General features: G+C 36.5%; 6 protein-coding genes and 1 non-coding gene across 17 annotated transcripts; 2 read left to right on the top strand and 5 right to left on the bottom strand.

The window, feature by feature from the left end:
* Nucleotides 1–18,183: 18,183 nt before the first annotated feature.
* On the top strand, nt 18,184–18,953 carry LOC122280641 (WPP domain-interacting protein 2-like). Its single transcript, XM_043091617.1, has one exon. The coding sequence runs from the start codon at nt 18,272–18,274 to the stop codon at nt 18,815–18,817; it is 546 nt and encodes a 181-aa protein (XP_042947551.1). The 5' UTR covers nt 18,184–18,271; the 3' UTR covers nt 18,818–18,953.
* Nucleotides 18,954–20,049: 1,096 nt separating this feature from the next.
* Nucleotides 20,050–21,846, bottom strand: LOC122282553. The gene has a single exon (XM_043094486.1). It carries the CDS (start codon nt 21,844–21,846, stop codon nt 20,050–20,052), a length of 1,797 nt encoding a protein of 598 aa, XP_042950420.1.
* A 3,253-nt stretch (nt 21,847–25,099) lies between these two features.
* LOC122280334 (high mobility group B protein 10) lies at nt 25,100–29,429 on the bottom strand. 2 transcript variants are annotated; one of them, XM_043091180.1, is made up of 7 exons: nt 29,049–29,429; nt 27,588–27,666; nt 26,958–27,120; nt 26,796–26,867; nt 25,763–26,121; nt 25,327–25,426; nt 25,100–25,217 (listed from the first exon to the last, which is right to left on the bottom strand). In XM_043091180.1, exons 1-6 carry the CDS (start codon nt 29,312–29,314, stop codon nt 25,337–25,339), a joined length of 1,029 nt encoding a protein of 342 aa, XP_042947114.1. In that variant the 5' UTR covers nt 29,315–29,429; the 3' UTR covers nt 25,100–25,217; nt 25,327–25,336. The 2 variants fall into 2 exon arrangements, with proteins under 2 accessions (XP_042947114.1, XP_042947113.1); XM_043091179.1 differs by having other exon boundaries at nt 25,100–25,426; nt 29,049–29,428.
* Nucleotides 29,430–38,228: 8,799 nt separating this feature from the next.
* LOC122280717 (photosystem I reaction center subunit V, chloroplastic) lies at nt 38,229–39,032 on the bottom strand. The gene has a single exon (XM_043091719.1). The coding sequence runs from the start codon at nt 38,950–38,952 to the stop codon at nt 38,461–38,463; it is 492 nt and encodes a 163-aa protein (XP_042947653.1). The 5' UTR covers nt 38,953–39,032; the 3' UTR covers nt 38,229–38,460.
* A 205-nt stretch (nt 39,033–39,237) lies between these two features.
* TRNAW-CCA lies at nt 39,238–39,309 on the top strand. Its single transcript has one exon. It is a non-coding gene; the product is annotated as a tRNA-Trp (tRNA).
* Nucleotides 39,310–39,793: 484 nt separating this feature from the next.
* On the bottom strand, nt 39,794–50,501 carry LOC122280716 (uncharacterized WD repeat-containing protein C2A9.03-like). Of its 8 annotated transcripts, none has more exons than XM_043091715.1 (10): nt 47,297–47,605; nt 43,933–44,101; nt 43,521–43,688; nt 43,309–43,395; nt 42,830–42,964; nt 42,585–42,695; nt 42,070–42,161; nt 41,881–41,986; nt 40,720–40,806; nt 39,794–40,617 (listed from the first exon to the last, which is right to left on the bottom strand). In XM_043091715.1, the coding sequence occupies exons 2-10, from the start codon at nt 44,071–44,073 to the stop codon at nt 40,204–40,206; spliced, it is 1,341 nt and encodes a 446-aa protein (XP_042947649.1). In that variant the 5' UTR covers nt 44,074–44,101; nt 47,297–47,605; the 3' UTR covers nt 39,794–40,203. The 8 variants fall into 8 exon arrangements, 5 of the variants coding, with proteins under 5 accessions (XP_042947649.1, XP_042947647.1, XP_042947650.1 ...); XM_043091713.1 differs by having other exon boundaries at nt 43,933–44,096; XM_043091716.1 differs by having other exon boundaries at nt 43,933–44,098; nt 47,300–47,605.
* A 4,052-nt stretch (nt 50,502–54,553) lies between these two features.
* LOC122282095 (GPI-anchored protein LLG1) lies at nt 54,554–58,461 on the bottom strand. 3 transcript variants are annotated; one of them, XR_006230385.1, is made up of 5 exons: nt 58,199–58,461; nt 58,041–58,097; nt 56,854–57,231; nt 55,342–55,428; nt 54,554–55,185 (listed from the first exon to the last, which is right to left on the bottom strand). XR_006230385.1 is itself a non-coding variant. In XM_043094040.1 (4 exons), exons 1-3 carry the CDS (start codon nt 58,299–58,301, stop codon nt 56,864–56,866), a joined length of 528 nt encoding a protein of 175 aa, XP_042949974.1. In that variant the 5' UTR covers nt 58,302–58,461; the 3' UTR covers nt 54,554–55,428; nt 56,854–56,863. The 3 variants fall into 3 exon arrangements, 2 of the variants coding, with proteins under 2 accessions (XP_042949974.1, XP_042949973.1); XM_043094040.1 differs by having other exon boundaries at nt 54,554–55,428; XM_043094039.1 differs by lacking the exons at nt 54,554–55,185; nt 55,342–55,428 and adding an exon at nt 56,629–56,756 and having other exon boundaries at nt 58,199–58,460.
* Nucleotides 58,462–71,722: the final 13,261 nt, after the last annotated feature.

Here is a 71,722-nt window from a genome sequence, read left to right as displayed (position 1 = left end):
GTCTGTGCAATAAGTGCTGAAAAAAGGTTTGATTTAACCTTATCGGGACAATTCTGATAGTGTTATTATACTTTATATACCTTGCTGATGCGCAATCATTATTGTGCTGCTTTCTGGTCATATGCCATTTCCTGTAAATAAACGTTTTATTTTATCCTTATTTTAATGATCTGAGCTGAAAGAGCCCAAACATTGGTTGTATAAAAGTTTCTTTGCTTATTGATAAAAGGAAATGTGAAAATCAATGATGATAGTATAAAAAAATTTTAATAGATAATGCCAAGATATTTACTATATGTGATCATGATTACACCTCTTACTACACCTGCAAAGACTTACCCAATATACATTTCCTAACCTACCAGAATATCATAATTTGGTTTCGAACTCATAGGTTTGGGAAATATTTTATTGAACGGATGCCTAAATTCTTTGTGTAGCATGAGAGAAGGGATTTAATTGTTTTAAATATGAGAGATGCCCAGATTAGATGTACAGTGGTAATCAGTCGATTGGGAGGCAAAAATTTCTTTGGACTCCATATATACCAGGCAGATCACATTAAGGCATTAGCACTAGAAAGTTAACTCTGATGGGTGGTAGACACTACGGTTGAATTATGACAAGTGAACTTTTATCATGTGATTTATAGTCACAATTTGACCTCCAATAGGGAACTTTGGTCTAGTCCTCCTGGAAACTATCAAGAGGATTTTGATTTTTGATTGAGATTTATGAGTATTTGTAGAATGAAGTTGGGACAAATGTTGGTTGGCATGGCTAGGTAAAGTGTTGTTGGTGTGCAATTCTAGTTTCATTGAGAAGGTGGGAACGACTTGTAGAACATTTATTGTATGAATCAAATTCAAATTCAAATTCAGGTTACTAGGAACTTGGTTCATGTATGGACCTATGAGGGCTATTTGATGTATATTGGTCAAATGATAAAAGGAATTAGACATCAAGTGGTGGTAAATTGGGTCAGTTGTGGAATTTTGGCCCACACTTTGTTCTGTGGGGAGAAATTGGGCAAGAAAATAATAAAGACATCCCTAAGCATTTTTTTAAGGTAAACGATTAAATTATTATTAATAAAAATAGGCATAACCCAAATAGGAGGTATACAGGATATAACACCTATTTAGGAGGAAAAAAAAAAAAAAAACAGACAGAGAAACAAGAAACTAATGAATATCAAGGCCATTAAAATCTACAACTTTGGCCCAAAGAAAAAGAGTTCTAACAAATAATAATATGATCTCCTCCATAGAACGCTTTTTGTCTTCAAATGTCCTGGCATTTCATTCCTTCAAAATGCACTATAGAAGACATATAGGAGTCATTTTCCACACTGCTGAAATTTGTGGAATACTGCCGAGATTTATCCAACATGCCAAATCTTGACCACTGTAGCAGGCATAACCCAGGCTAGTTCTACCCTTCTAAATACATCAACCCAAAGTGCTAGCAATCTTACAATGTAGTAGGAGATGGTCTACCGTCTCCCCACTTTGTTTACATGGAAAGCGATTAGTTTGCAAGTGTGTGAGGGCGTTATAGAAAGAGAAAACTGAAAATTTACCTTTCCTAGTAGATGGCCACCACAAAGTATCAACTACTCGAGTGCTCGGTCTCATGCAGTATAAAAGCTGGAAGAAATTCTCAAAGTGGCTGACTTCCCAATCTCGGGCTGCCCTAGTGAAGCTCACATTTCACTGGAATAAATCCCCAACCCTTTCCATGAGTTCGGCCACTGAAGTTTCTTTCTCTCATGCAATCATGAATAATTTAGGGAATAAGTCCTTGAGAGCTCTATCACCACACCATATGTCATGCCATAACTTAATTCTTAAGCCATCTCCCATCACAATTCTAGTATGACAAGCATAGGCTCCCCACCCTCACCTAATATCCTTCCATAAACCACACCATAAGACCCACTCACCTCCTTAGAACCCTCCCTCCCCAACCACCACAAGCCTTCGTATCTAGAATCAATTACCAACTTCTATAGAGTTTTAGGTTTGGTATTATAGCGCCAGAGACATTTCCCAAGTAAAGCCCAGTTAAACAATCTCAGGTTTATTACTCCCAAGCTACCAAAAGAGATTGGGGAGCATATTGTGTCCTACTTAACCAAATGAAATTTAAATTTATCCGCAAGTCCACTCCAAAGGAAAAGTCATGATACAGTTTCTCAATGCATGCCACCACACTTGCAGGGGTTGGGAACAATGATAAAAAAAATAGGTAGCTAGATTTGAGAGAGTGCTTTTGATTAGAGTAGTCCTACAACCTTTTGACAAATACAACCACTTCCAACATGCCAGCCTTCATTCAATCTTCTCAATCACTGCATCCCAAATAGTTTTAGCCCGGGAGTTGGTCATCCCTGAGCATGAAGAATTCTTTTTATTTGCAATGAGGTATAAATAAGTGTGTTAAGTATGTTCATATTCTATTTAGAGCTTTCTTTACTAGGTTGATGTAACATCTGGTTCTAAAATTAATGTGATGTGCACTATGATTCTTCAATCATAGAGACAATTATCATTACAAGGAAGTTTGACGAAATATACTATACTGACCTTACACAAAATCTATAATACCCCTAATTGAGTATAGTTGGAAGGTGAATGCGATCCCATGTTGCATGGGAGGGAGTAGTTGTGATTCATAATGATTTCAACGGGGCTCCTAGTGTTAAAGTGACTATTCCTTTTGGAGTATGACTAGATGTAGCTTAGGCTTTCCTTTGGTGTGTATTACAAATGGTATCGAAGTAAGTTCTCAATCCTAACCATAAGTATGAACTTAGGGCATGTTTAGGTAATGAGATGAGATGAGAATTATGTGCATAGTAATGAAATATTTTGAGTTAAGATGTTTTATTAGGTTTTGAAAAATGGGAGAGAAAATTTGAATAGAATATTATAAAGTTAAAATATTGTTAAAATATAATTTTTTTTAATATACTTAGCAAACTTTTTAGTATAATTTTTGTTTGAAATTTTAAATAGCATTTTTTTTGTTTTTTTTTTTTAAGTTTGAGAAAATTGTAATGATTAGATAATGACTAGATAAAATAGTTAAAAATTAAAAATTGAAAAGTATTTGTATTTGAATGATATTTAGAAAGGAAATTATGAGAAGTTTTGAGATGAAATGAGATGGGACGAGATCATCTCACTTTCCAAACAAGCCCTTAAGCTATGCCACTTTAGAGAATGGCTTGGTGAGGACGTCAAGATTTTTAAGGGGAGATTTTAATGCTATAGATTGAGAATAAGAAAGTAGTGATAGGATCCCACATTGCTTGAGGGAAATTTTTTTATTGTCTATAGTGAATTTTAAGGAACTCCAATTATAAATTTAGTTAGTTCTTTTGGAATATAAGTCAAGATGTGGTTTTGGTTTTCCTTTGGTCATTACGAATGGGATCCTACATTACAAATGTGAGTAGAGTAGATGGCAATGGTCGAAGCTCAGCATCTGGCACTTCAGAATCACCACCTACAACAATCGTTTATTGTCACCATGGCTTATGGCTTATTAACCATGACCACTTGTTGCTTTGTTGAAGCCTCACTTTTGGCTCTATTGTCACATTGATGAAGGAAGAGTGCCAAATGTCATAAAAGATTAGAGGAGTTTGACGAGGATTTTCTTTACCATGATATGGAGTCAAACAAATTGTTATCCACCATATAAAAGGATGGTTTTGGGCACCCATTCCAATCTTAAAAGGCCTCCGTAAGAAAGTGGCAGCATAGTGACTAGTGGTGCCAGGAAATGCTATACAATTGCTTGAAATTGTAGATTCACTTGGAGCAGAGGATCTAAGGAAGAGTATACCCAAAGGATGAAGTTTGCAGTTTAAATTTCTGCAAGAATTCCAATTGTCGCATTGACTAGTCCTTTCAGGATATAAATCAAGATGTGGCTTATGCTTTCTTGAATGGAATGCCACATAATTTTGAAGGAGGAAGTTCTTCTGGATTATATTTCTAAAGGGTTCTAATTGTGACATGGACTAGTCCTTTTGGAGTCTAAATACAAATGTCGCTTGAACTTTGTTTGGGTTGTTATGAATGGCTTCAAAGAAAATCTCCAACCGATAGTGAGAGACTTGACCCATGGCACCTATAGCAAATTAATGGTCTAACAAGGAAGATAGAGACTTAAGGGCGGTGAATGGAATTCAAAATTTCATAGGAGAAAGAAGTTTTGCAATTTACAATTGAAAAAGCAATGGTTCTACACAACACTACACCTAGAGGAGGGTGAATAGGTGTACTCCAATTTTTGTGTTCTTTTAAAGAAATAGTTAAACAAGCAGTTAATAAATAAATCAAATAGCACAAATAATTAACAAATGATCTTGATCACGGAGTGGAAACTCATTTGAAGAAAATTTTCAAAATCTAAAACTACTTCAGGTGTAAGACACCACATCAAATCCATTATAGAAATTTTAGTTCTTTACAACCAAGTTAGAGACACTCACAAAACCTTTGTAATAGCTAAACTTGGCTTGCAACACCACGAGCGACCCACTCGATCTCTACACGCATTTAGTGTCGGAACTCTAACCTTTCTATAGCTTCCCATGAGAACCTCTCAATCTCTGCATCAACAGCAACTCTGGACTCTTCCGGCCAACAAATATGTCCACTTCAATGGACTCATGTAAGAATTGATTTTGAGTGTATTGTGGTAGAGAAGTGTTTATCCAAGAGAGAATCAACCAAATGGGTGAGAGGTTGCTCTAAGAAGTTCTTAGAAGCCCTTAGGGTTTTTGCTCTGATTCTCCACACCTAGAGCGAATACATCTGTTTTGACCAATAACGAGCACACTTCAATTCCGCAACACCACTTGTTACAACACTATTTTACACAGGTTTGTACAAGAGTATGCCAATACACTCATTTTTCTCTCAACAATCTCCTCCTTTGGTATTTTTGTGACAAAACCTCTAACCTATACATATGACTTAATCCTAGCACACCCATCACCATATTCTTGAACTTGTTGAAATATTTCTGTACACACTTAGCAAAGAGTTAAACATACCCATACACATATATACAAAAACGTGTTTGCAATTCACAAATCATAATTTATAAATAGTCATGTCAAGTACAGATTTTAGAAAAGAAATATTTCATTAAGCAACAAATCAGAAATTGAGTTCAAGAACCATTAGTCAAACAACAGTAGCTAACATGAGATATAAATCGAAAGACACAATCAAAAACTGCTATTCCCCCAAAAAAATGTGTTATTAACACTATGTTACTAAACAACTAACACTTCCTCTGAGTTAGTACAAGTAACACTCTGCACTCCCCCTGAGTTAGTACTGTACTACTCCCCCTTTTTGTCACAACAGGCAAAGGGTCTCAATCATCACCATCTACATCCTCATCATCCTCATTAAGTTTCCCCTCGATGTCGTTGAAACGTTGGGTTACAAACTACTGCAGGTTATCAATTTTAACATCGAGGCTGTGAACTATAGCATCTATAGTATCGAACCGGGCATCAAGACAGGCTAGATACTCAAGAACCTGCTGAAGGCTGGGCTCAGTTGAACCGGGGGCTGAAGTGGATGGTGCTGAGGTAGACGGCTGAGAACTGGATGGTCGAGAGCTCGAAGGCTGAGAGGAGGGAGTGGGAGGGTGCTCAACAAGGAGAGGGTGTGGGGTGGTGTGAGCACGACTAAGCTGGACAGTCCTACGACCAATAGGAGCCTTAAGTGCAATTCTAGGCTCCTGGAGAAGTAAAATGACTGACTGGGAGAGGGCCAATCAGGTGATTAAACAAGCTAAGGGCAAACCAGTCCGTGTTTTAGAGCATCGATACGCCTCAAGAATAACCCGACACAGAAGACTTCCTAGATCAATGGAGACACCATTGATCAAGGCATATAGCAGAGTGGCACGGTCAAAACCCACATCACTATTATGACCAATAGGATCTAAATTAGTAAGAACAATCCTCTGAGAATGAGGTGATCAGGTGTAAAACGAGCAGTCGAAAGAGGGGTTGTCCCTTCCCAATTACTAGGCCGACCACAAAGACATCCAACAATGACTTGTGGACTAGGAGGAGATGTCCGTGTATAGGGATACATAGGATGAGACACACGAGAGGCATTTAGCAGATACGCTATCATGCCCAGAGTTACCCGGAAGAGAATGTTCCGAAGACTAACCTCAAACGAGCCATCATCAGACACGTTATGAATGTTGGAGTAAAACTCCCTAACCAACTGCACAGAAGGAGTGGGATGACCAGTGGTCAAGGTTTGCCATTGGCGAGACTCAAAGATATAAGGAATGATGGTCTTGGTAAGCTCACCTAGAGAGACTTCACACTCGACTATAGGAGTACGATGAGAGAAGTTTTGAAAATACAACTCCTGGGCTCGTGCATTACGGAAATGGGCTTGAGCGGGTGCAGGGGGGTTGTGATGAGGACAAACACATCGAGACGTGGTTTTGGCTATAGACAGAGTCAATGACGTTAGACAAGGCTAAAACAATGTGAAGACTTAATGAATGCATGTCTAATATGTCAAATGCATGATGATGATTAAATCCAAAGCTTGACCTTCATACCAACCATGCTGATACAACAATGCCAACCGACAATGCAAGATTTGGTGCATGCCCATGTCTCACTCTCCATTTTTCAAACCAATGATACATGCCTAGTCCAAAATGACCCATATGCACGCCAATGTCAACCCATATGCATGACCCATGCCTCTTCTAAAATAAACCACCTTCAAACACAATGCAATCTTAAGTCAAATGACGTCCCAATACTAGGATAGACATAAAATAGGTATGGAAACAATGCTATGTCAATGCATGATGAAAAGGAGAAAACAAAAATCATTGAGGCATTTTACCAAACACTTGGAGTGCATCCAAGTGAGAAACTCGGGCAAATACCCATGAGAGTTTCAAGAGCCTCCTAAATACAACCAAACACACAACCATTACTCCAAAGGAGTTTCAATAAACCAAAAGAAAGGAAAACTTTCAAGAAATTTCTCAAAGAACCCCAATCCGAAACCCATATGCAAAACAAACGGAAATATACCCAAAAGAAATTCACTAACTCACGAGAGAGAGAGAGAGAGAGAGAGAGAGAGAGAGAGAGAGAGAGAGAGAGAGAGAGAGAGAGAGAGAGAGAGAGAGAGAATGGGCTTTACCTTGATTTGGAGGTGATTTCAGAAGAAAATCCAAGTTTAAATCGAATGATTTAGAGAAAAGGAGATGAAACGCACGGGAGAGGAGAAAATTGCGCACTGCTCGAGCGGCGCTGGGGCTTTTATAACAGGCCTTCGCTTAAGAGAACTTAAAACCCTCGAGCGGCCTGTCGAGCGGTTGTCGCTTGAGCGGTGTAGAGTGAGGGTCGAGTGAGACCTCCAGAAATGCATATTTTGCCCAGTTTTGAAACACACAACACTCACATGACTTGGACAAATACTGAAAAAGTCAATTTTCACACCAAGAGTACATATCAAATGTAGATGAGCATCATATTCTCATTAAAACACGCAGGTAAAAACAAAGTATCACAAGTAATATAGACGTGCGTGTTTAAAGCGGTCCTTACTCAATCAAGAAATTTTAACCGTAAAGCGTGAGTGGGGTTGGGCTGAACATAAAACCATAAGTGCTTGGGAAGCTCTTTCAAGACACAGAAAGTCAAACCCAATACTGCTAGGATCTGAATCTTTCTGTTTAAATACTTGTTTCAGTATGTTCAAGAAAACATAAAACTTATTCTGTTTTTCACCATTTTTTTTTCACTTTTTCTTTTCCTTTTGATATACCATATTTTTGCACAAGCAAATCATGATGAGGTCATCTAGTCTGTGGTCAATTCTGTATGTAGGTAGAGTTTCCTACCACCTTTGATTGCCTCCCCAATAAACTCACAAGTGGCGAAATGTCAATTGAATGAGTTTGGAGTGAAATGTGTGATGCCAGTCACAGATTACAAGAGATACTCATGTTCCAAACCATTGTAAAACATAGGTATATGATACAAATCTCAAAAGACACATGCACCTAGATTTTAGAATTAACAACCCCACTATCATATAGCACAATCATGGAGTACATGTAAGGGCAGCAATCAACGACAATGAAACTAGACAACTAACAAACACAAAACAAACATCAACAACAAAATAAAACAAAAATGCATGAAAAATATGTAATGCATGTTTTAGTGCTTATGTCAATGCATGAAAAATATGTAATGCATGTTTGGTAAAAAGGTCTGCTAGTTGATGTTCGGTGGGAACATACTCAAGAGTCACAACCTTTGTTTCCACAAGCTCCCGAATGAGATGATGTCTAATGTCAATGTGCTTGGTCCTAGAGTGTTGGACAGAATTTTTTGAAATGTTAATAGCACGAGTATTGTTACAATAGACGCTCATCACACCTTGGGCAATGCCATAGTCACATAGCATTTGCTTCATCCACAACAATTGCGTGCAACAACTTCCTGCAACAATGTATTCAGCCTCAACCGTGGACATGAAAATTGAGTTTTGTTTCTTACTCATCCAGGCTATCAGGTTCATCCCAACATAGAAACACCCACCAGAGGTGCTTTTCCTATCATCTGCATTACCTGCCCAATCAGCATCTGAATAACCTGCAAGTTCAGTGTTAGAGTCTCTAGAATACCAAATCTCATAGTTAACTGTCTCATTCACATAACAAAGTATGCGTTTGACAGCTATCAAATGTGATTCTTTTGGATTGGCTTGAAATTTAGCGCAAACCCTAATACTAAAGGCAATGTCTGATCTACTTGCAGTGAATACAGCAAACTCCCAATCATGCTCCTATACAAGGATTGCTCAACATTCTTGCCTGACAGATCAGCGCTAAGCTTAACACTAGTGCTCATGGGGGTTCTAGCATGGCTTTTGTCATCTAATCCAAATTTTGTGATAAGATCCTTTGCATATTTGGATTGAGATATGAACAACCCATCATTCAACTGTTTTACTTGGAGTCCCAAGAAGAAAGTTAGTTCACCTACCATGCTCATCTCAAATTCATTCTTCATTTCATCAGCAAACTCAAGAGCCAGAGTGTCAATGGAAGATCCAAAAACAATATCATCCACATAGATTTGAGCAATTGTTATGTCTTCTACAACTTTTCTGATGAATAAATTCCTATCAACACTTCCTCTCAAAAACTTGTGGTTTTCCAAATAGGAAGTTAGTCTTTCATACCAAGCTCGGGGAGCCTGTTTTAAACCATAAAGAGTTTTCTTCAACCTGTAGACATGATTAGGATATTTTGGATCCTTGAAACCCTTTGGTTGTTCGACGTAAACTTCTTCTTGGAGAATTCCATTCAGAAAGGCACTCTTGACATCCATTTGATAGAGCTTAAAGCACATGTGACAAGCAATGCTCAACAATATTTGGATTGACTCAAGTCTGGCAACCGGAGCAAAAGTCTCATCAAAGTCTATACCTTCCATCTAGGCATACTCTTGAGCAACCAATCTTGCTTTATTTCGCACTATGGTTCCATTCTCATCAGATTTATTCTTAAAGATCCATTTTGTGCCTACCACATTGTGACTTTCTGGTCTTGGCACCAAATACCACACATTGTTCCTCACAAATTGATTTATTTCGTCATGCATCGTATTTAACCAATTCTCGTCATTTAAGGCTTCTTCAACCCTTTTTGGTTCAATTTGTGAGATGTAGCTCGAGTGTGCCAATTGATTTACTACTTTCCTTATTAGCCTCATCCCTTCATCTATGTTTCCTATAATGTTTTCTTGAGGATGATTCAACTTTACTCTTGAAGAAGGCTCCTTTTGGCTTCTCACCTTTTCATTTGACGAGGACTCCAAGTTTTCTCTTACTGCATCACCATCTTCTCTTTCAGTTTCACTCGGTAAGTGAGATGGCTCATCTTTGTTCAATTTCTCTCCAGGAGCATCATTCACTATCATATTTATGGACTGTATTACAGTTCTGGTGTGCAGATTATAGCATCTATAAGCACGGCTGTTTCTAGAATATCCAAGAAAAATCCCTTCATCACTTTTGGGGTCAAACTTAGCCAAGTTTTCCCTATATCTCAAAATGTAGCATTTGCTTCCAAATACCTTGAAGTACTTCACACTTGGTTTCTTTCATTTCCACAGTTCATATGGTATTTTGGAAGTGTTTGGTCTCGGATAGACTCTATTAACAATATGGCACGCTGTGTTCACAGCTTCTCCCCAGAAATGGGTAGGAACATTCTTACTATGTATCATGACTCGAGCCATTTCTTGAATAACCCTGTTCTTTCTTTCGATCACTTCATTTTGCTGTGGAGTGATAGGGGCAGAAAATTCTTGATTGATGCCCTCTTCATCACAGAAACTATCAAGATTTGAGTTGTCAAATTCTCTTCTATGATCGCTCCTAATTCTGATTATTACCTTTCCTTGCTCATTTTGAAGCTTCTTGCATAAGATTTTAATCACATTAGGAGCTTCAGCTTTCCCTCTCAAAAATTCCACCAATGAATATCTGGTGAAGTCATCCACCATTACCAGTATGTATCTCTTTCCCCCCAGGCTTTCAGTTCTAGAGGGTCCCATAAGATCAATGTGTAATAATTTCAAACGTTGTTCGGTTAGGATAGCCATAGTTTTCTTGTGAGCTGTTCTGACTTGTTTTTCTAATTGACATGACCCACGCATAGGAGTCTCCACTTTACCCAGCTCAGGCAACCCTACCACCATCTCTTTCCTGACAATCTTGGACAGATTTTTATGATTCACATGTCTAAGTCTTTGGTGCCACAGGTCTGTAGCCTCACTCTTAGCACTATTGCAACTATAATGAAAACTAGGAGTGATGCCATAACAATTGTCAGATGTCCTCGTTCCCTGCATCATGCGGTTTCCATCATTATCTGAAACAATGCATTTTTCTTTTGAGAAGCGAACTTCAGCACCATTGTCACGCATTTGACTTATATTGAGGAGATTTGCTTTTAATCCATCAACAAACAGCACTTCCCTTAAGACGGGTAGTCCAAGTATATCAATTTCACATCTTCCAATTATATCAGCTTTTCCACCATCTCCAAAAGTTACTGTTCCACACTTGTACTCCTCAACAGTTTTAAACAAACTTCTATCACCTGACATGTGACATGAGCATCCGATATCAAGGTACTACACATAGGTGTCTCTAGTCTTTAGAGCAATGTGTGCCACATGGCATATGTTTCTTTCTCCAGTTCTAATCCACATCTTTCTAACTTTTGGAGAACCACCCTTTTTGGTAGTTGACAGTTGGTCTAACTTGACATTTAGCATCTCATTCTGCCTAGTTAAGGCCATGACTTGACTCCAAAGATTCAGATGCCCTCTTCTTGATTGTCTATCTCCATTTCTCATGTGATTCTTCCTAAGCTCATAGCAATTTGGTTGGATGTGGCCAGCCCTACCACAATTATGACACATATAGTTTTCTTTGCTATCTCTTTGTCTCCTGAATGAAGAGGTACACTTAGGAGCAGTTATGAGACATTTACCCATGTTTGGAGGGTGCATACTTTTGCTTTAAGAAGGTTTATGTTCATACGTGATGTATCTTTTCAGCTTAAAACATTCCGTTACAACATGACCTGTTGTACCACAGTGGTGACAAATAGGACTTGCATTTCTAACTCTTGGTTTCACATGAGACAGAGCACCCATTTGGACATGAGAGGATTTCTTGCCCTTGTCAGATGGATTAGTCTTTCCATTGGCAGCTGATTCACAAATAAACACAGTTTTCTTCTCATTTTTATGGGAGACCTTTGAGGTGGTTGCAGCTTCAGATTTTACTGCATCATATCCTAGTCCACTCTTGTCACTAGGGGGCTTTCCAAAACTTAGGATTTCATCCAACTTTTGTTTCTAGTTGGAGAAGGATTTCAGTTTTTCCTTCAGCAAGGTTATCTCACTTTCATGAGTTTTTAACTCATCTTCCAAAAACACCTTCTTCATTTTAAACTGATCAGCTAGAACAATGGCCTCAGTTAATTTGCTTTGAAGCTCTTCATTTTCTCTTTTAATGAAGTCTATCTCTTCAATGTGGATTTTGTTGAGTTTCCTCAATTTAACACATTCCTTGTATAGCTTCTCATATACTTCTTGCAGCTCATCTTCATATTCAGATTCATTTCCAAACTTGCTCTCATCATCCGACACATTTTTACTGTGTTGACTTTTGCTATCTATCAAGACAGTGAATGCCATGTAATTCAGATTTCTTTTTGGGGAAGAGTTCCCTGAGGAATCACTTGATTTCGATTCACTCTCACTTAAGGATGCAATTTTTGCTCTTTCTTTTGCCTTTTTGTAGTTTTCACATTCCAGGCGAATGTGTCCAAAACCATGGCATTCATGACACTGCACACTGGACTGACCCTTGTCTCTATTTGTTCTAGTGTGCTTCTCAGAGTTTCTATCCTTGTTCCCTGAACTTGAGTCTCTGTTGTATCTTTCAAACTTTTTCTTCTCTAGACTCTGATTCTTTTTATCTCTAGCCACAAACATTTTCCTGAATTTTTTAGCATAGAATGCTATTTCTTTGTCACTCATAGCCAAATCATCGGATGACTCATCTGACTCCTCTCTAACAGTATTGAGGGCTATGGACTTGTGCTTCTTGTCTAGTACTGGAAGAGCATGTTCATCTGTTTGGAGGTAGCCCACCAACTCTTCAATTCTCATAGCATCCACATCTTTGCTTTCGTTAATAGCCGTAACCTTAGGACGAAATCTCTCAAGAAGAGATCTGAGAACTGAGAACTTTTCTCACAACTCTATTCTCAGGAATTCTGTCCCCTAGATTAAAGCGAGAGTTGACGATATCATTCAGTTTGGCATAGAAAGCATCAAATGTTTCATCATCCTTCATTCTCAATTCTTCAAAACTAGTTGTCAACATTTGAAGTTTAGAATTCTTTACATCCTTTGTACCTTCATAGGTAATCTCAAGAATATCACAAGTTTCCTTGCAATTTTGACACATTGATATCCGTTTGAACTCTTCTTAGGACACATCCATGAAGATCGCATTCAGCCCTTTGCTATCCCAACCACACTCACTTATTTCATCCCTAGAATAATTTTCTACACTTTTGAGAGTTCGAACTCCCTCAACAACAACCGCTGGTTCTGTCCAACTATTTGTTATGGAAACCCACCATCGTTCATCCACAGATTTTAAGAATGCTCTCATTCTCACTTTCCAATAAGCAAAGTTGTTTCCATAAAATGGAGATGTGAGTGATTGAGACTTATCCATTTAAACCACTACAGCAGGATCACACTCAGGAACTAAATCCTAGCGGAATGAACCCGCTCTGATACCAATTGAAAAAACAATAGTTCTACACAACACTACACCTAGAGCGGAGTGAATAAGCGTACTCCAATTTTTGTGTTCTTTTAAAGAAATGGTTAAACAAGTAGTTAATAAATAAATCAAATAGCACAAATAATTAACACATGATCTTGATCACAGAGTGAAAACTCATTTGAAGAAAATCTTCAAAATCTAAAACCACTCCAGGTGTAAGACACCACCTCAAATCCATTATAGAAATTTTAGTTCATTACAACCAATTTAGAGACACTCACAAAACTTTTATAGTAGCTAAACTTGGCTTGCAACACCACAAGCGACTCACTCAATCTCTACACGCATGTAGTGTCGGAACTCCGACCTTTCTATAGCTTCCCACGAGAACCTCTCGATCTCTACATCAACAGCAAATTCGGACTCTTCCGGCCAACAAATATGTCCACTTCAATGGACTCATGTAAGAATTGATTTTGAGTGTGTTATGGTGGAGAAGTGTTTATCCAAGAGAGTAGGGGTGTAACTGGTCCGGTTTGGTCCGGTTTTGAACAAAATTTAGGACTGAACCGGTATATACCGGTTTTGTACTTTTTAAAACCGATTACGCACCGGTTACCTTCTTAAACCGGTACTCCGGTTTTATCGGTTTCCAGTCCGGTGCGGTCCGGTTTTACCGGTTTTAATGTACTATATTATATATTATATAATATATATAATATAGTATATAAATCTATAGTGATAATATATTGTAGTATATTATAATTATATTATAGACTATAATGATATATTATAATATATAATATAAATGATATATTATATTATATTATAATATATAGTGATATAGTATAAGTATAATTATTAATATGCACTATATAATATTACTATAACTATTAATACAATAAGCAAAATTATATAAGATTTTAAAATTTAATATTATATTAATTAGTAATTTATCATATAGTATAAAACTATTTTATATATAGTTATATATTATATATAAATATCATATATAATATAAAAAATTAAAATATATATATAAATCGGTCCGATCCAGCCCGGTCCGGTTTTAGAAAAAGAAAAATTGGAAACGGACCGATTTTGACCGGTTTTAAGAAAACTAAAACCAGTACCGAACCGAACCAACTTCGGAACCGAACCAATGCCACCGGTTTGGTCCGGTCTGGTCCGGTTTACCGGTTTATCGGTTTTTTTTTTATACCCTTACAAGAGAGAATCAACCAAATAGGGGAAAGGTTGCTCTAAAAAGTTCTTTGAGGCCTTTAGGGTTTTTGCTCTGATTGTCCACACCTAGAACAGAAGTTAAGCTGTTATATTTGTAGTTCTAATCAAAGGAGGCGCTTCAAAATCCTAAATTGTAAGTGATCTGGAACATTGGTTCGAGCGAAGTATCGAGCAAGGGTCGAGCGGCACAATCTGCCTGAGTTCGCTCGAGTTCAGTGTTGAGTGAGGGTCGAGTGGTACAATCTGTCTGAGATCACTCGAGCTCAGTGTCGAGCGAAGGTCGGGCGGTGCAATCTGCCTGAGTTCGCTCAAGCGCCCTGTTGAGCGAGGGTCGAGCGAATATATCTGTTTTGACCAATAATGAGCACACTTCAATTCCGCAAAAACACTTATTACAATACTATTTTACACAGGTTTTCACAAGAATATGCCAATACACTCATTTTTCCCTCAACAACAATGATTTGAGGAGGCTCTAATTGTCACTTGCAATGCAATGTATAAAGCTAGATGTGGCTTGGGCTTTTCTTGGATTGTTACAAAATCACTTGCAATGCAATGTTTAATTGTAATACCCTAGATTTTGTTTAGGAAGGTGGTGAATAGGGTCTCACATTACATAAGAATGAGACATTTAAGCCCTTCATGATGATTTCAATTGGCTCCAATTGTAAGTTTGACTATTCCTTTTGGAACATGGGCCCAAATGTCGTTTGTGCCCTACTTGGGTCATTACATTAACGTATAAGGAGGTAGATACAAGAGGGAGAAGAAGATTGGAGGAGAATATTTCTTAGTCTTTAATGTACAAGGAACTAGATACAAGAGGAAGAAGAGATTGGAGGAGAATTTCTGTCTAGGAAAGAATGAAAGAAAGAGGAAGGGTATGATTAAAATAAGCAACTGAAGCTAATTAAAGGTTGTATAAGTAAATAATGCAACCCCTAGAGGTTGACTCAAGTGGTAAAGGCCTTGGGCTAGGGATATGTTCCCCCCAGGTCTAAGGTTCGAATTTGCTTAGGTCCAAACAATTTCTAAGGGCCATCAGACTAGGAGATTTTTTTCTTAAATTATCTAAGGTGCACTTGTAAAAAACTCTTTGTTGAGAGCTTGTACTCCCCTGAGATTAGTCAAGATGTTGTTACTGGACACCTAGTGCCAATAAAAAAAAAAAAAAAAAAAAAAACTAATGCACATTTCTAAATAAGGAGTGGTCATATTGTCTGGTCATAAGTTTGGTATATTAGCTTTTATTGCAGGTCTGACTCCATCTTAAGAGTTGTCATATGAATTTTTTAGAGATTGAGATAGTTTGTGTTCTATTGTAGCCCATCTTGTTGATTTTGTGAATTAAGTTTTGAAGTGGGGAACTTAGATTATCAAGGTGTTGCTTACCCAAGGGTTTTTGGGAGGGGAGTGGAGCCTCAAGAAGCACAGTTGAGGAAGTATCTAGGGCCCCTCTTCATTCCCCATGGGCTTCACCATTTTCATTTTTTGTGGAATCTAAATCTTTAGCCCTTCATTCTGTGATTTATATATGTTGTAATGCTGTCATAGTTTATTTTGGTATATAGAGGCCCTGAGTCCTGACCTTCGAATAACTTTATAAAGACTATGTGACTCTTTCTACTCTCACACATAAAAACAAGTGAAAATGATCACGATAGTATTACGGGCCCATTGGGGTACTATGAAATCAGTTTTGACAATACATACTCCATCAATCTGTTGTGGAACTTCTTAACTCTTAAGTGCTAAAAAGAAACCTTACAATTATTGGTAAGGGGAATGAGGGTACTACAAGCTCGGGGTGTGCAAGCCCCTATGTATATATGTGTATGTATGTGGTAATGCATGCTATCTAAATAAAGAATGTAAGTATATGTAGGAATGTATGCTATCTAAATAAACAATGCTCAAATTGTCGTCATAGGTTTGGTGTATTAGTTTGTACTGAGGCTTGATACCATCTTAGAGGATTTTTTAGATTTTCTTTCTGGAGAAAGTTTATGTTCTATCATCGCCCATCTTGCTGATTTATTTAATAAGTTTGAAGTGGAGAATCCAAACTATCAATTACTTATCCCCGGAGAGTTTTGGAGAGGAGAGGGGAGGGGAGCGGAGCAGAGCCTCAAGAAGCACCGATGAGAGGAGGATCCTGGGTCTCTCTTCTTTCCCTATGGAGTTAACCATTTTCTTCTCTCTGTTGAGCATAAATCTTTAGCCTTTTGTTCTGTGCAATGATGTGTTGTACTGTAGGCATAATTATTTTGTATGTAGATGACTAACTCTATAAAGAGAAATGATGCTTACAGTCATGATTGTATAAGCGCCACACAATTATTTTAAAAAAATGAATAAATATGGGACCTATATGAAAAATAATGGACCCTACTCTTTTTCAAAACGGTTGTACAACATTTACGCATTCCACGACTGTATGTAGCATTCATCCTCTATAAAACTTCCATGCCTCTAGGGCTGTAATCGAGCCAAGCCGAATCGAGTTTTAGCTTGCCGAGCTCGAGCTCAACTCAAAACACTGGAGCTCGAGATTTTTTTTAATTCTTTGTTCGAGTTCGACTCGATAAGTTAAAATCTCAACTCGAGATCGAGCTCGTCCCACAAACGAGTTCGAGTCGAGTCGAGTTTGAGCTCGAGCTCGAGCTCGAGCTTGAATTGTTTTTTTTTTTAATAAGATTTAATAATTAATAAATTAAATAAATAAATAAATAAGAATTAATATTGAATTTATACAACTAACAAATAGAACCTCTATTAAATTATAAAATTTTAAAAAATTTATAAATAATTAATATCTAACTAGTTGATATTTATCCAAAATAACAATATATTATATGCCTACATATATTATTAATACATACACTTAATATGATAGAATATATCTATTTCATATATAGTTTCCACATACTAGTATATGAAATTATTAAATTTTATCAACTAATTATTATACAAATTATAAAATATACCTATAAAGTATATTTACTATATAGACATAAGTAATTAGAATACATATTATATATTTAATTATAAAAGTGGTATGCTTATATTATTAGCTAATACATATATACATGCATAGGTGTATATATATATTTATTAATATATGAATGAGTTTTAATCGAGTAGAGCTAACGAGTCGACTTGAGCATAAACGAGCGAGCCTAAACGAGTCTTAGTCGAGTCGAGTCGAGTTTTGTCGAGTATGTGTCATTTACAAATCGAGCGAATATCTGCTTTAACGAACGAACTTTTTTTTTTCACGAGTCAAATTCGATTCGAATTTAACCGAGCGAGCCATCGAATAAACTGGTTCATTTACGACCCTACATGCCTCATTATTTGTTTGGAGCTGCATGTTTTATGCTCAAGTTGTGTCCTTCCACTTGCGAAAGGGTTCTTAATGCAATTTTAGGCTTTGGCCGTTTTTTGTTAACATTTCAAGGTATTAGAATTATTGCCACACTATTGCAGAAGTTCATAAACTAAGGGAGATCGGAAAGGAACCTGCATCGCCGCATGACAGTTCAACTACCGGTGGTGGTGTGCCAGCAGATTTCCCTACAACGGATCCAAAGGGTTACATGCCAAGCTCATCTGACCAGCTGGGATTTGAAAAGATTAGACAAACTACTTTGTCATCCTTGGAAGTTCAAGTATCAAGCTTGACAAAGGTAAAATCTTTGGAGGGCAAATTGGAGAAGACAGGGGCTATACTTGAGGAAAAGGACTGCAGGATCGCTGAACGTGAAGCCACAATAAGCATTAGCAAGTCTCCAAAAGAAGAATCCAGTAGGAACATAGGGTTACAGGAAGAAAAATATAGAGAGATAGAGACTGAGCTTGAGGGTCTCTTCAAGCAAAAGATTGAAGCTGAGGTTAAGTACCTAGCATTGATGGGGACAATACAGATAATGAAGGCTGCTTTGGCTGATCAATTCTCAGAAGAACAAAATGCTCTGGCTGAGGGGCAAGCGCTGGTTGTGAACAAAAATGGAGACGTAGAAAGCAAGGCCAGGATGCTTAAAAAACAAGCAGAGGATTTAGAGAAGTGTTGTGAAGATATAATAGGGACTGGAGAGGTGTTGAATATGCAGAGAAGGGCATGTAAGCTGACATTGGGTGTGTGAATATATTATTGCTTGTTATGTTGTTCTGGCCTTTCGTCTTGCAGTTATTGCCCCCACCTAGATCGGCAGTACCAACCTGAGTCTGAGAACAGTAGATCCTTTTTTGTGCAATGTCAAAGTATCTAGGCAAATACTTGAATGGTAAAGTTCAATGATATTATGCAGAAGTTTTTCGCCTTCCTTGTGAGTTGGGGTTGGTGGAGCTGTAATAATGGTTTTATTATGAAAAATTGTGCATTTTTCATTTTGTATTGCCACAAGGAAATTTGCGAACGGGAGTGTTTCTTTAAAGGAAAATTTTATACACCACGTTATTACAACTTATGATTACAACTTATGATGATTTTCTCCCCCCCCCCCCCCCCCCCCCCCCCCGGCGCGAAATCCCAAAAAGAAGTTTACTTCTGATGAGAAGAGCTTAATGTACTGACAAAAACAGGTTTATTATTGCAAGTTAAGTTATGGGGTACACGAGGTTTCTCTGGGTGGAGCTAGAATTGTCGACTATTTATAAATGTCTCTCTTTCTCCATCCCAAAAAATTGACTCCAGCTGTTCTGGACCTCCACAGTGGAGGCTCCACTGCTTGGCGCTTTTTTCTTGGCCCCAAATCTTCCATAAACGCACAAGCAAATATAATATTTCAGAGATCAAGGTTCTCCAACAGTCGGAAGGCCTTTTGGCACTGCTAAAAAATTTACACACAACCTACAATTGAGATCCAGAAAGAGCATAACAAAATTAATAATCAACGAATTAAAAACAGTCCAAAATAATGAATACTAACAGATAATAACAACATTAATTAATGGAAAAAAAGGAGTGTGAAATAAAAGAACCAAGAAGAGCCGAACTAATGTAATGCGGATTAAAATTCCTTACAACTTCCTCATCCTAGAGGTCAAAGACACATGCAAAGCCTTTTCTGGATTTCTTCTTATCTCTTAAGAGAGAGCCTGCTGTCCATGAGAAAAATAAGCGAAAAAGGAAAAGACTTCAAAGACCACTAGACAAAACAGTAAAGAACCAAGAGGCCGGTAGCTGTTTTCATTACTGCTAGTCAAATATCGTATAAAAAAAAAAAAAAAAACAGAGAGAGAGAGAGAATATAGGAAGCCAAAAATTATCAAAGACTGAACTTAAACTGACCGACTGAATTGTTAGAGGAAGAATCATAAACTAGCTGCTGAAAGTTCAGTCAAACATATGAAAGATAGACTCAACGATACCTTCTTAAACCTCCATAGCAGGAAGGTCGTTAAGATCAAAACCCAAAATCCTTCGACCAGTCTGGCTGGCTTCTCCAGGTGATGTTATTTGGCTAGATTGAGCTTTAGCTTCTCCAGTTGATGTTACTGAGCTAGATTGAGCTGTTGCTTCTTCAGGCGACGTTAATCGACTGGATATTTGAGCTTTAGCTTCTCCAGGCGACGTTAATTTACTGGAGTCAATTTCCACAGGGCCAGTCCAATGACTTCCCTTGTGACCCCCGAGTGCCTGACCTGTTGGGAAGGTCTCGACGTTGCAAATCTTGCGTTGGTGCTTGCTTCCTGCAAGTACAGTTTCTGTTCCATCCACTTGGGTAATTAGGTTGGCACAGTTTCCATAATCTTCGGTAGCTGAGTCATTTGCAGATACATATTCATTCATAGTCTGGATGTACTTCAATTTGTTATGGCTGGACATATGACCCCCCAAAGCTTGGTGAGTTGGGAATGATTTATTGCAGAGACTGCATGTATATCTACTGGGTGTCAGCGGAAACTGATTGTGACTTCGATCGGCAGCATCTCCCAGTGCTTTCAAGCCTAACAGTTTAGTCTTTCTCTTCTTTCTATTTCTGGTCATCATCTTCACCGAGATTTCGTCTTTGGGAACGAGATCACCGTTACCAGAGTCGTTTCTATTCAAGTCTTTATGCGCGGTAGTTTCGTCCCTGTAATAGTAATTTCTAGGCCAGTCTTCATTAACCCATAATTTCGTTCTCATCTTCGGTGGAGCAGTTTCTAGCATAGCCTTTCCTTTCCCTTTGTCTTCATTAATGCTTTTATATAGAACTTCACGTCGGCTTCCAGCTTCATCAGTCCTAATTAGCTTATCGTTCCTCGATGGAAAATTCCAGGAGTCGGTCAGGGCCGAATCGATGTTAGCGGCCTTAGGATCAGAGTTGTCCATTAATCTTTTCTCTGGATTAGCATTAGCCAGCATCATGAGATCATGGATAGCTTCTTGCATCCCCTCCTCCTCTTGACCCTGGGGAAGACCAGAACCGTAACCGCTGGTGGAGGCGGGGATGCTTCTCCTACCTCTCTTGCCAGTGGACTTCCAGCGGAATAGAGAAGCTGACAAATCAACCAAGACGGGCGCCTCCGTAGTAGTAAAATTTGCAGCAGCAGAAGCAATATTCTTGTCATCCGATGGTGTTGATGACGAAGAGCTTGCACTGTTTTTCTCGGTTGGAGGGGGTAGAACTCCCCTCCATTCCCTTCCAGGATGAGATCTCATGTGGCCAAACAAAGCTTTCATGGCCGGGAATTTTTTCCCGCAAACGTAGCATGTGGGTTCGCCCATGATCGCAACGTTAGCATTGGCTTTGGCTCTAATAGCGTTGGAAAGATCACCAGCGGAGGTGGGGTGCTTCTTGAACTTTGATTTCTGAATCTTTTCGAGGAGCTCCTTGTTTCTGGCTTGGACATGCATTATTGTGTGGCCGCCGAGGGCTTTACCAGAACCAAAAACTTTATTGCAAATTTTGCAGACGAGAGGGAATTGTTTTGCAGGTGCAGAAGCTTGTTCTTCTACTCCTTCATGATCAAAAGGGTCAGCCTTGATGCGAGGGAAACATTTTGCAGCTGCAGGAGGGTGTTCATGTTCCAACTGGTCCGACTCGGCCTTGAAAATCTTCAGCTTGATGCAAAGCCTGCCATTCCCTCTGGTATTCTCGCCCAAAACCCTTGACCTTGAGTAGTCTGCGTTCTCCTCCTTGCAAGGCATGTTAGGATGAATCTGACTCTCTTGATTTTCATCCATTACCTTAATATAATCATGTGAAGAAGAAGACCAGCAGATCTCTCGTGGGAAGGTACAGAGCATGAGACGAGGTATTAGTCCGAAACAAACGACGACTAGAAGATTCAAATCAATATTGGTAGCTTAGCTAGCAAGAAAACCGATCGACTTTGGTTTTTTTGGCTCCTCGAAGTCGAAGATTATGAGGAGTAAGATAAGAAAATACTGCTCCCGAATATACGAAGAAGATTGAGGAGAAAATGTTTAATTTTGGAAGCTAAAGGCAATCAAAGAGAAAAGAAGAATCTGGTAAATTAGTAAGGGAGAAGAAAAAGAAGGAAGGAGAAAAGAGAGTAGGAAGGGGTCGGGTCTCTCTGTATTGCTTGTTTGGAAAATTAAGAGAATGACACGTTCGTAGTCCCTCTTGACTCTTCTTATTCCTTTATTTCAGAATCTCCGTGGCCTGCACACCCTTGGGATTATGGATGAGGCCAAATCAGAATTAATCGCGCCAACTGATATGGTACTGTGTACTAATACGCGCTATGAAGCTCTCTATCTCTTATTTTTAATTCTCGATTCGTCTTTCGGAGCTCCGCGGAATCAGGGAACCCCGAGAATCTCCACTCTTGTATGCAGTATATTGCATTAATGGCTCCATGATTTTTCCAAAATCATAATTATATAGATGTTATATGCTTTTATTTCTTGGGATTTCTGCTTTATGCCCACCACAAAACTTCCGATTGGGAGATGCTTACACGCTTTCATTGAGATTTGCTTTTAAAACTCGAGCTTATTTCCATTCTAGCGTATGCCTGTCATCCTCACTTCCCATCTTTAGTTCGTATCTATTAACTATTTTTTATATTATAAAAAATTTATTTATCATCGTTTCAACATTTTTTGACTTATTATTAATTAATTGATACACAGATTAAATATAATAAATAATCTAATAATTAAATGACACATTATAGAATAATGGAAAGATAATAATAAAACAGATAAGAGGATATATAGCATTACTATTTTATATATGCATTTAAACTCTATGCACTGATAGTAATTACGACAATTCTTACCTTTTTCCTAATACTTCTGCTTGATTCATGCAGGATCTTTCTAATCTTTGAAACTCAAACTTCGATTTTTTATCAGGAAATTAGATAAGGGTATAGTATTCGGATATTGAATCCTCTTACGTCTAATTCCATTATTTTTTTTAAGGAAAAAAAAGAACCCTCGAATTTTCCTTATCAATTAGCTAACCATAACCATAACTATAATGGAAGATGCTAAAGAATTTAATTGTTAATCAGCGCATCGACTCAAGCTAGCGTTCTTGCTTGTATAGTTGTATTTATATTGCATTTTAGAAGATATTCTATATCACCCTACGTTGAAAGTAGATATGACATAATATTTAAATTACAAATGATATTCCTAGATTAGATGTGACTCATGCATGCTTATCATTTTTCACTCGAATTTCAGCTTGTTCCTTGGGATCAGGGACTGAGGCAGCTTTTTAGCGCCACTACGCACGCCCCCTCCCACAATCCCGATGTTGAACGGACGTTGAGATTGGAAATAAGATAGCTAAGTCAATGATGGTGCCATTGATCAACAGAAATGCGTTCCCCCAAGCAAAGCAGAAGGCGAATTGAGTGAAGAGGAAGATGAGGGACAAGGATACTAGCGACTGATCTGTTGGGCTTGCAGCAGTAAAGTCCTTGCCGACAGATCCTTGACACATATGGATGAAATTCAAGAAAAACATTATTATCAGCCACAAATTAATTGAAAGAGATTAAGTTATTTTTTTAATTAAGGAACTTGATGTAAAAAACGAAAGAGAAGATGTTTATTAAGTGTGTAGAATTTGGAGACTTTGTCCATTTACAACACTACTTTGATCATTGCTTATGTACTCTCCTCAGATGTTTAGGTTGGACAGACACTGGTTAAATGATTTATAGATCTCGTAACAGGGTACCGACTCCGATGTGGTAAGGAAAGTAGGAGATAGAGAAGTTCCACCTTGATAGGAATTGTTGAGGAAATTGAGCGGATACAATAAAATAAAAATTAATGAGACTTTGAGGCACGTTAAAACGCTATTTTTAAGGTGACAATTATCCTACATTGTGGGCATAGTCCTCTTTGTTAAAAAAATGTTGATTGATGACCCACCTTCAGAACATGTTCATTGAGTTAGTACGTACTACAAAAGCCAATGTCCCCCCGTGTTAAGAATCAGAAAAACTTCATGGGGAGTGCAAGTGTCTATAGAAGGTTTACCTGCCCATGATGCCGATAATGATCATGATGACCTGGCCCCACCACTCAGATTTCAAGAGCAGTACAGTTAAAGGTCTGGGATTAAATTGGAGAACTGATTTGGAAGAAAAGAAGAGACAGCATAAAGAATGTGTAAAACTAGAAGGGTTCAAATCGTGGTTCTGGTTGTACTGCCTCTTCCCTTAGCTCAGAGCCTTCCTACTATTCTCCGTGGCCTGTTCACTTTGGACCTAGCAGGTTTACCGAACTTTAGGCATTTTAAATCACATGGACATTATTCTTAAGTTGCTTTTCCCCTGACTAGTTTGGCCATACATTTTATTTTTAACTATTAGGGCATCTTGATATTCTAACCCCAAGTGCAAGTGTTCCTCCATGAGGGTTTTTAGTTGGGAAATGATTTATATAGTCCTATGATATGTAAGCATCATATACTCCTTTTGAAAAAAAGTGACTAAATTGAGGACTCACATGAAAAAACTTACCTTTTAATAGCGGTTTCTAGTTTTTTCAAATGAAGTACACAAAATTTGCATACTCTAGGACTATATCTAAGATATTATTCTCTTTCTAGGAAAAAAAAATAGACTAGTTCGAGCTAGCTACTGTGGAAGTATTGATCCACCATAGAGAGAGAGAGAGAGAGCGCTTTATAGGATGTTAGACTAAATGAGCTCTCAATTATGTTGAAGTTTAGTAAAATGAAAATTATTTATACAGTCTTATAATATGCAAGTCTCGCATACTCTTTTTAAAAAAAGTGGATAAACTTGAAACCTATATGAAAAATATACTTTTTAATGGTAGGTCCCACTTTTTTTCAAGGGAGTAGGCAAGGTTTGCAAACCTCAAAACTGTATCTAGCATTACTCTTAGTAAAAAGCTGTCCTAACATTGGCAACACCTACCAGTGCGAATTCCTTCTAAGATTCTAGTCGCAATTCCAAAACCATGTAAAGTGATGCAATTATGGTCTATCAATTCAAGATTTATAATTAAATATCACTAGATATGTTGCAGAGCTGCACCCCTCGACCTCCGACAATCCCGGCATGGAGTGTACTATGGGATATAGTCTTTGGAGTCCTCTTGTAAAGAAAATAGGGGGAAAAAGGAAATAGGATTAGCAAACAACAACGATAACAAAAGTTGTGAGGAAGCTGGTGTCGTAAGAGGTTGGGCGCGTTAATAACATACAAGATGGAGACTAATGAGTAGTTGAATCGTAGGAAGATTTATACTCCAACATTTCTGTTCTATATCTCTCCTTGTCTCTCAATCCTTTCTCCTGATAAACCTGCAGAAGTAGTGACAAAAGTCTGTAATAGAAGTTTCTGATAGAGATAAAAATCCTCAAAATGGAAAACATATGTTAGCCAACCCAGTCCGTGCCCATCAGTGTTTTGGCTATCACAGGAACCTTAATAAATTATAATGGAATGACATGCTGCAATAAGGGCATGCAACATCCATGTAAAACTTAATGTTTTATGCAGACCAATAGACATGCCAGATACCATTAATAATCTATCCAGATAGTCAGAGTAGAAAAAAAAATACATTTATTTTTTTATGGGTAGAGTAGAAAAAAATATATTTATAGAGAAGGAAAATGAATTATTGTATTGTGCACCTGTTTTTCAGCTTCTGTGAGATTGCTCCAAAGGAGCCCAATCTTCTTGCTAATGGCTTTCTCTTCTCCATAGTACAAAGGCTTTAGTCTGGCATAATGCTCAGCAAAGAAGAAATTGTAACCACTCCGGTTTGATTTGGGTCGAGATGGATCACGTAATGCCAACCTGGATCTCTTACGGTCCCGACGAGTAGGGTTGGCTGAAGAATGAGAATTCTTAGAAACGTGTTGAGGAATGTGATACAAGACACCTTTCATCCGATCGGTACCCAGGTTCACTGTAACCAGATATCCATTCTCAAATTTCCCATCAATAGTTCCAGTCACTGAACAGCCAAGAGGCAGAATTGTAGTCATGGCTGCATACAAGAGAGACAACAAAGAACTTCATTGCAGCTATATATGCTGACATTCATCCAACCACTTGAGAAAATATATGACACACGTGAGAGTCTCAAAAATTAGATGCTGAAGCACAATAAAGCACTGCTATTTCCTGACATCTACCTAACCAACAATGACCACCCTTAACTACGTTACGAAAGGGATGCCTTCCCCCAGGGGAATGACTAAACTCCATAGATAGGTTCTCTATTTGTTTCCATACTTTTATTCAGCTTTCTCAAGTAAAGTTGATGAAGTCACTACATATCGGTAAAACATTTAGAAATACCATTGTAATATGGCTAAAAATAAAATATCAAAGAATTTTAAGCAGATATATCTTAGTTGGGACCCATTTAAAGTAAGGTTGCAATTATTTGGTTGCCAGTCCAGTTCGAGAAGTACAGTGCTCATAGATGCCTGAATAAGAATGAATATAGCAATTTATCATAAAAGAAAAAAGGGGAAAAGTTCGAATATAGCCACCAATAAATATGGGATCAAAAACCTCCTTCCAGAGAAGGTACGAGAAACAACCATATTTATTTCTATCTCCACAACTAGTGTCTGAACTGAGAAGCTAAGGATATTATCTGGGAACCTATCAAAGTAATTCATCCAAACACCACAAATTGGTCGCTGGGCTGACCTGGAAACTCATCCCTGGTGGCACCTTCTGCTAGTGCGGCTGACCCATTGACAACGTTTCTGCTTACAGGATCTGCAAGAATATAACCATCAAAATAAATACCTAACTTGCAGTAAAATCTTGAAATAACATAATTGGATAACCCAGAGTCATATGTACTACCAGGCATTGAGATTGAAGGGACTTGCTTGTGGAAGTAATAGACCTGCTCAAAGTGATAAAGCAATGATAGATAATACTTGCGCAAAACAAATGAAGCACTGGTAATTGTTGTCGGGAAACTGAAGGCCAAAACTACTTCTTTCCATTTACGGTCTCTAATTACCTGTAACAAGTTTAAGATAACTTTCAATTAATTTTAAAAAAATGGAAAGGAAGCTACCCTTAAGATCAATGGACTAGAATATAGATAAAATTGCAGCCGTTCTAAAACCTGTATGGTAATTTACAACTTAAATGGGACAACCAAAAGTTCTAAGTCATCCCTGCATCACATTCAAATGTAATTCTAGCCCTTTCATCAGTGTTTTCTTTTTTTCCACAAGAAAAGGAAACCAGGTAATCTCAGAAGAGAACTACAATTGATAGTATCCTTTCATCAAATTCATGGAATATAAGGTTGTGAACAGTGAACATTTTTGTGACACTATAATTCTCTCAGACTTTAAAAAAATTAAAAAAATAAAAGAGTGGTAAGAGAGTAGGAAGCTTATCATTATTCCTAAAAAAATGCACACAGAATCTAACAGCAAATAGAAAATAAGAATAAATAAATAACTTAAGTAACCATACCTTTTCAAGGCCACCTTGAGATGTGACTTCAACAAAAAGGTGATGTAGATCTAAAGGCTTTCCTCCTACAGAAGGAACCCTACACAAACAAAAGCGTAAAAAGAACACCAATCACTTCCCCATCCATTTTTCTTTTCAAAATTTTTCCATTATACATGCTATTTAATGAAGGTTAGGCAAGCATAGAGAAAGGAAATATTTTATGCAGCCAGAAGGAGGGGACAGGTTTATAATATATAATATCAAATTTACTTATAAAATATATATATATTCAATATCAAAAAACCACAGAGTATGATAAAACCAATAGATATTCAGCATATTATTAACTTATGTTAATCAACAGACAAATCTATCTTGTAACAGTAAGAGCTCACAAACTCAATCCACTTTATCTCTAATAGCCTATTGGGTGAATTCCTTTACTTTCAGTTAAAGATATGATGATATAAGTCTCATTCAGCTAATCCTCTACGTAAAAGAAGCAGAGATTTATTATCCCACTATTGTGGATACACATTTAACAAATCATGAAACCATTATTCTTTAATATTATTACTTCAAGGGAAAATTACAAGACCCTTTTTCCACCATTTCACCAACAGTTGTCCATAACTTTTCCTGGTTTACCCCCAACGAATAACACCAAGAAGTGCAGTAAGATACAACAAACCCCGGATTGGAAGTGGAGCAAAGACTAGATTTGCTCATCTACAATTATGGTGATAACTTAGAGCCAATGTAGAGGTTTGCACAATTTGGGCATGAACATATGACTGCCATTTGTATTCATTTTAATCAAGATTTCGCCTCATTCAAAGATAGAGAGAGAAAGTTAGCAAGCAATAGGAAACCACTATGTTTAATAACCCACCAACGTCCTAATTTCCTTGGCAATGTCAAAAACTTCTGTACCCAAGATGTTGGTACAATCTATAATTATTCTTACAAATTTTCTGGTACAGTGTATAAATTTTAAAAAGTCCTTCATCGATTCCTTCAGTCAAATGCCCGTAATATGGGGAAAAAACTTCTAATTCGTGATGCTTGCCCAATCACAAAACTTGAATAGGAAACAGAGGGAATGGCAACATAATTTTGGCTACTGAAGAACTAGAAAGTTCTACAATGTCCAAATAAAATTGGTGCTTATTCTAACACAGATCAAGACAATATCAAGACAGAGAAGGGCTACATACTTTTTGCAACTGAATCACTTCAAAAATTAAAAGGTTAGATTGTATGTATCATGTGCTCCAAAATATGCATATAGAAAATTGCAACATGATAAGACGGAAGATAAAATGAGAGCATAAGAATTGCGTCATAAAATTGGAATTCACTCATCGAAAGCACAGGAACCCAGGTCATTAGCTGGCTCCGATAAGAAGTAAGGTAATTGAAAAAGAAAACTCATATAAGAAGAAAAACAATCAAGCGTATATTGAGAAACACACTCACATAAATTTGGTTTCGAACGATTGGTGAAAAGCCTTGAGTTTTTCCCAGAAAAGGTCCGGACTTTGAGTGACTCCTTCATAGGACGCCGTGGCTGAAGGATAAGACTTTGCGGTGGTGATGGTGGGGACTGATAATTTCCCATTTGGGCTATCACTGCTAAGCTGCTGCTCTTTCTTTTGCTGTTGCTGAGCTGAAATTGCTGAAGAGTTGTCAGTAGCTGTTGTTATTGTTGGGTACTGAGATAGATGATGATAATGGGTCGACATTTTTGGTCACACACAGTTTTTCCAACCTATTGCTACCCGACGGTACCGGCGGTTACAACTTATAACAAAATAAGAAAAGTGACAAAGACAACCTGTAGTCAGATTATTCCCACGATCTGAATTTTGATTGTATTAGGTTAGGTGAATTAAGCAAAACGGTGACTTTATATTATTTATTATGTACGTAGTTATCAAACTATTACAGTAAATTTTATTTTATTTTTTTGGGTAAATCTTTTTATTTTTCATTAATTCCGTTTGTTAGCCTCAAAATGTGGTTAGAATTACACTCTTCTTATTCCTATCATCGTACCAGCTTGCACAAGTCACAACAGGTGTCAGTGACCCGTATGAGATGACATCCTCACCGAGAGGCACTAGCAGTGGCACGCTCTATGATTTAAAAGTTAAAACGTAGCAAACAAACAGTTAGAACGTTTAAACGTTGAAGCCTAAAGAAGTTTCTATTCTACCTATCCTATTTAATTTATTATTTTTTTAATATTCAATATTTCATATAAATATTATTTTAATAATATCGATTTATAATTAATATCTATTTATTCTTAGATTTTTTTATTCATTTTATTCTTTGATAGAATTCTATTTCTAATTCATTAAAAATATTTAATAATATTTAAAATTAAATAGAATCTATTTAATACAAATAACATTAAAAAATGGAAGGATGATTAGAATGAATGTCAAAAATAATATTTGGATTTGAAAAGTCTATGCGCTGTTTAACTCAATTTGTTGACAAATTAAATTAATTATGGTTATAGTGCAATTGTCTTTTCCTCTAACCCGAGGTAATGGAAGCATCTTATCCTCAATCCTTATTCATATCGTGAGCCACAAAGGCACCGCACATTTCCTTTCCTCTCTACTGCCCCCACAATGACAATCGAAATAAGCTAATTGTAAGAGAGAAATGGTGAGATTTATTTATTGTGAGAGAGAAAGAGCTTGAGAGGGGTAGAGAGAATGAGAGGGTAAAAGAGGCTACAAAAATAGTAGGATTGAGGGAAGAAAAAGAAGAGAGAGAGAGAGAGAGTCGGGGGGGAGAGGGTCTGAGGCTATGGGAAAGGAAGGGTTGGGAAAAAAAGAAAAAAGAAAAAAGAAAAAGAGAGAATGGGAAAGAAATGGCTTGAGGAGAGAGACTTCATGAAAGAGATGTATTCATATCATCGTGATGGGTTTGACATTAACAAAAAAAAAAAGTCATATTAGTGGGTTGTGGAATAAATAGTAACTAATGTATAATATATCTCTTATTTTAATATAACATATGTGTAACACTTGTCTTTTATATAAATTTTATTATTATAATAATTTTGTAAATATTATTTTATATAACATAAAGACTATTTGTTAGAATTCACATTTTTTTTTTGTGTAATTGAAATCAACTTTTTTTATAAAATATATATTATTTTTTTAAAAATAATAATTTCATCTAACTAGGCAAACGTGCAAAGCAGGTTGATCATGTCCTAGGATATATATATATATATATAATTTACTTATTATTCCCTATACCATACACTAATATGTAATTTATTATTTTTATCATTTTATTTAAACACACATTAAATATTAATGCATGTATAAATATGTATGTTTAATTAGAATGATAAAAATAAAAAATCACATATTGATATGTGATGTAAAGATGATAAATATTGATATGTAGTGTAAAGATAATAAGTAGTGTATAGGGCTGTAAATGAACCAGTCTGTTCGATAGCTCGCTCGGTACTCGCTCGGTTAAACTCGAATCGAACTCGACTCGTGAAAAAAAAAAGCTCGTTCGTTAAAGAAAATGCTCGCTCGATTTGTAAATGACACATACTCGACAAAACTTGACTCGACTCGACTAAGGCTCGTTTAGGCTCGCTCGTTTATGCTCGAGTCGACTCGTTAGCTCGACTCGATTAAAACTCATTCATATATTAATAAATATATACATACACCTATGCATGTATATATGTATTAGCTAATAATATAAGCATACCACTTTTATAATTAAATATATAATATGTATTCTAATTACTTATGTCTATATAGTAAATATACTTCATAGGTATATTTTATAATTTGTATAATAATTAGTTGATAAAATTTAATAATTTCATATACTAGTATGTGGAAACCATATATGAAATAGATATATTCTATCATATTAAGTATATGTATTAATAATATATGTAGGCATATAATATATTGTTATTTTGGATAAATATCAACTAGTTAGATATTAATTATTTATAAATTTTTTAAAATTTTATAATTTAATAGAGGTTCTACTTGTTAATTGTATAAATTCAATATTAATTCTTTTTTATTTATTTATTTAATTTATTAATTATTAAATCTTATTAAAAAAATAATTCAAGTTCGAGCTCGAGTTCAAGCTCGACTCGACTCGAACTCGTTTGTGGGACGAACTCGAGCTCGAGCTCGAGTTGAGATTTCAACTTATCGAGTTGAGCTTGAACAAAAAATTAAAAAAAATCTCGAGCTCGGCCTCGAGCTCGAACTCGAGTATTTTGAGTCGAGCTCGAGTTCGGCAAGCCAAAGCTCGGCTCGACTCGGCTCGATTACAGCCCTAGTAGTGTATATATATATATATATAAGAGAGAGAGAGAAAGAGAGCTATTTTTTTTTTTTTTTAAGATATTTTCCGAAGAAAATCGAGTATTAATGTATGAAGGATATGGATACAGTGTCATGACAGTCCAATTCCCCTCAAAAAATGAAACTTATGGACCAAATTCATTGGTTGGCCTCCATACTTTGAAATTTTGAATGTAACCGTTAAAGAACTCTTCACCCTTAAATTCTCAAGTGTCACGTTTATCGAATCCGACGCCACTTCTCTGGCTAACATATATACATATTATCACTTGCACTTTTAATGTATTTTTCTTTAAGATAATAGCATTTATTTTGAAAAATGGTATGCATAATGTTTTAAATGAGAAGTGTTTTTATATTTTAATTGTAAAAAGATATGATCCTAACTCTCTCGGAACAACTTTCTCTCTCAAACCGATCGAGACTTTGGGGAGTTTTATTAGTATAATTTGTTACCATGCATGCGTTTTTTAACATAAATACTTCAAGGGAAAAGACTTTTTTTTAAAGAAACTGCCAACACATGCACATGGAAAACTCTTGACTCAGGCAATCTCGAGTATCGTTTGTGCACCGAACACTGAAGTGGAAAATAAAACAGAGCATTGCATTGACGAGACTTTTGGAGAGTCTAAAATTTAGAAGAGCGTTTCTTATTCGTCAACCATCTGAAGATTGAAACCATCCAAATATCCTCCACATATGAATCTCCTCCCCCATTCTGAGTAATTTCAAGGGAGTAGAATTGGGATCTTTGGGTTCAATGGAAGACACGCTTCCCATCAAGTTATTTTTTCTCCTCCTTCTAAGCTGATGGCTTTTCTGGAAAATAATTAATTGGTGATTACTTTGGTTTCATTTAGAACTCATCCGTGCATTCTTTATGAAATATTTGTTCAATCCATTTAAATGATCGAAGAAAGGGAATTTCATTTTGTGTTGCCCCCAAATTCCATTTAGGATCAGACATACATTTGAAGCGTCGAGACATGCAATACAAGGTTACCTGCCCCCGTTCATGACATATAAGATGTAATGTTCCTAACATGCATCTAATATTATATAATATTCATAACGGATAATTTTGATCTTTAGCAATACTATGCACCAAACTAAAAATATCACAAATGCTTAAAATATATTTCATACATAAAGACCTATTTAACAACTAAAATCACCACACTAGTTCAAAATGGTTATTATCCGAAAAGTACTGGAGATGCAACTCTATTGTACAAATAGTAATTTAAGTTAACTACTATATTAACATTGACATCGTACTGTCACTCAGTAGACTGTGTCTAGTTGATCAACTCCTGATTCTCTTTCAGGTCCTGTAACAAGATCTACCATTCGGGGGAATGGTAGTTGGGACTACCACAGTGAGATTTGATTACAAATCTCAGTAAGTTAACAAAAAATTTTCACACAGGCTAATGATGCATGGATGACAGTAAAAGTATGAATGCATAATCAAATTCATAAGTAATTAAAGCATAACTTGATGTATAACATAGCATAGCATAACTGACATAATGTAAATTGAAACGTGAACTGAACTTAACTTGACATGAACTTAGTCTGAAACTTGATTTAACATGAACTTGCTCTGAAACTTGACTTAACATGAACGTGATCTGAAACTTATTCTTTGACTGCTTAAATACATACTCCATAGTTGTTGTGACCCCATGTATTTTACGTGTTACAATACATTTAAATACATACTCCACAATTGTTGTAGCTCCATGTATTCTATGTGTCATAATTGTTGTGTCTCACATAGTGTATGCGTCACAATTGTTGTGACCCCATATTTCGTGTGCCACAGTTGTTATGGACCCCACGAAACTAAATGTAATTCAAGATGAAACGTGACTGGAATACGAAATAACAGAAGCCGTAACGTAACATAACTTGAAAAACATAACCAACTTGAGATAGGGTTATATCGTAACATGACTTAAACATGTAACATGGTATCACATATAACGAAAAATAAACTTAACATGACATACTTACAACAGTGAACATGACATGACATACATGTAATAGATGGCATATTTAACATGATATATTTGCAATATATAGTAATAAGTGACAGAATATCTTGTATAACAGATAAAAACTCATGATAGAATAAATTCTATGTAATAGACAAACATGTGATAACTTGGCTTGGCATGGCATGACATATATGATAACATACATACATATATACACTATAGTTCCTTTACTTAGCACACATACACAGTAAACTGCTAGTAAGTTAAAAACTAACTTACTTCGATTTTCAAGTTTTTTATAAAAGTTCAAGCGCGATCACGAGGAACTGTAATTAGTGATTCTAAAAGTTAGAACTAAATCATTAATAATTTAAAATATGGAAAAATACTAACTTAAGAGTAAAATTTTCATTTTACCCTCTATATGTGAGAAAATGACCATTTTACCCTTAACTTAAGGGTTTTGCATGCTAACTCCAAAAGTCACCAAAATTTACATGCCTCATATAAATTTTATCCTAAACTCAAATATCAATTTATAAAAATTTAAAACTAATCACAACTATTAAAACTTCATAGGATCGAAATTTTCATATGCTATTTCCATTGATTTTTATTTCTAACTTGTTTTGATCAACCTTTTGATTTAGAACTTATAAAGATGTGATCTTAAAAAAAAAACCATCACATGATTTAAAAAATTATCTCAAAACATATATAAGCTTCTAATTCAAGATCACATGGTTAAAAATTAACCAAAATATAAATTTAGCCAAGAATATCATCACTTTGGCCTATCTGAATATCTCTTTGCATAAAATTTCATATTTTTGAAACTAACATTAAATATTTTCAAAATAATATTATAACATATATATAAGAGGTTTAGGATCCTTCAATAAAATTATCAAAACCATTGGAATAGGTTTAAACCACCAAAGATTTAAACTTTCTCAAAACAGAAATTGTTTTTCCTCTTCCAGTTTTTAAGTTTCTAGATCAAAGAAAATATTTCATCAAAATCTTTAATCATGCAAAAAATCTTCAACCAATAATCATATACACATATTAACAATACTCTTTAAAAATTTTAGACCAAGATCTATCCATTAGCTTGGTCAAAAATTCTAAAATATAATATATTCTCCAGTTTATCTACCAGAATGACATTTCTAGAGTTTAAACAATATTTGACTGACCAATTGATTTTCAAATAAAACAAATAAGATATCCACGTAAACTAGACTAAAAAAGGAACAACTTGTATGAAAGAGACTTTATGATAAAACACTTACAAAATATTCGAAATGGGCATGCAAAAGAATAACTAAAAGCTGTCCGAGAGAGTGTTTAGTGTTCTTTCAATGAAAAGTGTAAAGGAAGATGATTTCGTGGAGAGTGGCTGGAGGTATTTATAGACAAAATATGGAAGATGATGGGGCTGAAGTGAGAGTTGAGTGTTGGTCTCTCTTACCTAATAATAACTACAAAAATTAGCTCTAGATATTTTTACCCAATAATATCCACAAAATCAGCTCAAGATATTTTTATCCAGTAATATCTACAAAAATCATCTCAAGATATTTTTTTACCCAATAATATCCACAAAACTCAGTTCAAGATATTTTTATCCAATAATATCCGCAATTTTGAACAGACATTTCGTCCGAGAATATGAAAAAGAGTTATTGCGTCATAAGACCTAAATAACCCACTGAGTCTAATGACACAAACTATAATACATTTTGACACTTCTAACTATCTCCAATAATCAAAAACACACTTCTTATATCATGGTGAGTAATAATATTAATTGTGTGGTTAGACTAAAACCTATACGATTAATAAATTCGTGAAAAACTTATGGTCACCAGATTCCTAAAACCAATAGAAATTTTACCATTGAATTTCTAGCGGACTGTTACACATTTTATATCTATGATTTGCCATGTCTTTTAATACCCAGAGAGATGAAGATTGTTGGTGTTGGTATATGCACGAGGGGGTTATTTTATGGAAAAATCGAAGTCGTTTGCAAATCTATCAAAAGTGGACGCACTAAAGGATTTGAAGAAGTCGAAAACCCCATCTAACAAAAGGAGGAGAGTTTTGGTGGCCGCCAAATGGTCTTCCAAGAAATCTTCCTTCTACAACTCCTCTAACTCTAAATCTACGCCTCTATTGGTTCTAAACAAAGAGAAAAATGAAGATAAAGATGGTGAACATCTTCGACGACAAAAAGGATACCCATCATCGTCATCCTCACCTTCATCATCGTGGTCATCATCATCATTTGAGAAAAAATAACAAAAACAACATCATTTAAGACATCAGGAGAGAGTATCCAAAACTTTTATTGATATGAGGATCTTGAATTTCAAGTCAAGTAGTTATTTCTCTCTCTCAGATCTGCAAGAACATGATGAACAAGATGACGATTAACTTAGTTTTTTTAATCATAATTTCTCTCTTACTTTCTTTCTTTAGCTATGATGTATGGATGTCAGTTGCCTACTCAAATTTATACCTCTAATGATTCTGAACGAAGAGGAAAATAAAGATGAAGATGGTGATCGACGGCAACAATAATACCCATTATCGTCGTATTATACTCTTCTGTTTGTCGAGACTTGAGATCTTTTCTATTGATGGAAGGATTTTTTTTTTTTTTTTTTGGTTCAGTGGCTGCAGTAGAAGAGTACAAATAATAGTTTGAGGTAGTAGAAAGAGACAAGTTTGGGGCAAAAACTCTTCAACGAATTCGTATTTTGGATGAAAATGGTTGGGGGCGATAACTCCTTTGCGAATTCGATTTTGTCTGTTCTTTTCTTTCTTTTTCTTTCTTTAATAAACAAATATAAAAGGCCATATAGTGATCGGCATGCAATCAGTACTCAAGATTGCTTGTAACTAGAAGAACTGGTTTTTAGGAACTAACTTTACTTCTTTTTTTTTTTTTCACTATCAATGTTTATCTTATTTTAAAAAAAGTGTGTTTTAATAACGCGTAATTTGAGAGAACTTATAATAACATATGTGGTTTGAAGGAAAACTTTAATGTTATTTTTGGGTTCAAATAATGGAAACTACTTCAAATATAATCCACTACTTTGAAGCAAACAACTGATCCTGGCCGTCCACATTGAATATTGATGGTGGGTTCCAAAACAAATGTGGAAACCGAATAGTAATGTGCTTAATCAAGTAAGAATTCCTCCTATTTGCTTCAAAGACAAAAGTACCAGAGGATGATTTTTTTTATTTTTTATCTAAGCAAGCAAGTTCATAGATAAACATAGTAGTTAATGATACAAGATTCAACGAGTCTCCAACAATTATCCTAAAACAAACAAATGCAACAATAGTAGAATAAAAAAAGAGGGATCTATGGTCAAAAATTGGCTCCCACATATTTTCCATTTAGAAAAAATCACTTGAAACGGGTTTTGCATAGTCTAATAAACAGACTATAAGATTGTAACTAAAAAGTCATAATAAATTGATGTGTACTACATCTTGTTTTGTCTGGATTAGTTGTATGAGCCTTCCACCACCATTTTATCTTAATCATTAGTTAGGAAAAACGGAAACATAAGAACGTTGCAATTGGAGGATGCGTTGATATGCAGATATAGGACCTTCACTATTTGTAATGGTGTGTGTGGTTCACACGGCATTCTAGAAAATAAGGTGGTGGTCGGACATGAGAGATTCCGACGGTGCATGAAACTCGCTCACGGTATGAATCATGCGTGAAACTCACACACTGCTCTTTTGAGCAGTTTTCTTTAACCGTCCGACCGATTGGCGGCCAGAGAGTATATTGGCGAGACGCGTGGTGGTCGTAGGTGACCCATAGGTAGTAGATCGGTGCATCTTGAAGCTACAGAAGAAAAAAAATAAAAAATAAAAATACTATAAACAGCTCCGGTGTTGATCGAACAGGAGGAGGGAGGCGCTGAAGAGCTCCAACCCCTCTGGGCGGAGAAAACGGAAGGATGGCAGAAAGTTGGGCAGAGAGAAAAAGAACTCGGGAGAGAGAAAGACGTGCCAATCTTATTCAATTTGACTACCGATGTCGTTTGGGTGTTTAATAGACCCTAGGGAATGAATTGTGTGTACGTGTTCATTTCGGAAATTGGTAATTGATTAACTTATACACTATTCATCACATAGATCGAACCGAATGCCGGCCAGAAGCCAAGATCAGGGCATTCAAGGACCAAAGCGAGGAGATAATTTAATATAAGAACGAAGGAACACGCCAATTAATCCATCCAAAGCCAACATTAATAAAGGACCCATCAATACAAGGAAAGCACAACCCGCTTCTCCCAATTAACTTCCTGATCCATGCAATCAAACGAATTAAAGACGAAAATGAAACCAAAAACAGAAATAAAATATATAAATTTCAAAGATAGATCATAGATATATATGTTTGGGAGAGAGAGAGAGAGAGAGAGAGAGAGAGAGAGAGAGAGAGATTTATTGAATCACTCAAAAGAACTTGGGATCATAGCCGTTGCTGGAGGTGGCCAAGATATAGTAAGCAACGATGTGGCCAATGGAACCCCAAGCGAGGACGTCCACGATGTTGAAGCCAACGGGGTCATTAGATTTGAGGAGGCTAACGTATTCCTTGGCCCGAGTGTCGCCAGCCTCGAAGTGGGTCAGTCCATTCTGCTCAGGAACCTGCTTGGCCACGTTCTCCCTCTGAAAGTTGAAGAAGACGAACCTCCCCAGGAATAGAGAGAGACCAGTGCTGAGGCTTATCACCAGTGATGGGTTCAGCTCTGCCTTCACGACGGCTCCAGTACTACTAGTACTTGTCTTGGGTGTGGTGTTGAACTTGGTTCTGGGCGCCAACTTGGTGAGTGGCCTGAGGCCTTGGAAGGATATGTTGGATGGAGAGAGGTGGGTCTGGTACTGGTGCCTTTGGATGGTGGGTGAGAAGCTTGGAGTGGAGAACAAGGAGGAGGACGCTGCCATTTTTATCTCTTTCTTTTTTTCGAGAGGAATAGAATATGGATTACTGGATTAGTGAAACAATGATGTAGGAGCACAGTGGTAAGAGTTCTAAGATCATATATTCCATGCAAGAGATTGTGAGGACTGAAATCATGGAGGATGATTTTTGAAAATGAGTTGGCTTTCGTTGATTGGTCGCTTCTGGATTAGGGATTTTTCGGTTTCAATTGCTCTGTCTTCGAACTAAGTGTAAAAGATTTTTCGAATATAATATAATATTATAATTCAACACCCCTTAAAAAATGGGGATCCGTGGCGCAATGGTAGCGCGTCTGACTCCAGATCAGAAGGTTGCGTGTTCGATTCACGTCGGGTTCAATTCTTTTAAAATGAGGCCCTTTAGCCAACTTCTGATCTACACAGAATTTCAAAAAGACACTGAGCTAGGAGTTTATTCAAGTTCTGATCTACGCAGAATTTTAAGTAGAGGCCTTTTTTTTTTTTTTCTTTTTTTTCAAACACAGAAATTTTATCCTTTGTTGGCACAAATATGGACTTTTACTCCTAAGATTAACTACAAAATGCACAAAAGACCACATTTCCGAGACTGTTAACTACAAAATGATTCTCCATCCGCAGCTGTGGGCCACAGATTATAATCTCGGGTGGTTGAGTTAAGACTGTTATTGGAATGGCTTTCATACTTCATAGTCCGTATGTAACCAAGTCTTCCCGAGGATTTTAAAACAAAGGTGCCATTAAAAATATGAACAATTTCTAAATTCCATTGCCTACAAAACAGCTACGACTGTCATATATGACTATGACGGGGGAAACAAACAAGTATGACTTCGAATTCACGTTGGACACAAGAAACAGCAACATTGACTTGACAGAAAACAGCCGTGATGGGCATTGGTAAGTTCCACAAGACATTCTCCCAGAAAAGTTCAAAAAAAATAAAAATACATCCAAGATACAAGAAGGAAAGCAACCAGCCATCCACCCCCAAGACATACTGATTCTTTCTTTTCCCTTGTTGGCAAAAGCATTGCCTTCTCTAGCCTTCTGTTATCTGTACATCCCCTCCCCTTGACACACTTTTGTGACCAATCCAGTCACAAGAAAATATTAAAAACAAAAACTAGCTACAATTGCACAACTTATCAAATGTACAACTACACGCTATCCAACTACATGATATGGTACTAGTAGTTTCAATTGAGGCAACTAATCAGCAACACCAACACACTTTCAGGTTTCTCGTCCAACTCAAATTAGAGAATCAAGGTAGGAGAAATTTCGGCATCGACCATACTCAAGGAGGCTACCATAAGTGCGATCCCACACTCCGATAAAAAGAGACTCTGTGTCCGGACTGAATGATATGCCGGAGACCTCACCAAAGAAATCAATCTCCTGCTCCTTCTCATACCCACTTTTCACATCATACACATGCACAAAGTCAGCAGGCTCGGCTATTGCCATATACCGACCATCAGAAGTATAGCGGATTGAACGAATGGCTCCAAGGTTTCCTTTCAAAATAGCGACCGACTTGGATAGATTTCGGACATCCCAAACCCGGCAGGTTTTGTCCTGGTTTCCAGTAGCAAAAGTGACACCATTTGGGTGCCATGCTGAAGCAAACGAGAAATCCAAGTGACCACATAATGGCATTACTGCCTGCAAGAATAAGAAATTCAAATTAAACATGTTTCACTATTAAAGCATCAGAGAGATAATCACAAATTTATTAACCAACAAAGAATTGAAAAGAACAAGCACCTTTCCAGTTTGGGAGTCCACCATCGTTCCATCTGGGTTGTCTCCCACAACTATAAGAAGTTTACCATCAGGACTCAGAGAAGTATGCTGCAAATAGCAGAGAAAAGCATATTATAGCAATCTGGTGCATGCACTTGTTATTCAGTGATTAGAACTAACATTCTTTCAATTTAGCCATAATCTAGCCAACATCATGGTGACTGAGTCTCTCACACATTAACCACTAATATTGATGAACAGGAAAGAAAAATAGATACAGATGCATCCTAAACCACAACTGTCCCCCACCGCAGCCCACAGAGTCAATCAGCATAGGAACATAGCCAAATAAATACCAAGGGATTGTTTTTGTTTTGTTTTTATAAGTTTTTATTTCTCTTTTTGAAAGGAATAAATATATGAAATGGGCCTGCACAACAAAATAATGTGATATGATTCCATCAACTGACTCTTGGCAACATCTTCCCATTATCATACCACATCCCAGTTGGCAAGGCAGCTAGCCAATATTGATGAATGGATCATTGGCCAAATACCTGTATCTTTGATGCCCTATCATGTATAAGGTAATAATTTGTGCAGCTAAAGGCTTCGATTACAGACCACATCCATCAACCATTAATTCAACAAACCATGGCATATTAAAACTTCTTTTGAAAAAGTACATACTTTTATTAGTAGTATAAATTTCAATCTATGACTTGAATAAAACACAACATAGTTTCAGTAAATGGCTCCTTTCTGCAGGCAAGCTTCAATCATGCGCATAGTCTGAGATGGAATTATGACTATAAGACTGTCATCACTATGCATGTCAGATCTCAGAACGTGAAGCACAAAACAACTTGGTAATGGTGTCATCTACGCACATATACCCAAGAATGAAGAGTGCCAAACTAATTCAAACTATCTCATCTCATCTCATATAATTATTACAACCTTTCCAAATACCACAAAATATAATAAACAATTCAACTTTTTCAAATCCCAAAACAAAATTAATCTTAAAAAATTATAGTATAATAATATTTTATTCAACTTTTAACAAAACATCTCATCTTATCTCATCTGAACTGTGTAACCAAACGAGACCATTTAATCTCAAACAACCATACAATCTAAAAGACTCAACTCAAAAAAATAAAAATCTAAAAGACTCACATTCACTGGCCAAGGAAAACGGAAATGCTTAGAAAGCTGAAATTTCTCCATATCAAAATCTCTAACTCCACAGTCGTTATTTGAAGCAGTGAAGTGAATTGCACCGCTGAGAATTAAATGTGAAAAGCTCAATTAGTTTCATTTTAGGAAGTTCATGGTTCCACCACCAATTCAAGGGCAAGAAAGTACCTGGAACTGGCATAGATCTCAACTGCATTGGTAATGGCATTATCATCATAAGTTGTTCTGGAACAAAAACTAACTCCAGGCCGATCTAGATGCTGCAAACAGAAAAAAGTAATTGAAAATAAAGTTTTAGCCCTGAGTTGTATGACTTGTTCACAATGCAACTTAAAAGATCTCATAAGGGTCGTAGTGACTGGATGACAGCAATTATCAAACGTCTAACAAGAAGCTTTATAAATTCTCAAATCTTAGAATTTTTTATTTTTATTTTATTTGTAAATCTTGGAAGTTTTCTTCATCTTGTATTGATATTATATCAAAGAGCACTTATAATAAAAAATAAAAAAGATCCATAAAATTTAAAAAAAAAAAAAAAAAGGGGATATTATATCGAAGAGCTAGATTGCTAAGACACTCTACGTGGGTGAACATGTAACTACAGCACCAATGCTTCTTCAGTCTGCAATATCTCTAAAAACCTTTTAAGGAAATGCTTACGGAAAGAGGATGCAACTTACCTTGCAAATAAGTTCTCCTTGAAACCCTCCAGTAACAAGTAACTTATCTTTTACAGCAAGAGTACTCACTTGAGTCTGACTAAATCCCTCCAACAGGCTTCCAGGATGCTTCTGTACAGGAAAATAGATCAATTGATTTCATGAAAGACCATGATTAAAGATCTAACTAAAAACATTTAGTGCATCAAGGATATTAAAATTCAACACTGTTTATCAAAACAGACCATCTTGCCCAAAACACCCACCTCTGATGGTGCAACATGCCCTGAGACATTGAGAACTTCAGAATGACTGCATGTTAAGGAAGACCAATGGATAACAGAAAAATTAGACATAAGGTACACATCATGCTTTGAGGTAGCCCAAACCAAGTTCCTCAACTGCATCACCAAACAACAAAAACGAAGGTTAGCCAATAATACCCATAACTATAAGTCCTCTAATCCAGGAAACCGTGCCCAAGTGTCTGCCTTTGTGGTATCCATGCCAACAAATCCATTCAACCAACCTATTTTAAAAATTATATGTGCAGAGACTCAAAGGGCTTCAAGTAGATTGATTCAATTGAACCAATTACACCAATAAAAAGACCACCAAAGTGAAGCGGAACAGTCTTACGAAGAAATGTTGATTTCACAGAGTTCACTGACTATAAAGAATGGGAAAGAAAATCAAAAAATTCAGGAGGGAAAACAAATAGGCTATTACAATAATTCCACCTAACCTGAAAATGAAAAATGGTTGATTTCACAGATCTTGAATTCCTTCTGAACTCATAATATGAACCCCCTTTCTTGGTAATTTTGCAATCCTGTTTGAAATGAATTTTAGAAAATAAAGGAAAAGAAGGTAATTGTATCAATTTACTTAAATTTAACTAATCAATTTCAACTAATAGGTATGAAAATGGAAAAGGCCAAAAATAATAAAATTTACCTTCCCTGATCCCTCTCCGGAATGAGGAATGTTTTCATAGTTCTTGTATTGTTCAAGCCTAGTTTGCCGGTATTTCTCCCTAGTGATGCTAAGGCTATCCCAAGGGATCCCCTGGATGTCTTTTCCACTTCTTGCTTGTGCAGCAGTGGTATCAGCCACTTTACTATTCTGCAACAGAACCAAAAAGTTATTCATACCCATATGCCTTATTAAAGGCTTTATCAGACATCTAAAATCTACTTTTCTCCAACCCAAAAAAAAAAAAATAAATAAATAAATAAAATAAGACACTGTATTCTACAAAAATAGACATGATATTCCACGCTAACATCAAGTAAAATGGAAGTTTCTTTCTCATTTCTAAGCTATGCACAGATGTGAAATTGCAAAGCATATCTCCATAAACACAAACCGAGAGGTCATATTCATCGACATCGGACTCTGAGCCACCCATTTCTCTACCGCGAAACTCATCATCCATCTCATCATCTACATCTTCCATTTCATACTCATCCGCCATGTATTCAGTATCATCCCCTTGGTACTCAGACATTTTTGTGTCCAGCAATTCCCCGCCTATTCTGACACAAATTCAAGCCAAGTTGTAAAGCATCAGAAAAGATAACGTCATCCTTCACAGCAAAAGTGTGACAATAGATGGTCAAATCTAATTACAAGGCTACACAAATAAACCCTTAAACTGGTTTTACGTATCACGTTTTTCAACTACTATCTAAATATTTATTAAAAAAGTCATAACACCATTGCCTATGATCATTGCAGGATTACATGGATTATCACTGGTGCTTAAGTCAGCCTATCCATGAATTTGTGTCACCTAATTTTTGTATTGTAAACCTTATTCAGATTAGACCATCACAGCATACATTCATATAAATTCAATTACTTCAATCAACCAATTACTCATGTCAATGCTGGTAAAGATCAAAAATATATTTATAAAGTTCTCCGCAAATAAAGATGGGTCCATATCTATAAGATAGTAACAATATGGCCTTGATTCCTATTACAAGAAGTTTTTTAGGGTTAATAAATCATTAAAAACATATGTTCAGTATCATAATTTATTATGGGGGTAATCTGGTCATTTTATTGTGATTGCTGAAGAGCTTGAATATCATGCTCCATGGGATGCTTGCAATCTCATTGTGTAAAAGAAGATGATCCACTATTTCCTCACTTTTCTAGCACGCACAACATCGATTAACCACTATGATACCACTTCTCCTCACATTGTCTAGCGTGAGGATTTTCCCTACTACCGTTGTCAACATGAAGATAGCCACTCTTGGAGGAGCCTGTTTCTTCAAATGAGCTTTCATGGGGAAGGAGCCTTGACATGATTACAAAGTGCATTGTAGTATGACTTCACCTCGAAAACACATCTCCTAGATGGAATCCAAACCATTTTATCTTTTCCATCTCATCCCATACAAGAGTATAATCTGTCAAAGAAAGATGAAAAGAGATCCATCTCCTAGTCATTGCCTCCCTGGTGAAAACTCATACTATGATGATAGTGATCCACAAGATAATCTCCCTTCATGCTAGCAACTCTAAACAACACCAGTAATGCACTTCTAAAAGATTGCTCGCCACACCACACATTGTGTCAAAAGCACATCTTTGACCCATCACCCAATAGGATCTCACAATGAGGGGTGATAGAATAGCAAATAGGATCAATTCTGCAAGCAAAGAAAAAGACCCTCCCGCTGAGATCTATAGCGCAGCAGCCAACCGTCTATCTAGTAACATAGCGTACTAGCATTCAAGCAAGCGCAAGCATGAGGCAGTGCCACAAGGAACCCAGAGCCTGTGAGTGAAGTACTAACCCCAAAAAAAAAGTCAAAAACAGCAGAAGAGCCTGGCCCCGGAAGACAAAAAACATGGAGCAAGCAAAGCTCTCCTGTTCAAATAAAACAAGCACTTAGCAACAAAACAATAGCCAAGCAAGCAAGCCATGCCCCTATCTATGAACTGATGTGATTATTTCTCTTTAGAAAACCATTTTTCAGGTCGAGAAGATCCCCTTATGTTTATTCCTTCAAATGACCTCAACTTTTGCTTCGAACGGCTCTGGAGGGCTTTGAATTCGACCAAACAGTGCTTTCTGAGATTTTGTCTCAAGACCGACACAAATCTCCTTTCTGTTCTGGAGTTTGAGAATAAAAAGTGGATCTTCTGAACCAGTTATGGCAGCAGCAGCACAACAACGAAATCGAAATGCATCAGCATAACCAAGACTACATTGAAGGACTGCTATCACAAGAGTCTATCAAAGGACATTGTATATTCTTTTTTTTATAGGTTTAGGATATTATATATTCTTTTTTTTTTATAGGTTTAGGATATTGTATATTCTTACGCTGATAACTTAGTTACTTGAAAAAATAGCAATACAAGGCAATGGCTCGTGTTCATAGTTAGTTGATGTAGTCACAACAATTTCTCCAAGAAAGTTGGTTATCAACTCCAACTCCTATCCACTGTTTGTGATAAACAAGCTGCTGTACATATTGATATAAATCATATTTTCATTAAAGAACCAAGTTTATTGAAGTGGATTGTCATTTCACTCGAGATAAGATACTCACTGGAGATATATATCTATATATATACCATTCGTAAAGTATGGAGATTAGTTTATTGAGATATTTACAAAGTTTTTGTTGTAATCAATTGGACTTTATTTGCTCCAAGCTGGGCTTTGTGATACATATGGTCCAGATTGAGAGTTAGCGTTAGAAGTTTGTTAAGGTTAAAAGAATATGTTAGTAATAGAATTTGTTACAGGGGTAGTTTATTCATTTTATTGCATTTCTAACTTTTTTTAATCATGAAAATATTATATTGATACGGGTTTGGGAGAGCCATGCAACTGTATAGCCTCCCCCCTTTTTCCCAAGCAATTCTCACAATAACTGCAATGTAAGTCAACATGATTGGCAACATGGTATATAAAATCTACTCTGCAAGGGATGTAATCGAGCAAACCATGGTCACAATTAAACAGAAACCTTGAAAGAGTAGAAACAGTTGTTACGGAACATTTGGATAATACAAAAGACCATGATCTAAGCACACAAGCCATTCTTTTCTGTCCCCCACCCCAAAAAATACCTGCTTTGAATAGGCATGCTATCCATAACATATACCAGGATATCCTAATCAACTAATTTGCTACAGCCAATCCAATTATCATATCTTAAATCGTTCAGCATATATATACATGGCTCTTCTCTCGTAGAAAATATATATAAAAAAATAAAAACCTTGATTTTCTTTTTTCAATTTAGCAGACCCAACAGAGCATAATGGCCTTTTACCTTCAACAAAATAGCCAACACAAGCCCCTCTTGCATACGTCCCGTGTACTTGATCTATGCCTAATTTCTATCGTTCCCCCCCCCCCCCCCCCCCCCCAAAAAAAAAAAAAGTAATTTATTGATTAGAGAAGAGGTTAAAAAAATTAAATTATAAAAAAAAAATAAAAAATAAAAAAAAGAGACAATCAAGCAAGAGAAAACGAGTAAAAATCAAAATCAATAACTTGACAGATAAAAGAACACAAAACCTCGATCAAAAACGTTTCACAGGAAAAGTATCAATTTTTATCAACTGCTTCAAAAAAATCTAAACACGCACACCCAAAGAGGCAGAGATCGAACAAACAAAACCCTAGGATCGTAAACAGGTCCTGCATATATTAGATTTCTAAGCAGAAGGAAAAAACATGTAGTAATTAAATTCACCTTTTTTTTTTTTTATCAGCGATTGAGGATTGGACGGAACTGTTTCGATCTGGAAATCCCAAAATCAGGAAATGATACGCATCGTCGCCGATAATAACTATATATACACACGGTAACAAATAGAAGGCTAGTTTTATTTAGAATTCAAAGTCGAAAATAAAAACGTCTCTTTTCCTTTTGGGTTACTGGATCGTGAGGAGTCGAGACGAGAGAGGGGGGGAAGGAATTGGGTTTTTTTTTTTTCGTTTTTAGATTTATCCACTGGTTTTGGTAACGTGGAAGGAAAGGAAAAGGACGGTCTGGGTTTTTTTAATTTTTATGGGCGATACCCAGACCACCCTTTATACATTCAAGGTTGTTTAAATTATTAAAATTGACAGATTACATATTAATAATCTAAAATATAAAAATATAATCTCAATAATTTAAAGATACAAAATCCACTTAATTACGATCTTCACTTCATAATCACTGTCATGTAGTAATTATTATCATTACTGTCTCGAGTAACTCGACACGTTTATGTACGTGTGTGTGTAGAACGGTCTATAAGATGGGAAGGAATTATTTTTCCAATCCTAGGAGCTTAATCAAGCAATAGAATGGATGCCTTTGAGAGTCGAGTATACGATCATAATTATCAGCAATGTAAGCCACCTATCTCACTACATAATATATATATATATATATATCAATGTAAGCAATAGAATGGATGCCTTTGTGTCCCCTAATTGCGCCATAGCATAGCATATGTCAACTCAATTATTCTGTACCAAGGAATACTCCGGTCTTAGTAGTTCAGTTCTGAAGTCACAAGTTATATGGTGCCGCTACCATCTCTTTCGGTATATGTATTTTTTTACCTTCGGGTTAATACAGTTAAACAAGCAACTTTCCTGGTCCGTGGTGTATGGCCGTAATGAAGCAGTTCCGGCATTTATACAATTCTAGACTCAAAACTCCCTGGTATATATGGTGATACCATTTTTGCTAATTCAGTTGAGCACTAATCTACACCAAGGACCTTTCAATTCTATACGGTTTTAGAATTCAGAGAGCAATATTTGTTCTTGATACCTAAGTGTTAGCAGCATCAATATGATCAATTCATTTGGTGTAACTTTATCTATGCAAATTGAATAGTCAATATATACCACACTTGTTATATTTGACTTGAAATGAATACACTCGTGACTTTGCTTTTGCATTTCTTCTCATCAAGATCGAAAAGGCAACATTCCTGCTCAACCCTCCACGAGCACATGCGCACGCCCGCGCGCACAGAGAGAGAGAAAGACCATAGAGAGATAAGAGGGAGGCCACTGTCATGCACGCTGGCCAATCCATGAAGGGTAATTTTATTTCTGCTTTTGTTTCCTTTTTCGCTTTCTTAAACGGGTTGTGTTCCCTTTTCCTACAATTCACTGTTAAACCTCCGAGTCCCCTATGTGTATATTATATATATGTCATCCTCAAAAGCCATTCCATAATCCGTAGATCTCTCTAAGCTTTCTACGATCTACATCCCCTACTGTGAACTCATGGACGACGCCATCTATTTCAACGAGGCTGGTTCCACATGTTGTCTCCAAGTCATTTTGCTTGATGAATCCCCTAATTTTAGTTGCATCAGCTTTTTCACCAGCACTGGCCAACATGAGCCCTGCAAGTTTATACCTGTCTCCTGACATTGGCTCGAGATCAATAAGGCATCTGAATGCACGACTTCCTCTCCTCACGTCAGCGTAGGTCCTACAACCGCTGAGAAACGCTCCCCATATAATCGAATTAGGCTCTCCTGGCATTGACGCAATCAGCTCTTCTGCTTCTGACAACTGCCCCGCACGGCCAAGCAGGTCCACCATGCATCCATAATGCTCAATTGTTGGTCTAATCCCAAAATCATGAATCATTTTATAGAAATACTGATGTCCAAGTTCAACATATCCCGCATGGGAGCAAGCAGATAATATAGCCACAAATATCACTTCGTTTGGATGTGTTCCGCTAGCAACCATCTCATCAAACAATTGAAAACATATTTCAGCTTCACCATGCATGGCGAATCCAGATATAATTACTCCCCATGTTACTATATCTCTCTGAGGCATACTTCGGAAGATATCATAGCCACATTTGATGCTGCCACACTTGGCATACATGTCGATAAGAGCAGTACCCAGAGTAACACTAATCTTAACCCCTGCTTTATCAAGATATGCATGTATCCATCTTCCCTGGTCCAGTGCCCCCGAATAAGCACAGGCACACAACGAGCTCACGAATGTTGATTCATTTGGATGGACTTGGGAAACCATCATGTCCCGAAAGACAACTAATGCCTCTGAATACATGCCGTTCTTCGTGTATCCTGTGACCATTGCGCTCCAAGATGCAACGTCTTTTGTCTCTATGGTTTCAAACAGTATTCTAGCCTTTTCCACATGGCCTTGACTTAGATACCCAGAGACTAAAGAATTCTTAGCAAGCGTGTTCTCTTCTGAGAATTGTGCAAGAACTCGTTCTGCACAAACAATGCTATCTGAAATCGTGTACATATGTATCAGAATGCTATGAACGTGGGTATTGGGCGCTATTCCAGATTTAATTATCTGGCCGTGCACTTGTTTACCTTCAGAGAGCGCTTCCAAATGGGAACATGCTTTGAGGACAAAGGTGTAAGTGTAATTGTCCGGGGCTATACCATCTAGCAACAGCTCATTATACAGTAAGATGGAATCATGGGGAGACTTACCCAGTGTTAGGCCTCTAATCATGGTGTTGTATGCAAATACATCAGGAGAAGGTAGTCTCTGAAAGAGTAAAATGGCAAATTTGAGCTGTGACACTGTAACATATGACTCGAGTAGCCTCCCAGCACTCGAAGGGAGTTCAAGGAATCCGGACACAACCAACCGAGCATGCATTTGTTTTACTTCCTGTAAGTTGCGGCACAACTTAAGTAAGTGGATAGCCGCAGGAATTCTAATTGGAGTCCTCGCTAATGGGATAGATAACTTCTGCCTGGGAGAGGATGGAGATGAGAGAGAAGCCATCATCTGATTTTAAAAGCTCGATGGCAGCAAATGGCCTTTGCAGCCAATTAGGGAACCCCCTGTATCCTATAATTCGAAGAATCTCTGTAAGTGGCCGCAAGGAAATGACTTTCTATATCTATGTTGGTCTTGTTTCTCATCAGCTATCCACAGCCACTCAAACGAAAGCCAGCAACAGATACGTCGCGAAAACTGCATCTCGGGCCCACATCTTCCGCGCTCGCTTCCCACAATAGGGATTTACAAGTGCAAAATAATCACTCAATTGAATATAATCGTTTCTTTAGGATGGGTTAGGATTCTCAAATCTAAATTCTTTCCCTTAATCTTATCTCATCTTATTATTATAATTTTTACAAATTTTTACACAAAATATAATAAATAATTTAATTTTTTTAAATCTCAAAATAAAATTAATATTAAAAAATTATATTGTAACAATATTTTATTCAATTTTTAATAAAATATTTGATCTCATCTCATCTTAATTATAAACTGCATAAGTAAACGAGGGCTTAATTAATAAGCTTTCATAGCAAATTTGACGTACCAACGCACAAAGCGACATCAGGATAGAACAAACTCCAACTTACAAAAAAAATATAAAAGAGGATAGAACAAACTCCTAAGAGCATCCCCATTCGGTTCCCCCATCTCCTCCGTTTCCCTATTATTTGTTGAAATTTTTAAAGTTTTCTCTAAAACCAGCCCTCCATCCGGTTCCCTAAAATGGGGTTCTAATTTTCGGGGTGTACAGGAAATCCCCATCTTTGGGGACCTACTGTACATCTCCAAATCCCATTTCCGCATCTTGTCCCGCATTCATCCCTATCGACGGTTGGTGCTCCAATAATCGCCTCTCCTGCTGACCGACCCTCTCTCGGTGCGAATCCTCTTTCTTTTTTATGTTTGGTATGTGCGAATCTGATTACCGTTTGAATGGCATTTGGGATCTATTTTAGGGTTTTTGAAAATTTATTTATGATGTGTTTAGCTGCTAGGAAATCGGTACATCTTTCTCATTTTCTCACCCCTGTTAATTTCTTGCATGTTTCTTGATAATGAAACATCTAATGCTTTGGAACCGATGTTTGGTTGGTGTGAAAATTTTTAGGGTTTTCTTGTGGCTATTTTCCTGAGTTATCCGTTTGGTTGCTGTCAAAATTTCTGTTCGGTTTGGATTTCTATTTTCCCGAGTTACCTGTTTAGTTGCTGTGAAAATAGACTGGAGGTTTCCTTTGATTTTTTCCTGAGCAACCCATTTGGTTGCTGTGAAAATGTGCTGCGGTTTGGTGTCATATTTTCTTGAGTAACCCGTTTTGGTTGCTATGAAATGAGATGAGGTTTGGCTTGCGTTTTGATGAATTGTGCCCCTGTTTGGTTGGTGCGAAGTTCAGAAAATGTTTACTGCCCTGTTTTTCCTTCTGTGATTGTTTGGGAACCCCGAAAATCATCCATGATGTTTCTGTCATATTTTCCTTCCTCTATTGTTTGGTTGCTGCGAAAATGTATACTCTTTTCCTGTGATGATTATCTAGCTCACATGTATTGTTTGGTTGGCCAGAAAAGATTTATGATTTTGAATCTTTGGTGATCCAAAATTGGTTTTCAGTTACTGTGAACGTCTTTGCTTGATGAATTTCGGATCTAGTTTTTTTTCCATATCTTTTCCCTTCAAAGCATGCTTCTTAGCTGCTGTTTCTTGGTCTTTCAGTTGAATTTGCCCCTGAATGTTGTGATCTTTCTTCTAAATTCTGTTTTCATTATGTAATCTTTGTAACTTGTGATTATTTGAGAAGACAATTAATAACAATAACTACTTTCTAGATTTTAATTTTTATCTCTGATTAGAGACTTGAATGGATTAATTCCATACGTGGTGGACATTTGATCTTTATCTTTTTAGAGATAGATGAATACTTCACATATATAATAGTTGATCATACTTTTATTAAATCTTGTTGGAAATGCAAGAATGCTTTTTAAAATCATCTTGAATTGATGGTATTTTTATTGGTGCTCCAATAACATGCTGCTATTAAGAACTTGCTCTTGCTCCTTTAACATGCTGTATTCGGCCCCTTTAATTTAGTCTCTTGCTCTTGTTTGTTATTAAGAACTTGTGTTTGGAAAATGTTTTTTTTTTAGCTTGAGGACTCCTATTTTTTAATATAATTAGAGAGTGGAATTTCTCTCCACATAACTCTATATTATGGAAGGTATTAATAGCCCAACATGCTCATTTTCTATATGCTTGAATTGATGGAATATTGCAACTGTCCTTGGAATAAAATAGTTTGCTCATTTTGATATTTGATGTTGGGTCATTTGCAGTGTTGCGTATCTCTCATGGGAGAAGATTTATATTAGGCTGTGATTATGGTGTTATAGTGCGGGTTATGTCAAAAGTGTGTATGGGGCCCCATCGATATGGCGGGGTAATTCTCACCCGAATTGCCATATTGTAGTTTGTGGTACTTTCCACAAAAGGCAATCAGGTTTCGGGTGAGATTTTGCAGCCATTCGATGTTGGGCTCCTTGCTTACACATGGTGTCAATATTTACACCAATCTGAGCTTTTTTAATTATTTATATATTTGATATCGATATAAAACTAGATGGGGATGCTCGTATTTAGAATTATTTTGTTTTGCATGTTGTTTGGTATTATGGATTAATTGAGTTATATTATGTGTATACTAAACCACAAGGCTATGATGATGACAATCGTTTGTGGGGATACGGGAAATTTAATGGTCATTTCTCCAATGGCTAGGTAATCAAGACGGCCAATAAGTATTGGCAACCGGTTGTAGCAGCCATCAGTGGGTGGCCAACTTTCCAAGATCATACCAAACAGTTTCTGAGCCATCCACCCGGACTAACACCCCAAACTTTCCAAATTTCGTTTCTAACATTTTCAATGCATTTTTAGTAATGGATTCACAAGACGGAGGCCATATGTACTTCACGAACCTCCTAAGTCAAGATCCTCAACTTGAGCCCACTTATGGTGGGCAATATGAAATATCTCCATTGACCCTTGATAACTCTCCACCTCTACCCCCTAACGAGCCTATCGGCGTTAGAAAATCAGTGAGGGGTGCGAATTTCACCCCGAGGAAGACAAGTTACTTGTCTCCGCATAACTAAATTGTAACATTGATGCTGTCCAGGGAACAGATCAAAAACACTCCCAACTTTAGAAAAAAAATTTTAAGTACTTTCAACAATTTAAAGAAACCACAAATGAGCGGACAATAAAGTCTTTAATTCACCGGTGGTCAGTGATCCAAAAGGCCACAAACAAATTTTGTGCAAAACTAGTCCAAGTTGAAGGGTTAAATCAAAGTGACATGACCGAGCAAGACAAGGTAACATTATCAAATCCCATAGTCCTTTACTCAAACAATTTCTGTCAATAATTATTGAGTTAATTGGAGGTTTATTTTTCCCTTACAAGTTTGACAAAACGAAGGTTATGTACCAATCGCTAGAGAAATGCTCATTCTAGTTTGAGCATTGTTGGCACCTGTTGAAGGACCAACCTAAGTGGATTTGGCGCACGACAAAGGAGGATCCAAAGCAGAGGAAGACGATGTCCCCATCCCCAACCCCAAGTCGATGTTCTGGAGCTACAGTTGATTCAGTTTTTGATCTCGAGGCAGATAATGTGATGGAGAATGAAGTTATCGAGCCCGACCGACCAATTGGAAGGAAAGCTGAGAAAGGAAAATGAAAGGCCCAAGGCCAGCATGCAGAGGAGAACTTCCAACTCAGGAAGATGAAGTATACTCTGTTGGAGGAGTCACACGCTCAGGAGAAAGAGTTTTTTCGTTTTAAAGCCGAGAAGATGGTGTGTGTCAAGGAGACGGAGGCCAGAAAATTACGTCAAGAGGACGAACGACTACGGTTGGAGGTTGAGATAGTGGAGCTCACGAAGAAGGAATCAGATCAACGCATTATGATGATGGATGTGAGTGTCATGCCAGAATTGCAGCGACAGTTTTTCCAGCAACTCCAGAGGGAGGTCATGGCGAGACGCAGTCGGTCCGACGATTTGGATTGATTATTTTGTATTTGATTTCTTATTTTATGTTTGTAACAATTATATATGTGTAAAAACTGTTGTAATTAATCTTTTTTGTATTTGATAATATGGGAAGTATGATAGGGTTGTGCAATTAATGACTCAATGACATTTCAGAAACAAACTTGATTACCATTAATATATTCAAGAAATTGATAACAATAACGAAATACAAATGCAAATCAGATTAACTTAAACATAGGTCACCAATTACATTAAGGAAATAATAAAATCTAAAGCAACCCTGACTAATGTTGTGAATATAAAAACCATTGATGTTCAATTAGATCTTCTTGAAGCTGATGATGTGCTGAGCTGTCTCTAACATCATGATGATGCTGGATGAAGTAAGTAAACTCAGTTGTATGATTGCGCGACAATTCGGGGAGATTATCATCAAGTTGATCATATTCAATATTCAGACTCTCACTATCATCACGTTCGTCTTCAATTATCATATTATGTAGAATAACACATGCTTTCATTATATTTGTTAGTTCATTCACTTTAAACATTCAGGAATGTCCACGAATGATAGCAAATTGTTGTTGAAGTACCCCGAATGCACGCTCGACATCTTTCCTTACGGATTCTTGTGCTTTCACAAAATGTTTCTTCTTATTCCCACGTGGTGATGGAATCGTCTTCACAAAAGTTCGCTACTTGGAATAAATACCGTCCGTAAGGTAATAGCCCATAGTATAGTCGTTGCCATTGATAGTGTAATGACTGGAGGAGCACGCCTTTGGGCAAGTTCCGTAAAAATAAAAGATCTCTTTAACACATTAATATCGTTATGTGAACCGGGCATACCAAAAAATACATGCTATATTTGAGATCATATGAAGCAACTGCTTCTAAAATAATAGTTGATTCACGGATGTGGCCAGAGTACATACCTTTCCAAGCTGCGAGACAATTTTTCCACTTCCAATGCATGCAATCAATGCTTCTCAGCATTCCTGGGAATCCTCGTTGTTCACCAACTGCAAACAATCGGCCTATATCATTAACAGTTGGAGACCTTAGATATTCTTCTGAAAAAACAGTTACTACTGTCTCAGTAAATTTTTTTAGGCTCTCCATTGCGGTGCTTTCACCAATACGTATGTATTCATCCATAAAATCTTCAGTAACCCCATACGCCAGCATTCTAAGTCTGCGGTGATTTTTTACATACAAGATAAACTGAGTCGGCCGGCATTATCTCTTCTCTGGACAAAGTACGGGTCGTAAGACTCTACTTCATTTAGAATTCGAAGAAATAGGAGACGACTCATCCGAAATCTCTTTCGAAATAAATTCGAGGGATATACCGGATTTTCAGCAAAGTAATCACGAAATAGGCGCTCGTGTCCCTGAACATGATCACGTCGAATAAACTTACGACATTGGCTATTGCCACGTCGCCTCGATGACTATCCATCCGCCTCCATGTTTTGAACATCACTATCATTTTCAGAGGATGCGTATGTTAATAATTTGTAAAAGAAAGTACGAGCCATTTGATGAAAGGAGTAGAAGATCAAAGGATACAATAGAAGTTTGGTTCTATAGAGGAAATGAGTCTTGAGTTTGCATATTTATAGAGGAATTACTCCTATCGTTATACATAGAAGTAAAAATGTTACATTTTGAGAGAAGACAAAAAAAGTTACCGTTGGAGAAAAGATAAAAAAAATTTACCGTTGGAAAAAAAACAAAAAAATATTACCTTTGGAGAAAGGACAGAAAATATTACTGTTGAATAAAAGTTGCTGAAATATTACTGTTTCATCCAATTAAAAAATTTTATCATCAATATGTGACTTTCAGTTTTTCATTAGAGATATTGAGTACTCTTCTAATTAAATTTATCATCACGTTAGAAAATGCACTAATTAATAAAAAAAAATTATTTTTTTAATACGAATTTCAATTTAAAAAAAAATTACTGTATTAGATAGTCAAAATTTCCAATAAATATTTAGTAGAAAGTGATATTTGAAAAAAAAAATAATATGACAAAAGAGTTAGTAGTTAAGATTGTAAATGAAAGAGAAAGAAAAAATTAATAAAAAAAGAATAGAGATAGAGATGGAGAATGGAATGTAGGAGATTTTTAGAAGATAAACAGATTTTAGGGATAAATTTGAAGAAATGAGTATTTGAGTTAAATTATAAGAATGAAGATGTAAAACCTGATGGGATGCCCTAAACCCAACCATTCGGGGCCAACAAAGTACAAATTGATACATAAATGAGTTTTGGGTATGCCCAACTGAAAATTATCAGCTCCAGCTGTTGATATACAAAGGAAAGCGTGGCCAAGAACCTGATAGTATGAAAAGATTTGTCTTCACAAGGTCATAAAACTATAGAGGAGAGATTAAAAAAAAAAAAAAAAAAAAAAAACAGGAAGGATATTTTACTTGGGGGCTTTTAAGAAGTCAGCAACCCCAGCAAGAAACCAGCTGTGAGCATCAACAGTGACGATGGGTAGCACACGGTCTCACTTCCACTTGTATTGGCTAATTTGGATGACTCTGATGGTGGTGGTGCAGGGCATGCAAGGCCCTCCTTCCCTTCTCTGCACTCACTGGCAAAAAGGCCAGGTGGGTATTTTCCATAGAGGTTAATGTAGCTGAACATGGTTGTAGCGCAGTCATTTGTTAAATCATTCAACACGTCCGTGTAAGGGCAAGCAAATTCCTTGAATGCCGCGCAACAAAGATCAGCTGGGTACCGAGGCCCTTTGCATTTGCTTGTGATGATTGTGTAGTTCAAGAATTCGAAGTTCACCGGGCAAGCTGCGCATATCATAAGTAACGCATCATTAGACCACTATCACCTCTTGAATACTGGATAGACCAAAGGATATTGAGTAAAACTGTAATAATGCTCAGGAAATGAACCTACTTGCCATAGTGGGTAATTGATTTTGCTTGTTTTTTTACCAAGCCACAAACAAAGCTTTATTGTGGAACGATATAGCCTCTAAAAGATTGCAACAAATATCTTGCAATGGAACCTAAGTTGAGATCAATCACTTTATCCTTGCCAGGTTCTCTACCAAATATGCCTCCTCTGAGGTAAAAGAAAAAACAGGATCTTTGCAAATTGAAACACAACATAAAACAGAGAAATGCCCATAAAAAACTAGCCAGATATTCAATCATCACAGGGTATATACAGAATCCATGGCCTGAAGAATAATCAAGCAAAAAATCATACACCTCTATCGTTTGGCTTTAATTCAGTTAATTCCTCAATGTCTTTTTTGTAATCCCGTCAACTAAAAACCAGAACGGAATAACGGAAAAGAAAATCCTAAAAAGGAAAAAGAAAAAAGAAAAAGGAAATAACAGAAAGGAATCTGAAAGGCAAAAGCTATAAACGATCACAGGCCTAAAAATTGAAATTTGTTAGCCTATTGAATTGAATCTGCTAGCGGGTCAAACAAACATGCTGCACAACATAATGGATCTGATGTATCTTCATCATCCAGCATGATCTAATTGAAAGAACGAGCATAAACCGAAGTTAGAAATATCGAACCATCAGATCTCACTGCAACGCATAGAATATTAAGCCCAGAAAATTTTGTAAAGATTAACACCTTTTCTAGCTTGAAGAAGGTTCCGGCCAGTAGACGAGTAAGATTCAAAGATACCATCTGCAATGAAACACGCACGGAAAAAAAAAGGTTAAAAAACATAGAAATAGGAAGAGTTAAGTGTTTCAGAAAGACACGCGTATTCGAGAGACTAAAAGCACCTGAAATGAAAGTGGAAGGAGAAGAAGAAGAAACCGAGAGACCCATCAAAATGAAGGAGAACAAAATTGCAGAGCATAAGCACAAGAAGCATTTCGCCGCCATACTTTCTTGGGTTTTCTTTGCGCGTGGGAGAAAGACCGGTTCTCTATCTCCTCTCTCGATCTCTCTATTAACTTTAGTTTACAAGGGAAAAAGAGGTCCAGAGTGGGACAGTCATCACACACACCAAACAGAACAGCTGGGCTCTCGTTGGTATTCTTAAATAAAAACAACGAAAAAGCGCAGACAGACGTATAAAATTCGAAGTGGGTGACAGCAGGAAATGCGAAAACTGGTTGTACATGGCTGTACACGCGATCTCTCTGAATTTTGCCGAGACGAGTTGAGGTGGAAATTAAAATTTAAATAAAATTTTATTAAAATATTATTTTTTTATATTATTATTATTTAAAATTTTAAAAATTTTGAATTATTTCTTATATTTTATATAAAAATTTTAAAAAATTATAATATTAATATGAGATAAAATATTTTCACCTTTTAAACTGGACTTTTTTCTTTTAACCTATCAAAATACTTTTTTTGTAATTTTTTGGTGTAATCAAATTTTAGATTATGGACACCCAAAATTTTAGATATCATAGGATTATTGTGATGATATTAATTTATTCTATCTTAATATCTAAATATCATTTAAACATAAATATTTATAATTTTAAAATTTTTCGATTAATTATTATCTAATCGTTATAATTTTTCTAAACTTTAACAAAATACAAAAAATAATTCAACTTTTTCAAATATAAAAATAAAAATTATATTAATATATTCTTACAATATTTTAATTTTATAATTCTTTTAGACTTAATTTAGATATAAAAACGGTTTCATTTCATCTCATCACATCCCATCATTATAAATTTCTCAAATTTCTACATAAAATATAATAAATAATTCAACTTTTTCAAAACTAAAAACAATAATAATATTTTAAAATTTTTTTATTCAACTTTCATTTAAAACTATCTAATCTCATATGACTATCCAAACTACACTTTATTCAACTTTTTCTTTTTCGTTTTTCAAAACTCCATAAAATATTATAATTCAAACTATTTCACTCATATTCACAAATTATTTCACTATATTCACAAATTTCTCATCTCATATCAACATCTAAACGAGACCATATCACTTTATTAGATTTAACAGCTAATTTAGACTAATCATATGTATTAATCCTTAAGTGGAGGTTTGGATACAAAAAAGCATTTTAACTTATCTCATCTCATTTAATCATTATAATTTTTTTAAATTTCCATACAAAATAAAATAAATAATTCAACTTTTTTAAATTTCAAAACAATAATAATATTAAAAAATAATATTTTAACAATATTTTATTTAATTTTTATCTTTCATCTTAACCTATCTCATCTCATCTCACTATCCAAATCTCTCCTAACTTAGCATATGATATTTATGAAGCAAATCCATCATTCAGCAATACATTTATAAGTTACAAGTTTGAGTGACAAAATTGCAATATCAATCACAATTGGAAGTAATTAAGAAGCTTTGTTCATGATCGGTCATGCCTTCTTGTTCACGATCGGTAATGCCATCACTAGCTCAGTAATATACAACACTCAACCTCTTTTAACTGGCATTCAGCTTCTCCTCTTTTCAATAAAGTAATGCTAGTTACGTGTGTGTATCAAATGTACAAATTTTATACAAATCTTTTATAAAAATGTGAATCAAATCAAGAAAAAGTGATAAATTGTAGAGTCCATTTTTTAATAAAGGACTTACGTGAAATTTGTATATTTAAAGCTTGTATATATCATTTATCGTGATATTTTCAATTTGATAAATTTAGCTCTTCATATGCATAGCAAAAAGGGTACGCAAGTATTTATTTATTTTAACAATTCAAGGAAAACCCGACTCAGGTATGGAAATAAATAATAAAAGAACTAGTTGAGATTATAACTATAGCTTATTGGGATTATTATAAACCATAAAAACTTTTCTCTCCCAATCAAGTTAGGATCTTATATACCATTTTGTATTATGTAACTTAATCTTTGATATTAATCGTTTTAGTTAGTTAGTTTCGTTTTGCTTCTTTTTAGCTTGCTGTTGCTATTGGTTCTTTTATGTTTTGGATGGTCTTTTTGGCATGCGGGGTCTTTTGTTGTGTAAATCCCAAATGCTTGATTTGTAACTATGATTTTCTTCCACCACAAATAAGGATTATTAATAAAATTAGGAAGAGGTTTCTCTTAGACAGATAACCCTAACTCTTTTTTAATTTTTTTTTTAAATCTTAATATTTGATATTACACTCTCTTCCCTTAAATCTTTAGTTTTTTTTTTCATATTATTTCATAATATGGTACACAATTCATGCCCCACACTTACAGTTAAAATGGTTTTGATACTACTTGTAATGATTAAGAAAAGTTCAATTCATGTGGAAAAGTAGTGAAAAAGGTGGGCAGTCGACCCTTGCAAATGGTGGGCAGTCGGCTCACGTCAAACGTTATATTATATTAAAAAAAAGAAGAAAAAATGTAGAAAAGATGAAGTGTGGGTTTAGCTTGGCTTGTTCTTCAAGTTTCTACGAAATACCATTCTAAGCTGCACTTGCATTCGTGTAGAAAAATGGTGAAAACTAGAATATGCTTTCTTCTTACTTCACATTGTCCTTTGAAACAAAGTGGAAAAAACTAGATCTTTGCATCGCAGTCTTCGGCGCCTTTGTCTGTAAGCAAACTGGTAAGAGTTTCGTGTTAGTTTTCTTTTTCTTCATGCGGATGTTCTTCGTCTAGGTCTGTAAGCAAACTGGTAAGAGCTTAGTTGATTTTTAAAGCTCTATTTTCAAGCTTTGTTTGAAGCTCTGTTGATCTCACTTCACTACTCGTGCCACCAAGTTCAGTCTGCATGAATAGTTAAAGAAATTCCGTAAGTCTTAGCAACACAAGTAAATGCAAATTCCAACATGTCTAAAAATGGGTTTCGGTTTCTGAAAATTTTTTCTTTATAAATGTTTGTGTTGTTCTCATGTTCTAAGGTATTGTTTAAACTGAAGAAGGCTTGAAGCATTCTGCATGTTGAATATTGAATAGATTAAAATTCATGCTTTATGGATGATTCTTTATTGTTGGGGAGCAACCATTATCTTGAACGCAAAACCGTGCTTTGCTTCTTAAACCAATGAACCAATGTTTGAAAACACTAACGTGAACTAGGAAACAAGAGATAAAGATAATTGATTAAAAAAAAAAAAAAAAGAATGGAATACTCATGTATGCTATACTGTCATGGGACTTACCAAAAATAGTGTTCCACTTCTCAAGAAGAAGCCCCATAACGATGGTCCTTGGCCCATTCCACAATTAAATGGTAACAGAGGGTAGCCAAGTCCTACCAATCAAAAGCCTCCCAATGTAAAGATTCAAAGGTGCCAGAAAAACTTGATCATAGGAACTGCCACTTTGAGGATATTTTTAGGATTAGTATCGGAAAAATCACAAAACAATACAGATTTATCTTTGCTATATTGTTATAGTTGCTTGTTTACTATTACCATTATCGTCATCAGCATCGTTACCATGGTAATTATATTTATTAACAATTTATCAGATCAAGTACTTTAATGAACTTCATTTTCAAACAAATGCTTCTTCTGGCATGGGTGTCACTGAGCTTAGTAAGTCCACATTCCTCGAACTGCAAAGGAAGAAGGTGCACCACTATGTATTAATGAAGGAAAGCCTTGGATAGGTCATTGATATTGATGATTAATGTGGTTTTGACCCAAGTTTCGTGCTTTTTGAACATTCTATGTTTAAGATCAAGGGTGTATTGTGGATTAAAATTACAATTGTTAGATTTGACTATTTACTTTTTGTTAAGATATAGCATTGGATGATTTATGTGGTTTTGACTCAGTTTTCATGCTTTTTGAACATTCTATGTTCAAGATCAAGGGTGTATTGTGGCTTGAAAATACGATTGTTAGATTTGACTATCTACTTTTTGTTAAGATATAGCATTGATACTTCAATCTGATAGTTGGAAAATTGGTGTCTTGCTTCTCCTGTTTGATGCTATAAGGGTTTGCTCACAATACACCATCCTATTAGTAAGTTTCAAATTTTTGTGTCATGAATTCATTTGAGATTCTCTTTCTTCACCTGGTATGTGTCTAGCATGTTGATTCCTGGAACTTGTAGTAAGAAATCAAGAGAACTGATAAAACTGAGGTTTAAAATTTTTGCATGTAGTTTGTTAGGCTTCTTAGATGTCAGATGAGACTAGCATCTCTCACCATAAGTTTCTTGGCAGTTGGCACAACTCATGTGAAAATAAACAATTGATCATGCATGTTAATTAGTTTTGGAGTTCGACAACCTGGCTAAAGGATAGGAAAAATACAAAAATGACTTTCTTAGCATGTCTTGCCAGATGACTCCTAAATAGGTACCAACAATATATGGTTGGTACATATTTAGGACTTCTTTGTCAGCCTACACTAAGTTCAAGTTGAGTCATTATAGAGAAAAACAACTTCAATAACCAATTTGATCTCCTCTTGCGCAGTGATGGTGGAGTAAACTTCATTCTCATTGTAAATTTCTCCCAAAAGAATCTCCCTTGGCTTATTGTGGAAGCTTGCACCTATATTTCTCAACTTGCTATTAGTATAATAGACATTATAATTCTAGTTGTCCACATGAAATAATTAGTTTAGAAGTAAATTAAATGTTTGAATTGTTGCATAAAGTTTAAAAAAGCTGCTATTTTTTAAATATGTTGAATTCTCCAAACTATTTTGCTCATATAAAAATGGTTATACAATTGTTTTTTATGCGGCTTGTCAGCATGGGAAAAGGGGAAGAAAACCCATCTCTCCCAACACTATCTAGCTCAAATTCTCCAATCGCAATATATTATATGATTTTTAACATTTGTTAGGATACATCAACCTCTTACTTGCTAATTATCATTATTAATTTTATGTTAGGACATCCCAACAACTGCTCCAAACTTTCTAAATTACATGCATGGTTACTATGGACCAGAGCCTTCATGGTCACCGGCTTTTATGCTATATCTAGATGCATACTAATATCCAAGCAACATTCAGATGGTGATGCAACTTGATTTTTTTTTTCCCATTTTTTGGAAGTTTAATTGCTTTCATTTTTAGTAGAATACTGGTTACTAATTTCAATATGGAATGGGACCTCTGACTCCTCTCATGGCTACAAGCTTCGAAACGCCATGTTCCTCCTTTAGTAAAGAGGATACACCCGGGTGTAGGGAAACTGAAGTGCCATGTTTCTCCTTTAAAGTTTATGAACAAGGTGAAGAGAATAGGCCAGATTCACAAGAAACCGACGATGGCATTGCTGGGACACATCCGTTAGACCAAATGGATGTGATGATATGATTGAGGAGCCAAAAGCGGGGATGGATTTGATTCTTTTGAAGAATTAATGAGCTATTGTTAGTTATATGCTAAGAAATGCAGGTTTGGATCCATGACACAAAGGAGTGAGAGAGATGATAAAGGGAGTGTCAAATATGTTATCATTGGTTGTGCCCATGGGGGAAAGGCTCAAAATAGGATGATGAATGTCGTCCAACCACGTCCGATAGGAAAGAATGACTATAAAGCAATGATTAATGCCTTAAAAGCTAAGGGAAAGATGCGGTTGACCACAATTCATAATATCCATAATCACAGACTGAATCCATAGAAATCCCGCTTCTTCCAATGTAATCGCGAAATTAGTGAGGCCGTAAAAAGAGTACTAGATACTAATGATCTAGCTAGCATCCAAATGAACAAGAGTTTCGGATCTCTTGTTGTTGGCACGAAAGGATTTGAGAACCTTCCATTTTTGAGAAATGATTATCGTAATTATATCGATAAGGTAAGACATCTATGACTTAGAGCAGGTGGTGCTAAAGTGCTTTAAGATTATTTTTCTAAGATGCAGTACAAGAATCTCGAATTCTTTGCCTTGGTAGATTTAGATGACGATGGGAGATTAAAAAATATTTTTTGAGCAAATCCACGCAGTAGAGCAACTTATCAAGATTTTAGTAATACGGTAACATTTGACACCACGTACTTGACAAACAGATACAAGATGCCATTGGCACCCTTTGTTGATGTAAACTATCATGGGCAATCGATTCTCTTGAGAGCAGGGTTAATTTCCAGAGAGGCCACATAGATTTTTATATGATTATTTCAAATTTGGCTACAGTATATGGATGGTATAGCCATGCCAACTATTATTACTGACCAAGACATATCAATGAAAAATGCAATTGTCATTGTATTGCCAAAAAACCAACATAGATTTTGATTGTGGCATATACTAAAAAAGTTTCCGAGAAACTTGGCTCCCATCATGCATACAAAAGTAGCCTGAAAACTCAGGTGATGAAATGTATATGACACTCAAACTATTGAAGAGTTTGAAAAATCATGGGAGGAGTTAATTAGCAAGTACACCTTGCAAGAGGATGTTTGGTTACAAAGTTTGTACGCTGAACGCACTCATCGGATACTTGTATTCCTAGGAAATATTTTTGGGCTAGCATGAGTACAACACAATGGAGCGAGAGTATGAATGCATTTTTTTTACAGATATGTTCATGCAAAGACAAACTTAAAGGAGTTTGTCGACCAATTTGACAATGCCTTGAGAAAGAAAATCGAGAATGAAATCAACTCAGACGTCCACTCATTTAGCGTTACAATTCCATGTATATCTAGATCTCCAATCGAAAAAAGATTCCAAGAGTTGGATACGAATGCAAAATTCAAGAAAATTCAACAGCAAGTTATGGGTTTGCTCAATATGGATCCATCTCTACTTAAACGAGATGGTGTGAATAAGACCTATTTGGTATAAGATGAAATTCGTGTTGAGCAGTTCACTAAACATGTTACATATTATGCAGACTTTAATGAAGAAGACTGCAATATTAAGTGTTCATGTGGGTTATTTCAGATGAGGGGGATACTGTGTATACATGTTTTCGCCATATACAAATGTAACAAGATAAAATTTTTGCCAGATAGGTACATTTTAGATCAATGGAGGAAGAATATCAAACAGAGATACACGTTAATCTACAGTACATATGACATAGGGTATCAGCAGGAAGATACTAATAGATATTCAAGTCTATTGAATATTTGTTAATGGATGATTACTCATGCAGCAGATTCAAAAGAGCATACTGATGATGCAACTAAAAAGTTATATGCAATTATTGACTTATATCATGACAACCACAACCCCCTTTAATGAATCAAACATATTCTAATGTTGGTTGTATGACAAAAGACATAACTACAATGTGTAGTTTATAGCAAGTACTCAGTCCAAGAGTTGTGCACGAAAAATGCAGACCCCCATTTCTAAGGAGAGCATCTAGGATGGAATAAGACATACAGAAAGTTAAAGCGAGGACGAAGAAAGCAACTACAAAAAGAAAATGTAAAGAGGTTCGATATTTTTAATAACAAGAATATTTGCCATATACATAATTATTTAAGTCCATTTATTTATGCAAATATTGTTATCGACATAGAGTTTTTATTTGTTACTTGATTATTAGTGAGATAGAGGAGATACACTAACCCAGAACACGTGTAAGAATTTATTTGGACCATCAGAGATAGATCTTTCCAATGTTGGAAACGTGCAGGTATACATATTTTTGTTTTGAATTGCTGTCTTATTTGGAAAATTAATTTTTAAATACGTTATACTTATATTTGTCATATTTTTGTTATCTATCTATCACTAGACTGTTCCAATTAGCTCAACTTTTGACATTAGTGGAATAAAAAAATATGGTTGGAAGTTAAGAAAGTGTAATATTTCTAAACTTTTGATATTTTAATAATCATATTGATGTCATAATAATATTTGCCATTTATTGTTTACATATGCAACTTGGAGTAGATGGATCACAACCTGTGCAACTTAGGTTTGATGGATCACAACCAGTGCAATGATATGGTTGAATTTTAATTTTTGCAAATATTTGTTTAAACTTTATAAATTATGGTTCAATTTTGTGGTATGTGCATTAAATTAGCAAGATGCCTATTAGATATGACTTCTCATTAAATATTTTTAATTTAGCAAGATGCCGGAGTATTGTTTGTGGAGGTTGTACTGACCAGTTTGTTGAATGCTTGGAAGAAGAAAGTTTGGCAACACCCAATTTTTCTAATTATTTTTGGAAGAAAGCTTGGCATGTGATAGGTTTTGTAATTACTTTTGTACGAAGAAATATTGGAAAGTGATACTATTTCCAATTGTTTTGGGAAGAATAAAACAACAAGAGTATATTCCTTGTGATAGTTTTTGTAATTATTTTTGGAACAACAAGCTTGGCAGACCTGCTAGATTGAGAAGAAAAGTGTAAATTGTAAAATTGGCATTGTTTTTAACTTGGTTACTTCATTGAAGTATTTTATATTCCTAGTGATGATGCTAATGTTTTGAGGAAGCGGTTTGAGTAGCATGGGAATTGCATTGCCAGGCATATAACACTTTTTGCACTTAAAATTACGTGCCTATCAAAACGCTCCAATACGGCCATCCAGAATTATTTCTCTTGAAGAGATCCAACTACTATTTTTAACTTTTTCCTGGTTCCCATAAGTGACAGTTCTACATTGAATACGCCAACTAATGAAATGCACTATATCATTTTCCACATGGATACGCCAACTTTTCGTGCACAATCCCTGCACCAAGTCCCTTGCATCCATCATCTTTCTAATTATAAACCCCAACAAATTCTTCTTCCCATGTAATATGGGGTCTTATTCACCACCCTTTTATACTCAATTTGAAGTATCGTATGTTCTTACATTAGATCTCTAACATCGGATCATTCTTTTGAAGGTAGAGTAACTAGTATTCCATACTTCATACTTTGGGTTATGATCGGCTGTAATATCTTTTATAACAATACAAAAAAAAATTACAAAATAAATATAGATTTAAACTAAAAAAGACTAGTCAATATAATAATTTGAGTTATTTAGAATCATTCTAAACCACGAACTTTCCATTCTCAAGTAAACGTGTCATCATATTCACTATCATCCTTTTAAAAAAAATCACTGCACTTCTATTGTGTCAGTCCCTTAGTTTAGGTTGGAAAATGCTATATAGTATTATACGAAGCTAATTTGATTCAGTATATTTCTCACAATCTTTAAATCAGGATTTCGATTCGGGTGAAGCTCCGAGTCGATCGGGTGTGTAGTCTCTTTTTACACTCGCCAATCAGGAGCTGCCACATAGATGTTTCAACAAAATCCAGTTTGTACCCGCATGCAGGTGATTACATTTGTTTTTTGGTTTCTACTCCCTTTGTCCCTCTCTTTCGCTCTCCCTCTCCCTCCCCACATGCAACTAGCTTGAATGTACATGCATGATATTCATTTCATAAGTTGTGTTTGGACCACCAAAACTAGAAGCATTATAAAGAAGCCAAATGATATATGTACAATAACTCTGCAATATTTTCCATTTCAATCAAAAAATGATAAAACAAGGTGGATTCCACCAACAGATTTGGAGTCGATAAACGTCAAGAATCCATAAATCAAAGAACCCATTTGGATTCTTTGAACCTATTTAGAACAAGAAAATGCATAAATCAGAAGACAAAATCTTCAAACAGCACAAGAAAGAGATCCCCCAACAAGAAAATGCATAAATCGAACCCTAAAATTGAAAACTTACCCACAATTGTGCGAGGATATCAGCGCTGCGCGAGGGAGAGAAAATCGGCGCTGCACGAGGGAGGGAGTGGTGGAATCGGCGCTGCGCGAAAAGGAGGGGGTGGGAAAATCAGTGCTGCAAGAGGGAAGAGGTAGGGAAATCAGCTGTGCAAGGAAGGGGGCAGAGGAACTGCTATGCAAGGGAGGGGGTTCTGAACTCTAGTTTACAAGCTGGAATTTCCTACATGCGGGTGTAGATGTTTGTTTCTTGCAACTCCTACATAGCAAATTTTCATTGGTGAGTGTAAAAATAAGAACCTCACCTGACCAGCAGTTTCTCTTTTTCGATTCCCAACCCACTGCTTCATGATAAACTTTAGAGAATGTAAAAGGTGTTCCAAAGTTCAGAGCATCGATATTATAAACTGAAGTGGCCGGTCATGAATCTTTGGAGATCGAGATTACAATCACAGGTCCCCCTCTAGTTTGAGGAAATCCGTGATAGTAGATCCGCCTCGTAGTACTTACGGATACCTACAACCACAAATCTCCTCCCTTTCTCCTTATGTGAAGACCCACACAATCATGGGCTTTCGACCGATCCAAGATCATATTGCGAGTCTTTGGTTTAGTTGTTTAATAATAACTTTAGACCGGTGCCCCTTTTAAACTCTCTTTTTCGGAGTCCAATAGCATAATGTCACCTAAGGGATACAATTTCGATTTTGTGAGCCGCGCTGCAAGGGATTCATGAGGAATGGTGCCCCTCTCTCTCCAGAAGCTTCTTTCATCTCTGCTTCCTTTCATCTCTAAAAGCTCTCTTTATCCCTAACACTCTCTCTCTGTCCTTCTGTCTCTCTCTTTCCCTCTCTCTCACGACAACCATCCCTAACCTCTCTCTCTCTCTACCATTTCCATCTCTTTCCTTCCCTCTCCTCCAGGTATCGCAAAAAATAGAAAGAGTGCTCCCACAAGGTGTGCAAAGTTCCTAAATGGATATTCTAGAATTGAAATGATCTTTTTCCAACTATAAAACCCCAGTAAGGGAAAAACGAAATAGAAGCATTGAGATAGAGAAATAGAGATTTTATAGAACTTCAATATAAAATGGCACACAATGGTCCCACTATAGTTACTATTTACTAAGCCTCAATTTTAATCAAACTAGATCTGCATTATCTCCTCCAAAATCCATAAGGTAAGTTCCGAGACCTCCCGATCAATATGACATGTCAATAATTTTTACTCTTAAACAGAGTCTTTCTAGATACCATCTCGATTGAAACTCCTATTTGAAAAATTTTTCTATCGCTCCTTCAACTAGTATTTCTAGAAAGCCAAATTCTAGGATCTAATTTTTTATTTATGTTCTCTCTCTCTCTCTCTCTCTCTCTCTCTCTCTCTCTCTCTCTCTCTCTCTCTCTCTCTCTCTCTCTCTCTCTCTCTCTCTCTCTCTCTCTCTCTCTCTCTCTCTCTCTCTCTCTCCACCATAACAATGAAAAGCGCAACATTCCCTGTAAACAACAAACAAAGAGAATGACACCGTCGCCAAATGATGAAAACCTCACTTGCATAAAACGCCCAAGAATTTTACCAAACAAAGACTACATGTGATGACCCGTTTTTACGTGTATTTTCACTGAACTGTTGTTTTTATTTTAATTAATATATTGGTTTATTTATTTTAAATTAATGTATTTTAAATTGATTTTAATTTATTTGATGTTGTGTTTAATTTATTTTAGTCGTTTTACGGTTTTTAATATCGTTTTCGGCGTATCGATTGTTGGTCTCTGGAGTGAGGATTTGACCTCATTTCTTTTCTTTTCTCTTTTTCTTTTTCCCTTTTTCCTTTTCTTTTTCCTTCTTTTTCTTTATTTTTCTTTCTTTTCTTCTTCTTTCTTCTCCTTTCTCTCCCGCGTACGCCGAATAGCCTGTTTTTCTCCTTCCCGTCGCCGCCCCTTTGACCGCCCAGTTCTCCGCCCTCCGGACACCGTTTGGTGCACCGTCACCACCATTCTCTTCCCCTTCTACCAGAGATCATCTCCACCAATTTTTAGAGCCATCGGACCAGCCGTTAGCTTTCGAGAGCCGCCGAAAGTCGCTGCACCTGCTCTGTTTTTGCCCCTGTCGCCTGTTGCTTTCGCAGCCCAGAACCACAGCTCGCCGGCGGTGTGGCCTACACCACCCACCCAATTTTCTTCCCCTCTCACCGGTGAACATCCCCACCAAGTTTCACCTCCATCCGAGCCACCGTTAGCCACCACGAGCTCCTCCAAGCCATACGGTTTTTCACCGATTCCGGCGTCATCGCACCACCTCCGGCCACCATCTTTTCACAGCTTCTTCCCCTACCTCTTGCCGACCTAAACCACTCATTTCCGGTCTCGATCCGTTGCTGGAGCAGCTCCCACGAGCTCAACTCCGTTCAGCCCCTTTTTAGCCTTCGACCGCCATTTCCACCACCACCCACGGCCAAAACTCGTTTCCTTTAGCTTCATAAATATCTCAAGACCATTCCCTATCAATTTCGTGCCTTGGTTTGTCCCCGTTCGAAAATGGGTAATTTATTACCCACGGCGACAGTGTAAATTACACTGTTACGTTGCTTTTCTTCCGCCATTTGCAACGCCGCAAGCTTTCTAAAAATATCATATAGCGCTGTAAGTATTTTTCAAACCCTATTTTCAGATTTAAAAATATATTGCTCATTCAATTATTTATCTGTTGGTTGGCTGATTCCAGACTGAGTCCAAAGAGTTCGGGGGTCGGATGGATGGAGGACGGAGTTGCTTGTTTAATTGATATATGTTGGTTGTTTATTTTGGTGCATTGATATGGCATTTACATAATGCATGCACGTGTGTTTTTGTGTAATTGTGAAAAGCCTGTTTATTGGCGTAAGTGGACTTACGGGTGCGTGTATATCACGACCCCAAGCCGGGATGGGGTATTATCTCGGTGGAGCTCCTCTGGTCACTCGGGAGTGGAATAAACTGAGTGATGTCCCCTGGGTCATCATTGGGCGACGACGGGCATTGCCCTACGCACCGACTCCGTGGCCCTTCGCTGGTGAGGGCTAGAGGATGCTTGGCTACGAACACGCGGGGCGTGGAACTGAGCATCGCTCGTTAGGTGTCACATGCGTGGTGGTACTCTGCGGTGTGGCACTGGAGCCAGGGTGTGCGGATGACCCATAGGGGAGGTCATGGCGCATACGGATAAAATGGTTTTTGGTTTGAGATGAGTAAAGGCCAAATGTGACTTTTGGCGTGTTTTTGGAACGGGTTTGTTGTTGGGCCAAATGGGATTTTTGGCGTGTGTGGAAATTGTGATTTTATGGGTTTTACGCATTGGCATTAATTCATGTATATTGTTTGAGTTCTATATGCTTTTATCTGGTGGTGTTTGGATTTTACTTACCTGCGGTACCATTTTTGGTTCCATAGATTTTGGTGCAGGATTCGAGGAGGAGGAGGAGGCTGAGCCCGAGGATGCGGCTCCGCCGGAGTTTTGATGTCGAAGTTATGCTTTATAGTTTGGTTTAAAACTATATTTGTGTTTTTGTAATATTTTAATTATGTATGTTTTAAACAGCTTGTATTATATTAAGAAAATTCTGGTACTTAGTTATATGGCTTTCGTTATCCGCTGCGTGTTCATTCGTGCACATTTGTTGCTTTTGCACACACTTGGCACTAGTCGATAGGGTGGTGACCCGGGTTGTCACCATCCG

This window comes from Carya illinoinensis, chromosome 11, assembly GCF_018687715.1.
Source record: "Carya illinoinensis cultivar Pawnee chromosome 11, C.illinoinensisPawnee_v1, whole genome shotgun sequence".
Taxonomy (NCBI): domain Eukaryota; kingdom Viridiplantae; phylum Streptophyta; class Magnoliopsida; order Fagales; family Juglandaceae; genus Carya; species Carya illinoinensis.
The sequence above is the reverse complement of the archived record's forward strand: the minus strand, read 5'-3'. Positions and strand labels throughout refer to the sequence as shown.

Bases quoted from the DNA above. Each gene is read 5' to 3' on its own strand.
- LOC122282095 (XM_043094040.1), bottom strand. From the start codon at position 58,301: ATGGCGGCGAAATGCTTCTTGTGCTTATGCTCTGCAATTTTGTTCTCC. The intron at 58,098-58,198 runs GTGCTTTTAGTC...GTTTCATTGCAG, and splicing joins TCCTTCCACTTTCATTTCAG to ATGGTATCTTTGAATCTTAC. The intron at 57,232-58,040 runs GTGTTAATCTTT...TGATATGCGCAG, and splicing joins CCTTCTTCAAGCTAGAAAAG to CTTGCCCGGTGAACTTCGAA.
- LOC122280641 (XM_043091617.1), top strand. From the start codon at position 18,272: ATGCCAAGCTCATCTGACCAGCTGGGATTTGAAAAGATTAGACAAACT.
- LOC122280717 (XM_043091719.1), bottom strand. From the start codon at position 38,952: ATGGCAGCGTCCTCCTCCTTGTTCTCCACTCCAAGCTTCTCACCCACC.
- LOC122282553 (XM_043094486.1), bottom strand. From the start codon at position 21,846: ATGGATGAAAATCAAGAGAGTCAGATTCATCCTAACATGCCTTGCAAG.
- LOC122280334 (XM_043091180.1), bottom strand. From the start codon at position 29,314: ATGTCGACCCATTATCATCATCTATCTCAGTACCCAACAATAACAACA. The intron at 27,667-29,048 runs GTGAGTGTGTTT...TTGTTTGTGTAG, and splicing joins TCGTTCGAAACCAAATTTAT to GGTTCCTTCTGTAGGAGGAA. The intron at 25,427-25,762 runs GTGCACAATACA...CTACTTCTGCAG, and splicing joins TCACAGAAGCTGAAAAACAG to GTTTATCAGGAGAAAGGATT.
- LOC122280716 (XM_043091715.1), bottom strand. From the start codon at position 44,073: ATGTCTGAGTACCAAGGGGATGATACTGAATACATGGCGGATGAGTAT. The intron at 43,396-43,520 runs GTAAATTTTATT...CATTTCAAACAG, and splicing joins CCGGAGAGGGATCAGGGAAG to GATTGCAAAATTACCAAGAA. The intron at 40,618-40,719 runs GTGCTTGTTCTT...TTATTCTTGCAG, and splicing joins TGGACTCCCAAACTGGAAAG to GCAGTAATGCCATTATGTGG.